General features: G+C 34.2%; 5 protein-coding genes, 1 long non-coding RNA gene and 1 pseudogene across 6 annotated transcripts; 5 read left to right on the plus strand and 2 right to left on the minus strand.

Moving 5' to 3' along the window:
- Nucleotides 1-4,219: 4,219 nt before the first annotated feature.
- Nucleotides 4,220-9,745, plus strand: LOC125185273 (flowering locus K homology domain-like). The gene is made up of 7 exons (XM_048081783.2): nt 4,220-4,320; nt 4,836-5,150; nt 7,047-7,290; nt 8,183-8,331; nt 8,434-8,709; nt 8,966-9,160; nt 9,324-9,745. The coding sequence occupies exons 2-7, from the start codon at nt 4,839-4,841 to the stop codon at nt 9,540-9,542; spliced, it is 1,395 nt and encodes a 464-aa protein (XP_047937740.1). The 5' UTR covers nt 4,220-4,320; nt 4,836-4,838; the 3' UTR covers nt 9,543-9,745.
- Nucleotides 9,746-10,227: 482 nt separating this feature from the next.
- LOC125185427 (pfkB-like carbohydrate kinase family protein) lies at nt 10,228-13,534 on the minus strand. Its single transcript, XM_048081954.2, has 5 exons — nt 13,007-13,534; nt 12,008-12,252; nt 11,617-11,908; nt 11,076-11,228; nt 10,228-10,914 (listed from the first exon to the last, which is right to left on the minus strand). The coding sequence occupies exons 1-5, from the start codon at nt 13,370-13,372 to the stop codon at nt 10,528-10,530; spliced, it is 1,443 nt and encodes a 480-aa protein (XP_047937911.1). The 5' UTR covers nt 13,373-13,534; the 3' UTR covers nt 10,228-10,527.
- Nucleotides 13,535-16,339: 2,805 nt separating this feature from the next.
- On the plus strand, nt 16,340-20,783 carry LOC125222185 (putative myosin-binding protein 4). The gene is made up of 4 exons (XM_048124675.2): nt 16,340-16,510; nt 16,941-18,170; nt 18,287-19,446; nt 20,331-20,783. Exons 2-3 carry the CDS (start codon nt 17,033-17,035, stop codon nt 19,078-19,080), a joined length of 1,932 nt encoding a protein of 643 aa, XP_047980632.1. The 5' UTR covers nt 16,340-16,510; nt 16,941-17,032; the 3' UTR covers nt 19,081-19,446; nt 20,331-20,783.
- Nucleotides 20,784-24,595: 3,812 nt separating this feature from the next.
- On the plus strand, nt 24,596-26,250 carry LOC125222186 (cytochrome P450 94A2 pseudogene; annotated as a pseudogene).
- Nucleotides 26,251-34,881: 8,631 nt separating this feature from the next.
- On the plus strand, nt 34,882-35,478 carry LOC148933688 (proteinase inhibitor-like). The gene is made up of 2 exons (XM_089062373.1): nt 34,882-35,002; nt 35,093-35,478. Exons 1-2 carry the CDS (start codon nt 34,987-34,989, stop codon nt 35,284-35,286), a joined length of 210 nt encoding a protein of 69 aa, XP_088918499.1. The 5' UTR covers nt 34,882-34,986; the 3' UTR covers nt 35,287-35,478.
- A 7,893-nt stretch (nt 35,479-43,371) lies between these two features.
- On the plus strand, nt 43,372-43,854 carry LOC148933689 (proteinase inhibitor-like). The gene is made up of 2 exons (XM_089059817.1): nt 43,372-43,483; nt 43,574-43,854. The coding sequence occupies exons 1-2, from the start codon at nt 43,468-43,470 to the stop codon at nt 43,795-43,797; spliced, it is 240 nt and encodes a 79-aa protein (XP_088915943.1). The 5' UTR covers nt 43,372-43,467; the 3' UTR covers nt 43,798-43,854.
- Nucleotides 43,855-59,037: 15,183 nt separating this feature from the next.
- Nucleotides 59,038-60,188, minus strand: LOC148933690 (uncharacterized). Its single transcript, XR_016134349.1, has 3 exons — nt 60,118-60,188; nt 59,497-60,030; nt 59,038-59,249 (listed from the first exon to the last, which is right to left on the minus strand). It is a non-coding gene; the product is annotated as an uncharacterized LOC148933690 (long non-coding RNA).
- Nucleotides 60,189-61,472: the final 1,284 nt, after the last annotated feature.

The following is a 61,472-nucleotide window of genomic DNA, read 5'->3' on the forward strand; positions in this document are numbered from 1 at the left end:
GGGCTAAAGAAGCTTCGGGAACAATTTATCGTCATCTGGTTTGATTTTGAAGGAATTCTGGTGGAAATTATCGCGGTAGATTAAAGGAATTTTTCAGAGTGGGGAAGAACGGATGAAGAACTATGTTGTATGTATAGTTTGCGAATAATTAATATTGTAATGAACTAAATAAAGCATTTGATGAAGTTATAATCTTAAGTAATAAAGTAATATGAATTGAACCGCCTTGTATGCATAGTTTGCAAAGAATTATTCAATAAAGTTATAAACACATGTAATGAAGTAATATGAACTGAATTGTGTTTATGTATAAGTGTGCAGTTGGACTTGTACCTGTATTGACTAAATAACCTAATTGATGAAGTTATAATCTACTGGAATAAAGTAATTAACTATTGGAATGAAGTAATAAATCTACTGGATAAAGTAATAAACTATAAATGTAATTTGACAAAAATACCCTCGGTTGAAGTAATTTGGCTACCTAATGAATGCGGAAATTTTCACTACATCATCTCATCTCATCCATTAAAAACTAGATCTAAGGGCCATAATTTGGTCTCTAGTTCGATTTTTAAGACTAGATTTGTGAATAATGGAACTCTCAAGTGTACATTTGAAATTATTTGGCATTTTTGTAGGAAGCAATATAAACATGTTCTCTAACTTTATATTATTATTAAATTAATTTAACAATATTTTTCCAAAAATTATGTTCTTTTTCTTTCATTTTTTTGCACTCCTTTAAAACTTTCTTTCAATCCGAATCTCCTATTCGAATGTTTATCTTTCCTTTATTTTTCAGAGCAATATGACAAAAAAAAATTATTGAATATTGAGATAAATGTCAGAGCTACATAAAGTTTCAAATTATCAACTTTTCCTGCCTCTTTATTCTTTTGCATGTCCCAAGTTGTATTTATTAGATAGCAGTGTATAATCCGTCGAATTTCGATGAACAATATTTTAACATTATCATTTATAAGTCAAAACTATGAAATAATATTAGAAATTGATTTCATCATTCATTGATCATTGTTTAATTATAGTAGTAATACTTGTCGATTACCTAAATTGTTTAATTATACTAATTGATGATGATTTGACGCAATAACAACGCAAAGCAACATTAATATGAGTAATATAATAAATGACAACATATTAAATTAAAGAGCAATTTGTGTGTGGGCATATCAATTAGTGTTCGAACACATTTATTCATAGACGTGACAAGCTCTATTTAAAAAATGATATTGCTGCATTTCTCAATTCTCATCCTAAATCCGCACAGTAATATCATAGTACTACTAATTAGTCAAACTCATTTAACCTTGTAAAGTATAAATGTCTAAATAATTTTTTAGGAGTATAAATTGTTAAATAATAGACTATCTATATTAATAAAACTAAACGTGAAATTTATGATAATACTAAGATAAGATAATATAAATTCGCTAATTACCCGCTAACTTCTCGAACTTGTTTGAATTAATTTTGTAAATTAAAATTGTCATAATAATTGATTATGTTTCTTTTAAAATAAAAATGCAAGTACAAGTTAATATTCATAACCATAAATGTTTGATTCCAATTTAGTTGTGTTTTTCAATTTTGTTGTGAATTTCTTAAAAAAATTAATTGATGAATTGAGACAATAAGAAACAATTTGCTATTCAATTTTCTCTAATTAAGTTCGCATAATGTACAATTCGACTTATTTGATCGTCGCCAATTAAATAAAAAAAAACTTATGAAATTTATAAATTAATATATTGTGATATATAGAAAAGTAAACTAAAGCGTATTTGAGTATGTCCAATTTGTCAGTTAATGCTTTAATTTTTTCTAAGAATATCAATATAGCATTTAAAAAAGGATGGAAATATTCGTGATTCTCAACTTTTGAAATATCAACGTAACACATCACCAAGAATATATTAGCATACAAAATCGGTTTCTAGTGCTCACATCACTAATACATAGATACACCTATATATGATCTATGCTCTATGAATAAATAAATACAATGTGTAAAATACATAGGAGTACTATACAATTTTGTATTTTGGGCCATAAGTTAAAAGAATTCATGGCTTTATTAATACTATAAAAAATACAATTAGTTTCTCATGTCATTTGAATAAATAATACTCCCTCCATAAATGACGTGATTCATGAATATCTCTCTATCTTGAAATATATATGTATAGATACAGAGAGAAATAATAATAATAATAATAATAATAATAATAATAATAATAATAATAATAATAATAATAATAATAATAATAATAATAATACATTATAAAAATATTACTCATATAAAGACATGGATGTATAAACAAAAAAAGGAATACCAAATAATATTGTAAATTAAAAATTATTATATACTACTATATGTGTAAGGAATATCACTGAGCTCACATCATCTTAAATCTAGCCAAGACTGAAACAAAAATACTTTTAAAATCATTTGAATCATTCATAACATGCGAAATATTCTTCCCCTCAAAGCAAAGAAAAACACATTGAATTAAATCTTGATATACATATCATTATATGTAAATATTTTCAATCACCTTTGATCAAATGTGTGTGAGACAGTGAGAGAGAGTGTTTTGTCTTTCCGTTTGAGGGGAATGAAGCCTGGTCCGAAATCATCCACTTAAGTCCGATCGATGAATAATAAAAATCAATGACTTCGCGCCAGACAACATACCCCTCAACACAATAATATCGATACACACATGCATCGAGAATTCAAGAGAGAGAAAAAAATATGGTAGTAGTTGCTTAAGTTAGGGTTGAAGGGAGAGACAATATATCTCTATATATAGAAATATAGAGAGAGGATTGGCAATTGGCAATGGCATGCATTATTAATGGGGTCATTGAAATACTCCTTTGAAGTCATGTGATAAAGAATCTACTTTCATCACCGACCCTTAATTCTCCTCATCACTATACGTATTCTTCCTAGACATACACGTATACCGTATACGTAATGTATTGCTAAAGACTAAAGTTATGTACTTGTATTCAAAACGATGTCGTGTTGTTACTCAAGTGAGATCGATTATGTTCATTATTAGTTATTACATGAAGATCAAATTACACATAAATTAACGATTGAAAGTACTATTGCAAGAATGGAATTTACTATTAACTTTTTAATCCTAGCTTAAATTAATGTTACCACATATTTAGACGACACATATAAATAGGTCAACGTTTGTGCTCTTTTTACTTATTCATGATATAATTAACTATACATTTATAATACAATTCTTCCAGGTGTATGGTTTCTTATAACAACTAAATAGTCAAATGGAATATCAATCATCAACTTAATCTGAAATTTAAATTAAGCTTTAAAGAATATTCCAATTTTGTATGCATTCGTGTCTCATTATTTTTTAAACACAATCTGATTAATTTCGGAATAAAATAAAATCTTAAAAAAACTCAGATGCCCTTATTTTGGAATGATAAAAGCTGATAATCATTTTAACTAAAAATATAATCTCTTCTATATCACGTGTGTCAACATTCAAGTACTATACAAAGTTACACACACAACATACAATACAAGTGAGATTATTCCAAAGCAGAAGCAGAGTATATTAATTGAATTATTTAATATAAATGGAAACTTGAAAGAATAAGTATTTAATTGGCCTTTGAATGTTGACTTTGATTAAAATAAAGTTGTTGGCAAGTTTATTCTCAATCACAAGTATAGTATCTATCTTTTGGTTGTGACACATTAATGATTCAACCCAACTTTGATGCCAAACTTAAATAGGAAGCTCCACCCCAAGAAAATGCAATTCTAGAATGATTTATGCATTAATTGTGAATTTGGTTATGCATCTACTTTTAAATTTATATGCATTTTATGATTTTAATTATGTTTATGATTACTTGAAATACAGTAGTTAGTATGAAATAGGATGAAGATTTGGGTTGATTGTTCAATAATTGTACGCATAGTCTCCGTAAATATATTATTGTAAGAAGTAATTTAATTAGACCAAATTCATCTAATACAGTATATTGGATCTGGGCTTTGCTTGGGCTTTATCTAACTATTCATCACATTTAAGTATTGTATTTGGGCTTCCACTTGGTTCTGAGAGGAAGGACTAGAATGCAATTATGAAAATTTGCCACGACGTCGTTTCACTATAAAACCCTATACGATATACTTTCCCCCCAATTCAATATCATCTCCCGCTTCGCTCCTTCGCCTACTCTCTCTCTCTCTCTCTCTTCTCCGTTTTCGCCATCAACTGAAGCAGACTGCCAACTCCATATTCTGTATGTGTGCTTGTTTTCGGGGTTTGATTCCTTGTTTAATTTTGCTGATTGTGTCGTTTTTGTTGCGGGCATCCTTGCTTAATTTGTGCATTATGAATTTATCTCACTCCATGGAATTAGTGTCTCCAAGGCTAGGATTTGGAGGCGGGAACTGGTCGGTTTTCTCGTTTTCGTTTGCGTTTTCATTATTTTGTCTCAGCTGAAGTCTGTTCGGTTCGTTTTATTGGGGTTTCACCGAGTAATTTGCGAGCATATATATGGACGGCGCAAAATTTTCTGGAGTGTAGCGCTACACTTAAATGATGTGCAATGACAAGCTATATTCAGTGCGTTGAGTGTGTTGTGTTCGTGTATTTCTTACTCATTGTGATTACCTCTATACTTGGATAGACAGGCTGTTATTGCTAATAATGTTTACATATTTTGTTGATACTAGTTGTGATGTCGAAGTTACTGGAGTATGCGGTTTGTTATCTGTATGGTTAATTAACAATCTTTTTGAATTATTGTTGCAGCAAATGGTGGAGGAAAATGTTGACGAACATGACTTAGGCAATGTACAAGAAACAGAGTATGTGCAAGAGACTATTAGTATGCCTGAGGACTTGTGTCCACCAGAAGACGTACAAGACGATGTAAAGTATCCAACTTTCGTTGAGGAAAAGAAATGGCCTGGTTGGCCTGGAGAGAATGTGTTTAGGATACTAGTTCCAGCTCAAAAAGTTGGTAGTATAATTGGACGCAAAGGAGAACATATTAAGAAAATATGTGAGGATACAAAGGCACGAATTAAGATTCTTGATGGTCCTCCCGGGACAACAGAAAGAACTGTGAGTTGATGATTACATTCATTATTTTTTTATAAAATGTATCTGATTTTGTTCTTTTAAATCTGGACTTCTGTAGTATGTATATTCTTGTGGTTGCTGTTACTATCCTTTCCTCAAACTTTTAATCCTCCTGAACTTCCATTTCCTACCATTCTAATTGTGCAATCACTGTTTTCTGATGTTCTTCTTGCTTATGTTTAGTCAAGTGTTAACTGCACAAGGTTTGGACATGAGTATGTATATAGATATAGGGTGTCTTTGTGTTACTACTTGTAGATTTTTCATGGTTACATAATGACATTTAGAAATTATTACGGTATATTTTTCTAGGAGGAGCAATTCCGAATATAGAACTTAACATTTGTGTCAAGCCTGACCAAAATACCTTTGTGTGAGGGGGACTGAAAAGCTTATAATAAGTATCACAAAAAGATGGATAACACTTGGACAAAAACTATGGATGAACTGTTAAAAAGCTAAACATCCTGGAACTAGCTCAATTTGAAGTATGTCCCAAAAACTTATAAGATGAAGTATATTAACCTCTACCGCCGTTATCAAGCAAGAGATTATATTTGGACTTGAATGTGTGACCAAGATGAACCCTTGCAGGTTTTGCAAACTAAGCAAGACATCAATCGATCACGTTGCTGCAAACAAGAAGTATCAAATATCCAGATTGAAGCGGTGATTGATGAGCACTAAGATTTCTGCAATATTCTCCTGACTATTTGTCAGTTTGATTTTTTTGCGGACATCTATACCAAGAGGGCATTGCTCTTTATCTGGTAACGTAAGAACTTGATCGATTGATGTCTTGCAAACATTGATAAACTATACATTGCAACATAACATTAGCATAGGAATAATAAGATGCTTTATATACGAAACATTGATTAAATAAGATAACTCAAGACAGAGGAGTTACTATGAGTATAAGGTAAAAAAACAAGTGTATAAATACATTAAAAATATTTCACCACTCTTACGTTGTTATCACCAACACAAAAACAGAAATATTCAGAATCAGCATGTTGTTGGGTATGAGATCTGGAACTATTTTGATCATGCTCTTTTAACTCTTAGTTGGTAATATTCACCATCAGCACATGTGATTGCTTGTATGTGGGTTGTCCTAACAACAGAGTGACTAAGGCCTTAGGCCAAAGGTTTCAGGTTTGGATCCACGATGGTTTGGTTTAAATTTAATGTTGCAATAACCACAAAAAACACCATGTGTTATTGCTTACTTTCTCTTCATTTTAGTAGCTATTATAGGTAATGTCAGCCCTTGAAATGCAAAGAAATGATTCAAGATTGTTGATGTTTTGAATGCCAAGTGGTATCACTTGTTTAATTAAAGCTTTTGTAATGACATGTTTTGGTTGCTCAATTAAATGGTCCTACAGAATACAAAAGTAGTTTGCTATGACAAATTGCCAAATATATCCACTGTATGCAATGAGTGAGTTGAACATCACTCCATATAACAATGCTGTCTTACATCTTCACTTTCCGACTGCTGTCGATTTCCCTAACGACTACATCCCTTTTGCTTATAAGGAGGATACATCCAACACCTTAGCCCACTATGATTTGTTTCTATTAAGTTTTGTAGGTTTAAGCGGTCTCAGTTTGTATTCGCTAGGACTCCAAGCTTTCACTACTCTTGACCATTAGTTTATCTCAAGTGGCATCTTTGTTATAGTGCTGATAATCTTGAAAATACCGAAATTCAATAGATGTGCTTTGCTGAAGTGCTTGTTTGTGGTGTACAGATGATTTGTTCTGCTTATTTGAGTCTTTGGTGGCTCTGTTACGTTTTAATGTTCTATATCCATTTTGGTAAGATCCTGCCTAGCAGTCTTATAAATACTGTACCATCATTGTTTTTAGGTAATAATTTCTGCAAAGGAAGAGCCAGATCTCCTGATTCCACCTGCCTTAAATGGTCTTCTGAAGATCCATAGACACATTCTTGATGAAGGTTCAGATGCAGATAATGCACCAGTTGGTGGAACATTTCGCACAAGACTTCTTGTGGCAGCTATGCAGGCTGGCAGTTTGATTGGGAAGCAGGGTGCCACAGTAAAGTCAATTCAAGATGATTCACATTGTAACATTCGAGTAATTGGAGGAGGTAATGTTCTTTGTGGCTTTGAGTATGTTCTGTACCTGTTACCTTCAAATTTTTATGATGTTACAATAAAATTTTAGAGAAATATGCCTGATTGAAAGTAGGATGATTCATTTTTCTAGAGAAGCATGCTTGTACCTGTATCAGACTATCAGTATTGTTTGAATCGTTTGATGATGTATACTGTGTTGTATGCAAACTTATATTTTATAATCTTACTTTTCCTTGTACAAAACGTAAATAATTTGGTTGTGTTTTGAAATAGCCATATTTAGTGCTCCCTCTTTACCACTCTACATGGTCCAAAATCCATTTTTGGTTGTCCTATTTTTGATGGATGAATCCAAAAATGCCAAAAAAGTGTTTTAAAAGTGAGGTCCATTTGATCAATAGCCACAAAAGCTGCATTCCTTAATATGTGTATCAAAAGGTGCTGTGCCATGTAGAGTGGGAGTGTGGGATGGAGGGAGTGCTTTGTATCTGTCTGGTTTTGATGAACCCCTGTCTTGATAAATTTGATGAGCTACTTGGCCGTTCACTATCTTTGTATGCTAATCTGGCTCATTCGTTGAACAAAAGTTACCACCTCCCCCCGACCTTTTCTCAATGACATGTTGGATGTTGATGATAACTCATCCTAATACTAGTGAACTCCATTTTTGTGTTGGTTGTGAAAACATGTCTTTGCAATCATGTGACTTCTATCTAGTGTGACTCTGTGGGGAATATGAACTTTTATATGCAATTTCCATTTATGATGACTAGATCTTTTGTTGCTAAGCTACTGGGACTTTTTATGAACTATTGGAGTTTCTTTAATAAATATTTTCTCAAAAGTTGCATCTTTGATTCTTGGTGATTTACATTTATTTCTTAAATGGGAAAATATTTGCAGAGAACTTGCCTGCAGTTGCCTTACCAGATGACAGTGTAGTTGAGATACAGGGGGAACCTGCAGGGTTGGAAAAGGCTGTCGAAATAATTGGTACACATCTCAGAAAATTTTTAGTAGATCGAAGTGTAATTGGAGTATTTGAAATGCAGGCAAGTGCTGTTTTATAGTTTTTTCTAAATAATAATTACAATTATGTACTCTGGCACCTTTTAAATCTATATTAATTAATATATCCTTGCTTGCCTCGTCAGATACAAATGCCAAGTGCTCGACCGAACCAGAATGTGCATGCATCCCAATCTTGGGGACCTCCTCAATCAGATTTTTCCATGAACCCTGGTGGACATGGTTATGGGTCAGACCCTTCATGTATGCCACCTCGCCCACGTCAATATGATGATTACTATTCACCTGCTGACATGCCTTTTGATAAGAAGCCTCGCTCAGGCCCACATACATATGGCAGAGACATCTCAGTGGGAGCTCATGCAGCGAATGTGCAGCCCCAAGAAGCAATGATCGCGAAGGTAGATTTCCTACCATCTCATCTGCTAGTTTGTGTGTACTATATCAATACTATGTTCTCTCTCTAGAACTTGAGTTTGAATGAAGTCAGCTATGAATACTTTTGGTGGAGGAGAATCACAGAAATGAAGGGATGAGTTAAATTTGAAAATTGAACTGTGAAAAAAAAAATTCAAAAGTCCAGTTGCCCTCCACATTTCTGTTTTCTAATTTTCATATTCTGTTTTTTATTTTATTTTATTTTATTTTATTTTATAGGTCACACAGAATATGCAGATTCCACTTGCATATGCTGATGCTGTGATCGGTGTTAATGGTGCAAATATTAGTTACATACGTCGTTCTAGTGGTGCAACTATTGCAGTGCAGGAAACAAGAGGAGTACCTGGTGAGATGACTGTTGAAATAAATGGCTCAGCATCACAAGTCCAAGCAGCACACCAGTTGATACAGGTGCTTTCCATACTCCCACTGCTTGCTACATACATACTGGCTATTGCTGTTTATATGCAACTGTACTAATGTTTTAAAATGAGCTTTTAATTGTCAAGGCATGATGATCATCCTTTGTATAGTAAGAATTTGACCTTTGACATCCTTCAATTGCATCGTGCAGAATTGCATTGCTGATGCCATGAGCAACGCACAGAACCCGACTACTGGAGGACAACCAATGCAACAACCAGTCCAGCAACCAATGCAAGGTTACAATCCGTATCCCTCTCACGGCCCAGTTTATGGTTCTTCGACGTCTAATGCTGCTGGACAAACCATCCATGTCAATGTGCAGTCTGGAGACTATGGCTCCATGTATGGGACTAGCTACGGCTACTAGACAGAAAATTGTCTCTAAAAAAGATTTGATCTGTCTGATTTTGTTAGTGCTGTATTAGATAGTCTGGCTTGTTATTTATTTCCATCTTCTTGGTGTGGCTGAACATTGGTCGAATTCTCATCCATTGCGGATTCGCTGTAGCTATTTTTACAGCTACGTCGTGTAATTTGTTCTGTTCTTTTATTGGTGATCATATTTTATTACTCTTATACAGAATCAAAATCAAAGAGGACTTGATAGTAAGTAAACATATACAGAATTCAACTTCAACAGTATACCTACTTGATACCCAATATTACTCTATGATTAATACTACTTCATTCCTTCTGGCTAAGATGATGCATTTCCTAGTTTGTACTTTGTATGGGTATTTAGTAGTAGTTGTTGATTTATTTGTAATGTGTTTAATTGAAGAGAGAAAATGTAAATGTAAAGTATTAAATGAAGAGAGAAAGAGAGTTGAATATTTAACAAAGAAAAAGTAGTGTGTATTTGTTAAATATTCCAAAAATTTAAGTATACTATATTTCAGTTTGAAAAACAGTCTCATTTTGAATGAAATGAAGTAGGCGAGATAAGGAGAAAAGATAAGTAAAGAAAAATGTGTTGAAAAGGTTTCCATAAATATAAATGAGACTAATTTTGTTGGGTGCGTAAAAAAAATTGAGAATATTTTTGTGGACAATTATCACAAAAAATCATGCCATTACCATCACGATGATACACCTGTCATATAGTACTATAGTATAAAGCCTAGCCAATAATTGCAGAATTTTGACATGGAAGCTGTACTAACTAAGATGGCTTTAATCAAAATACCCCAGTTAAAAATGGCAAACAATATAAATCTAACTCTAATTTGATGCAAAAATTACCAGAATCCCCACTGTTCTAAGTTCAGCTGGTTGTCCAGAGTGTTGGGTTCCAAACAATACCTTGTCTCTTGTATCACCTGTTATCTCGAATAAGAAATCCATCCCGCTAATCAACATACTCCGACCTGCTTTCGATCTGGGCATTCAAGCTTGGGTATCAGTTCAGAGATCACTTTCTGTAAGGAGACGGGTTGAACGTGACTGCTATTTCCATTTACAGCAACTTCTGTGAGCAGTGTGATCTGCTCTGCATCCGTGTGCGCCTTTAGCAAGTCCTCCCAGAACTTGTTGTCTTCTTTGAGGTTTGATCCTTTGACGAGTTCCATTACCTGCTTCAGGGCAGCGACATTTCTACCAGCACCGCAACCCATAGCAGTTGCAGCACCTACAGCATTTGCAATGGTCAATGTATAAACCAGAGGCATTGTGTGTATAAAACCAAATGCAATGGCGGCCACGAAACTGTCTCCACATCCAACAGTGTCAATGACATCAACCTGTTTATTAAAGCAAGAAAGTGGCATATAAATATAATGCATGGTGCTATAATATGAGATTCATCAAGGCGTTACGATAACTAAAATGATCCAACCATTGAAGTACTAAAAAACTGAAGCACTTTTGTAAATAAGTTTGAAAGTACACCTCTCACACACACCTTAAATCCAGGGGCACAGGAGATACTTGAAGGGGTGATCAATAAAGAACCTCTTGGACCCATTTTAATAATCACCCACTTTGTCCGAATTCCTTCTTTGAGCAGCTCTTGACCTGCTAATATAGGGTCCTCAATGCCAGTCAACGATTCAGCCTGATTCAATATCAAATGCCAAGCTCAAAAACAGATTGCAATATTGGGGAATAGGTTCCCTTGTTAAACAAGCCACAAGAAAATAGATAAAATGGTAATTAGGTAACATAAAGAGAGTTTTCAGAGCGAAACAAGCTTAAAAGACATAGATTTCATGCTTGAGATGCACAAAATTTAGATGCCGAGAAAATGAGAGAGTAATATTTATAGACATCAGCCACTTGCACATTTGGTGAAATGAAAGGGGCAGCATCCTCATTATGCAGCACTTAATGAATGCTTTCAAGGGCAGTGATAAAGTGTTTCCGCAAGTTCTAAGACAGGGGAATAACCAACTTGAAAATCAAATATGATAAAGCAAGTCAATATGATAAATTAAGATTCACACCTCTTCAGAAGTTAATAGAAGAACATCACTCATCCTCAAGTACTTTTCAAGGGCTTTTCGCTCTTCAAGGGTTCCAGTTTGCAGAGATTTCCCTCGTGGGCCAGGGTCAAAAAAGACTGATGTACCCACTTCAACGGCATAATCTAGAGCAGACACAAGTAAGCTTGGCGAAAGCTCGTCGAATCCATAACCATTGCAGAAAACAATCTTTGACCTTCTTATAGCCATCTTTGCTTCTATGGAAAGACTGTTCATCCAACTAAATGCAGGTTCCGCACTGAAATCTGCACGGCTGGATGGACAAGCACTTAGAGTAAGTTTCATCATACAACATTTTCAAATAAAACCCTCACAGAAGGAAGTCAGTTAATGCCTAAGCTGTTTGTAATACCTGCAAAAACCATGCCTTTGCAGGGGGTCAACTAAAACCCAGCACAGAAGAGTTTCATAGTCTTTCAGATTTGCCACAGTTTTCTGTTCGTTCATTTCAACCATACCAATTCCTTCATCATGGAGTACATCAAAGAGGAAATGACCATAGATTTCATCCCCAACATGACCAACTGTAACAACATTAAGTCCTAATCTAGCTGCAGCTATGGCCATATTGCAATTGCCACCAGCTTCCCAGTATTTCTATCAATAAAAACAAGATATCATTATCCATGGACAAAAATACATCAGGCATATATAGACTTCAATCAGATGATCTAAGAGACTTGACCAAACATTAGACGCCACAGCGTTGAGGTCCATAACAGTGAAGATTTGGCTGTCCATACTCTAAATTGACAAGATTTAAATCAACAGCTTAATACACTATCAAGAGTTCGAAAATCCAGTACCAAGTACCAACTGCAAGACAGATATATCATTATTTATTTTCACCTAATTCAACAGCCAACACTCCTCTAAACAACATCATTAAGTCAGATTAATAGGCAGCCAGCTTTCCTCATACTGTATCCAGATATTGGTGGTCACTACTCATTGGCAAAATCACAAAACTGTGGCATTATTTAGTTCTGTTTGCTAAGCTCTTTTCCCTTCCCCGGAGTGGAAAATGCATTTGGCAACCAAAGTTCGATAAACATGCATTCACATCAAATATCAGACCATAGCCCCACCAACCGCAAAAACATTACAAATAACACCATCACAACATCCTTATAGCTGAAAATGATTTTAGAAAGTGCATTACATCATTATTCCCTGTGAAGCCTCATTTGTAGAACATTTTGATCAAATTCTAGCTGAATTTCAAGCAAAATTTCATGCTCTACAGTCATTACTCCAATGAAACAAAATAAAAACAAAATTTACAAGCGTGAAAGGTGCATTGGCCAACCAGAAACAACCAGTAGCTAGCGAAAAACAGTAACGACAAAACCTTATCAGGAGGCGACTTGGACAACTCATCCATATAGGCTTTGCGTTCATCCAAGGGCTTCGGCGGCAGCTCAGGAACACTGAGCACTATATCAACGCACAAATTCCCAAGCGTGGCGACGTCGATTTCCTTAACTCCAACGGATTTAATCCTCTCATCCTCCACCGAGCCGGCGCCGACGCTGAGAGAAGCGACGCGCTGCTTGGAGACCGCCGGAATCTCAATTCCTCTGCATTCCAGCGGCGAATAGTAGCTGCAACGCCGGCTGAAGGGCGAGAGGCAGGATTTAGGGTTTCGGAGGGCGTTTGGGGAGGAAGAAAAGAGGGCATAGCTCGATTTGAGGGATAATGCAGCCTGATTATGCATTCAGCAGGAATTATCGACGGCGGAATCGGATGAATTGAATGTAATCGAAGAAGATGATGATCAGAAGCAAAGCAGTTTGAAGATTTGCATTTGGATTGTGAAAATCAGCTGCTGTTTATCTTCTGCTCTCTCACTGTCAAGTGTTTGAAATGCGGATAATTTGACTAATTTTTTTTCCAATTAATCAAAGATTATTTTATAAAGGATTTCATTTGTTTTTAGTATTATTATGACAAAATAGGTAGACGAGAATAATTATTTAATACTCCTATTACAAAGTTGTTTCGAGTGTATAATGTGAAATCGTTTTAGATGAAATTTGATATAAATATTATCTAATCATACCAACAGCAAAATCTTGATTATGTATAAAAATTAGAATAAATTAAATTATTTTCATATGACCAAGACCATGAAAAAAGGAATTTAAATGTCGAGAAAGAAAATGGAATATGTTGACTAAATTCCGTTGTATGTCAATCGTTATTTTTGAATGTCTAGAATGAAAATGGAATAAATTGACTAAATTCCATTGTATCTCAATTGTTAGGCTTCAAATAAAAGCATCATTTAATTCATACTTTATAACACGCATCACTAACCTTCATTACAAGAATATATGCTCTCAATTGAAGACCATGCTTTGTATACAACTTATTCCAATACTTTGTTCACATCTTATTCCAATGATGTCATCAATTTCTCCACATCAGAGTACTAGTTTAAATTTGATGCTAGTTTAAATTTCATTGGTCGATATAAAATATGCCGTTTGACTATCTAATGTTACCTATAGATTAGGATTTTGATTAAAAACATCTTGAAAGTCACGAAGTTCTATCTTGTTATGTCGAGATTTCAATTTATGTACCACGTACCATTAAAAAGTTATCGAGATCTTTCCAATTGCATATTAAAAATCACCAATCAAACTCTACAAATTTGAGTTAGGTTATAAAACAAAATATTGGAATGAAGATGTCCACTCTAATAAATGGGAACTCTACATACCCATTTATAGACACATTATGAATACTCATATAAATATTAAAAAAAATCAAAATAAAATTTGGTACTACTATAGTAGATGATTTCTCTATTAATTTCCAAGATTTATGCAAGAAAAATGAATCGGGCTGACATGTCTAAGCCGATGTTTGATATTTGGGCCTATAAACTGCAAGGCCCGGTAGGGAATTTTATGGACTGTGTTTAAATATTTTGTATTTTGATGTACACAATTTAACACTCCATACATTTATTTGTATTGTTTTGTTTATAATATTTAAATCAGAGAAATAAAATAAAGATGTAACAAAATAAAATAAAAACAAAATGAGTACTCATAACATAGCAACTTCAAGAACTCGATTCGTATAAGCTTTTCCTTTTCTTATAATTATATGACTAATCAATTTTATTAAAGTGTTTCGATGTTTATAAACATTCTCCTACTCATTGTAATACTACACTAAATTACCATAACAATTTTGGTTTTTGACGATTCCAGACCAGTGGTACCCAACAATCAATTTGACTAGACAGTTGTTCAATTGGTCAGAACGATGACAAAAATTCGCACTTTATCTGCAAATTAATCTAAGTTTTAGCGAAGTGCAGAATTTGATAATTTGAGAAAAAAATTCGAATACACTTTGAGGAAATAGAGAAGAAAGGGAAAATACAAGTAATCGTAGCATATCGAAATCTAGATAAAAGAGTCCATATTAGGAGGACAAAATTCAATAATATTAACTTTGTTATGAATTTGGGTATATATTACTAATAAGTCAAAGAAAAATGGGATGAAAACTCAATTATATAATCCAAAAAAATGAAACGAATATTTAAGACAGTTTATTAATTGGGATGTGATATTCACGTCGAAATTAGTGGATTTTAATGAGAGTAGCTGCGGTATTTAAACAAATTCAATGTTATTAATTGATGATGCACATGCCAATCTACAAGACCAATTCATCACTTAAATACATCTGCAAATATGCAGAATGATTCTCTAAACTTTGTTTCCGAATTTGGCATATTACTCATTGCAAATTAGTAATTGATTTTACATAAATCTATGTGTGAATATTATTCTTTACATAATTAAATTATTATATATAATACTGTTAATGATTGGAATTTTTTATCTAAAATATTAATCATTGCGATTATTGAACACAAATATGAATAAAAGTGAATGGACGGATAGTTAGGTGTTGGAAATAAAGTTTAGTGTAGGGAACTAATGTGTAATTATTTGTAATCTTAAGACGATGAATTAATAAAATTGTAAATTGATAGGTTACGAAAACTTCGACCCTAATATATAACTACAAGTCTAAGATGATCTCGAATAAGAATTAGTAATTACTTAAATAATAGTAAAGTTTAGTAAAATATTAATCAATACCACAAAGTTTGAAATTCGAATATTAATCATATCTTTCATTTTTTTTTCTCAATTATCTTATCTATGTACAAAATATGTTCTGTTGATACAAGTTCAAAACGAAGTAATTTTTTCTCAATTATCTCAATTACATATTTTTCTTTAATTCTACATTTTTATTTTATTTTATTAAAACTATGTAGTTTTTAATTTTACAAAGAAAGATGGAGTATTTTATATGCAATTGAAATAATTAATAAAAAATAAACTTTCATAATTTAATATCTGAGTCTTAGAAACAACAAAAATTTGACTAAAATTTAAAAATTTTAAATGTGAAAGAAAAAGATAGTGATGGGCATTTTATGGCGAAAATGGTCATAATGATTATAACACGTGCTCCCACGTCTAGATTAGTCGGATTTATTCACGTAATTATTAGAATCAAATTGATATAATCATTAATATCTGGAAAAAGAATCCTCTTAATTAAAAACTCCTCCAACTTAATTGTTCAAAACAAAAAACAGTGAAAACAACGAAATTTTAATTCCAGAAATATATTGAAGAAATCCGAAAATCAGTTGGTTGCAACGGTTGATGGAAGTTGGCGGAGGACCCCACTGTAATTTTCCACCGCAATGATGCTCTCCATTTCCTTTTCATGGCTGGTGAAATGCCGATCATGATTCATAATCATCTGCGTACCTTCTTTCTCCTGCTTTTCTCTCGCCTTCGATCCGGTAACTTTTCATCCTTATCCGCATTTCTCCTTTTTCCAATTTTGCGTAATTTTAGAGCAAATTTATTTTATGTTGATGGAATGGCATTGATGATTAATTTCTGCAATTTCTGAATTCATTTAGTTTTGATTCTGTATGAATGATTTCTAGATTGTTCCGATTGAAGGTGTGTTTATTTATTAATTGGAGATTGGTGCATTGCTGATTCATCTAGGGTTCCTTTTATGATGCCGCCTCTGTTTTTTTCGGCTGAGATTGTTGTTTGCTTTGTCAATTTGAATGCGAAGGTGATTGTGGAAAAATTCATGTATTTTTGTAGTATTTTGTTTTTGTGAAATTGTGTGAGGATTTCATGATTAGGCATTTGTTTGGAATTGATGATGAGTCTGCTGTTTTTGATCTTCTTTACACTGATGTGTTCATTGGATAGATTGATTACAGGTAATGGTAGGGAGAAAAGTGTTGGCCGTGGGATTCGATTAGCTGCTAATATTTGGTGAACCTGGAGGTCATTTTGTTGCCATGGCTGCTGGAGTTTCGTTTTTGAGGAAGAGGAAGACCATTGGATTTATGAGTGTCTTGTCGTCCGCTGCATCTGAATGGTTCTTGATGTTCATGCTGTTTCTCGATGCAGCATTTTGGTATCTGCTTCTAAAATTCGCGCGCTATTGTGAACTGGAAACGCCGTGTCTTTTATGCTCTAGACTTGATCATGGTTTGGGGAAGAAGAAGCATTCATTGTGTTGGAGCTTATTGTGTATTGCCCACAGAGAAGAGATATCTTCACTAGTGTCCTGTTCTGTCCATTGTAGATTTGCTGATGTTCATAGCATGTGTGAAGAGTGTCACTCATCGATTGCTAAGCAGAAAAAATCGAGTTCCCTTGAAAACATGGCATGTTCCTGCTGCAACATTACGGTTAAGGCAAAATCTAACACTGGAAGATTGCTACAGCTTGACCCCCTTGGTTTCGGGGCTTCTAGGACTACTAACATTGGGTCCCCTCTGCCACATTCCCCAATTTCAACTCATTTCAGTCACAGCGATAGCTTAAAGAGGCTTAGAGAAAAGATTGCTGGATCGGTGGTGACAGATGAACCAGCTCAGGAAAAAAGTGTTGGTGTTGATATAAAGTCTACTGTAGCATATACAAAGCTGAGTCTGTCCTCTGATTCTGAGTCTGAATTTGCACATTCAGAAGATGATGATGATGTGAACAATGATTCTGTTGCTAACACGCCCGTCATCCTAGAGCATGATATCGAACAAAGACTGCACGAACCACCGTCTGACAGTGATGCTCTAGACAGCCAGAGGGGTCAGGGTTTTAATGTTAAATCTCTAGCTCTTGATCCGCCTAGTATGATTAAAACTAGCGACCACAAGAATGATGATACTTTTTCATCGGATGCCAACACAAATCATTTTTCTGTTCTCGATCAGGAAGAAGAGTGTTATTATAAACGCGGTTCATCTTTGACGCGGAAGCTAATTTCTTTATGCGACAGTTTCTCACCACGTGGGGGTGCTGTTGGTTCTTCAGCAGAGACATCTGGATCCAGTGTTTCTCTCCCTCACCGACGAGCCATCTCTGTACCACCTGAGGTTATTTCTGTATGCAATGTTGCTCCATTATCCAATGACACACGACCAGAAAAAGGTAATCTCTTCTTCTTCCTTCTACGCCCCTCTCCTTTTCCAATAGGTGCATTACAATCATTCACAATCTTCAGTATTTTTGGTTATCATAAGCTGACTCGTTTACTTCCTTTGCAGTAGAATATGCTGGGGAAACCAGTGAGAATGGAGAACCATCAGAGGCCAGTCATGTAAAAGCTACTGTAGGAACTTATTCGGATGGTACTCGTTTGTCTACGATAAATGATAAGCATCAGATGGATACTTTGGTTCGTGGTGACGAAACTCTACAACTATCATCAAGGAGTGCTTTTGAGCCAACTGACACCCGTGGTTCTGCTAAAATTGAAGATTTGGCTGCGGTATCTACTTCTGAATTGGGCTCGTTTCAAGAAGAAGGCAGTCATAGAGCTCATCATAAGCATGATGAATTTAAAATAGGAGGAGATCCTCATTCTAAGATACTTCCGTATCCAGCCTCATCAGAGAATAATGACTCCTATGTATCTGTGGATGAAATCGCTGTGAATGACATCGAGGGTGAAAGTATTCTTCAGCAACTAAGACGACAGATTGAGCATGATCACAACTGCCTGAATTCTTTGTACAAGGAATTAGACGAAGAAAGAAATGCTGCTGCTATTGCAGCAGAAGAAGCAATGGCTATGATTACAAGATTGCAGGAGGAGAAAGCAGCATTACGTATGGAGGCGTCGCATTACCTACGGATGATGGAGGAGCAAGCGGCATATGATACTCAGGCACTGGAAAAGGCTAATGATCTTCTTTCTGAAAGGGAGAGGGAATTGCAAGACCTGGAATATGAGCTAGATGCTTACAGAAATAACTACCTTGACGAGCCAGATGAAGATGATATACAAGAAACGAGTCCTGGGGCGTCTAGTGACTCCAAAGCTGATAAAATCCTGTGACCCTATGGCAACTGTAAACCTACGAGTGGCTCAGCATCAAGCTTTGAAGATGAAATATGTACTCTGGCAATGTTTGAAGGAGTTGGAGGACCTCCATCAAGCTCATTTTCATAGAAACTTAAATGAAATGCCTCATGGTCCAAGTTCTAGAAAGAATAAGTAGAGGTTGACAATCTTGAATTTAACTCACCAACAAGATAAATTTAGATCAGCAGAATGAAGAGAATAGTTCTGTTGTGTAAAAAGTTGTTTCTGTATCTGCTTAAGAAGAGTTCACTCCCAAGTCCCAACTCATGACAGAGAAAATTGATGTCGAGCTCTAAAGGCGATGACCATCCAGCCAGATTTTCATCTGCCTACAACAATGTAAGTGCTACTATACTTGCCAAGTTTATGTACAAATCCTTACTCCTATACTACTTCAAAAAAATTTAGGCTTGACTCAAATGTTAGCTTCATACCTCTATAAACATAGGTAATCATTTGATTAGTTTTTTGTTCTAATGATTGAGATCATGTAGTGATAGATAGTCTATATTATATACTCCCTCTGTCTCATTAAAAATGAAACGTTTTCCTTTTTTGGTTGTCCCATTAAAAATGAAACGTTTCCTAAAATAGAAACAACTCTATCTCTACTTTTTCATCTCTCTTACTTTACTCTCTCATCATTAACTCACAAAACAACACTACATAAAACCTTGTGCCATTTCCCAAATGTTGCATTTTAAGTGGGACGGAGGGAGTACAAAAGAATTGGTAGTCCCATAGTGTTTTCTCTGTAATCCATTTTGAGAACATTCATTGAGATTAAGATTACAAATCATGATCATTCATTTTAAAACAAATTAGTGGCATAGTTGTACCTGAAGCATGAAATGAATGACTAATATAATCATTAAATTCCTAGAATTTGGATTTAAGATATCAAAGAAAAGCCTTTCACTATTTAAACCGGTGTTACTTCTGCGGCTATTCTCCTAAAATGCATACATGAAAGCAGTAGCACTTTAAGAAGAGCAGTCTGAACTGAAGATAGACTTGCAACATCTCTTCTTTTACTTATGAGGAGATCCTTCTAAATGGTGATAATTTTTAGTTCAAGATTATCCATCCACAACCACTATGATCATATCTAGTTTCACGATATAGACATGTAACTGCATTTGTTTCGTCGGATTAAACTTGTGGTTTTGACTGGAATACATATCCGTACAATAATTGCGTACATGTATCATGCTGTTTTGCAGCCAGAAAGTTTCAAAATTAATGACTGGAAGGGATCTTCTTTGGCTCACACAGAGCCATTTCTCATCATCTGTCACAATCGAGGGGGAGGGGCCAAAACAAATGATCAAGATGTTCTGTTCGTTACGTGTCTTCCTAACAATGGATGCGGCTTAATCTTTTACCAAAAGATCAAGAAATGGTGCTTGTGGAGTGGAACATGTATAATCGATATAAACTTCTATTTTTTCCTTTTAGTTGGAGATTCGACTGCAGAGGTGTTCATTCTCGTTTAAATTCATTTACAGTTTTGGTTGATTCTATACATTTGACAATCTTGTAGTGCGTAGTTGACTGTGCAAACTGTGGATACGACCGTATGAGCTTGCTTGCAAGGCCGTAAACGGCTTAGTGCAAGATGCAGATTGCTCACCATGAGTCTATTTTATGCTCTGAAATGTTGTTGCTTGTTTCAAGTTCTACACTGAATCAAATACTGCTTTATTGCATTAACTTAATTTTTCAAAATTGTTTTTTTTTTTTGAGAGGATAAGACAGATAACTGCTTAATAAATGATGAATATCTGTTTTGTCTCTATGAGATAAATTTTTCAGTGGAAACACACAGAAGTTTAATACTTATCTGGTTTCGTAGGATGCTATATTTTTATTAAATCTATAATGATATATATATAGACCGAGTTATTACAAAAATAGAATTTGTGTATTTATTCATGTCCGGATAAAATATTTTGAATCGTTATGAATATTATAAATTTGCTATTATGAACGCAAAAAATATACTAGAATTTTTGTCACTTGTGAGATTTTATTTATACTGGACTTCAAATTCCTATAGCAAAGTCCCAAATTAAATTATTTTAATGTGTGACCTCCAATTTTGTAAGCATCCTTCCCCCTAAATAATATAATCCAATTAAAATTGGTATATTAACATGACAAATTCATCGCAATTTGTAGGGGTGGGAATACGGATATCGGGTATTGGATTTACCCGTACCCGACCCGATACCCGCAGGGTTTTGGATACCCAATATCCAATTTTATGGGATTGGGTATGAGATTGGATATTGAAATTTGAGATAATTCGGATATTGGATAACCCGAATGGGTATCGGGTATTACCCGAATATCCAATTTATTATTTAAACGCATTTTTTAAATTAGGTTTAGGCGTTTAGCAATGAATGCTTCTATATTTTGCTTAGTTGTTTAATGCTTTTACTTATTGCGCAACCAACTCATGTGGTTTTTATATTTTATTTAATTATTTTGACTTTTGAATTATATTATTGGTTGCTTCTACAGTTATATTAAATGCGTAACTTTTATTATTTTACTTACATATTGCATAACCAATCCCCAAAAATATAATCGTATACTTTAAAATAAATGAAACATTAAAGATATTAGTCAATTTAAATATTTCTATATTTATTTTAATATATAAAATTTTAATTTTTTTAATAGTTAATAACACTTGTAAAGAGTCGGGTATTTGGGTACCCGATACGTCGGGTATGGATACCCGGGCGGATATTGGAGTACCCGAAAATATATCGGGACGGGTTTTGGATAGATATTTCAATGATTTGCGGGTTTGGGTACCTGATTTTTTCGGGTCGGATATCCACGGATACCCGTATTCTCACCCCTAGCAATTTGTGCTAAAGCATAACATTTATTGACTGGTAAAGTAGAATAAGGGCACGTTTAAACTAAAGCAAACTACCTTCCAATTAAATTTAATTTGGACGATTGGTCTGTGATTTTGTTTATATATATCATAGTTGTATCAATCAAATAGAGCACATCCAAAAAAAATCGATTTACCGACAGAAAAAAAGTTCAATTCTATTTCTATTTTTACAAAGTTAAATATATTGAACTTGTAAAAGTATGAAAACAACATACTACATATAGGATAGGACCACCCACTTTGAACACATGTGGTGATTTGAAATACACCAACTTGATATATTTGAAAAAAGTGAATGTTATAGTTCTACTTCACTTGTATATATTTATGGTCTATGGTTCAAATTTACTAGTTTAGATGAATTGTTTAGTTCTTTATATACTAATATAGTTTGAAATGCATTATATGGAGTACGATATTTTTTTTATCAATTTAATTCTTTTTTGCATTAAATGATTTAAGAGGGGTAGGTGCATGATGTTTTTGCCTTTTTGGGACAAAATGTACCACAAATTTGGTGTAACCGCCCAATCAAGAATTATGAATTCATGCACAATACACATTTTTGAAGTGGTGGGGTCAAATAACCTTTCAATGAACAGATTCATAAAACGAAACTCGTGTGGTCAGATAGTGAAAAGATCATTGCAATTGAAGGAAGATAGATACGGTGCGACTATTGTCGCTTACAAAGAATGACTGGCTAAGACAAAACTTAACCTCAACCCCAGAGGATTGGAACACAGTTGATACACCGTGTAATTGACTCAAACTCTAAATACCGAATTTAATACTCCCTTCACATCCGCCAAACCTGACACATTTTGCCATTTTTGGACGCACGGAGGGAGTACTAATTTTTGTTATTAAAACTCAAATCTTAAAATTGATATTACTACTATATTTAAGTTTTTCTTGATAATATTATTTTTTTTAGAGATCATCTTAAAATTGATACTCGTTATCTTTTAACCTAACGTAGCTATAAAAAAAGTTTTATAAAAATAAATATAGACAGTAAATTGATAGAACTTCAGAAGTCAACAATCTAGATATATATGGAGTGGTCAGTTGTCACATTAAATAGAGCTACAGTAGATGATCAAATATTTCAAGCCCCCGACCAATAATTAATTGCATGCATGATTTATCTTATACTATGAATATTTATATTGTTATAGATAGTGATACATGTCTCATTTTTCACTACAGTATATTTTTTAAATGAACAAATGTGTTGTGACAGTGAGACACGCCTCATTTTTCATATATTGCGACGGCAAATTTATGAGAAATTAGTATTCACACAGTTACACTGAGTAAAACAAAAATGGAGAACTGAATATTTTATAAAGAAATAAATATACGACACAAACAAATGTAAAAGGTTTGACTTGTTCTTGTTTTGTTGAGACAAATTGTTGATGCTAATAAACGTGCCTTCATCTTTACGGCGGAGAGCAGCCGCAGTTACGATCGATCACGGAAACTAATGTCGACATGTCTTCAAAAGAATTTTCAAATTTGTACTCCCTCCCCTGATAATTTTTCCCTTTTTTTCATTTCGGTTCATTCCATATAATTTGTCTTATTTCACTTTTTTTACCATTTTTGGTAGTGGATTTCATACTCCACTAACTCATTCATACTCACATTTTATTATAAAACTAATATATAAAAGTAGAACCCACATCCCACGAACCTTTTCAACTAACTTTTCATTATATTTCTTAAAATCACCCGGTCAAAGTGAGACGAATTATCTGGGACGGAGGAAATAATTTTTTATTGCAATAATAGTATGCATTTGTAGTGTCCATGATAATAGTAGGGAGTGAATTAATGTCAATACATAGTACTGCCTATATCACATTAGGAATACAAGTTATAGTAGTACTCCATATATTACTAGCTAATTAAATACTCCCTTTTGTATATTTCTCATTTGTCCCACACAATTAAATTTTTGGTGAAATTTGTCATTTAATCATAATTTTGGATAACTTCTAAATAAATTTAGCATTGTTCCATAGTATAATGGTAGGTTTCAAATGATCATTATTTGTAATTGATGAAGATTGATGATGAAAAATACAAAAATCACCACACATTTCATCAAAATTTTAACTATATAAGACAGGGTAGTGATAAACTACAAACTCTATATATTGTACAAACTCCAAATTTTTCAATACAACGACAACACACAATGTCAATAAAATGTCAACACAATTTTAATACAATGTCAACCGTTGTCACTGTGTTGATATTTTCTGTTAATGTTATTTTGTCATCTGTTGACATTTTCTAACTGTTCATATCATAGTTTGGACTTTGGAATTTGTACAATATATAGAGTTTGCATTTGATTATATTCCCTATAACACAATTGAGAAATACTACTATATAAAAGTTGTGATTTAATTAGGTAATTAATTATAAAAGCTATGAGATTCACCCAAAAGTTAATTTATGAGAATTTAACCAAAATGTGGATGTAAATAAACATGCAGAAATGTGAGTAGAATTGTAGCATGGTTCACTACTATAAATATAGAGTAATCCCAAAACATTCACATGCAATATTCAAAACAATGGATCTCCAATCCTCAGCACTAGGCTACTTCATCTTCTTCTCCATTTCCCTCCTTTTCCCTCTCCTCATTCTCTTCCTCCTCAAAAACCCTAGCCACCACTCCACCGCCACCGCCCCGGCCTACCCCCTCCTCGGCTCCATCCTCACCATCTGGCGGAACAAGCAGCGGCGCGTGCAGTGGATCTCCGACATGATCCTCTCCACTCCGACGCTCACCTTCACCCTCCACCGCCCCCTCGGCTACCGCCAGCTCTTCACCGCCAACGCCGCCAACGTCCAGCACCTCCTCAAAAACCACTTCTACAACTACCCCAAGGGCGCCGCCTTCCGCTCCACCCTCCGCGACTTCCTCGGCGACGGCATCTTCAACGCCGACGCCGACAATTGGAAGTTCCAGCGCCAGCTCTCCAGCCACCAATTCAACACCAAATCTCTCCGCCGATTCGTCGAGACCGTCGTCGATCAGGAATTATCCGATCGCTTGGTTCCGGTCCTCCGCGGCGCAGTTTCCAGCGCCGCCGCCCTAGATCTGCAGGATGTTCTCCAGAGATTCGCGTTTGACAATATCTGCCGGATCGCGTTCGGATACGATCCGGCGTATCTGCTGCCGTCGTTGCCGGAGGTTGAATTCGCGGTGGTGTTCGATTCCGCGCTCAATTTGATCAGCGAGAGGTTCAATTCCAACATTCCTTTCCTCTGGAAGATCAATCGCGCCCTAGGTTTGGGGAAGGAGAAGCAGCTAAGGGGGAAAATCGATGAGGTTCGTGAATTCGCGAAGAAAATCATGAGGGAGAAGGAATCAGAGCTATCGACGCTTGAATCGGAGGATTTGCTCTCTAGCTTTCTCAGATCTGGTCAATCCGACGAGGAATTCGTGGTCGACGTCGTGATCTGCTTCATCCTCGCCGGGAGAGATACCACGTCAGCTGCGCTGACGTGGTTCTTCTGGCTGCTGTCGAGCCACCCGGAGGTGGAGGCGGAGATCCTCCGTGAGATTAATCAGGTGAAGGACTCTGACATCAGCGGCGCGTATGATGAGGTTAAGAGCATGGTCTACACGCACGCGGCGATATCGGAGGCGATGAGGCTGTACCCGCCGGTGCCGGTGAGCACGAAATCGGCGCTGAACGACGACGTTTTGCCGGATGGAACGGCAGTGAGGAAGGGGACGAGGATAAGCTACCATCCGTACGCGATGGGGAGGGTGGAGGAGGTGTGGGGGGCGGATTGGGCGGAGTTCCGGCCGCGGCGGTGGCTGGAGGAGGCGGAGGGGGAGGGGCGGTGGAGGTTCGTGGGCCGGGATCCGTACACGTATCCGGTGTTTCAGGCGGGGCCGAGGATTTGCTTGGGGAAGGATATGGCGTATCTGCAGATGAAGCGGGTGGTGGCCGGGATTCTGCGGCGGTTCACGGTGGTGCCGGCGGAGGAAGGGTTTTCGCCGGTGTATGTGTCGGATTTTACGTCGAAGATGAAAGGGGGGTTTATGGTGAGGGTAAGAGATAGGGTTAGGTCTTGATATTATTATGGGAATTAATGATTCCAACAACTTTTCAATCATTGAAGCTTAGTATGAATTTGTAGCAAGTGTGTGACAATCTATATATAGATATGTGTGTGATTCTGTTGAGTAACGTGGCACTCTTGACTTATCAAATTTATTATGATTGCATTATATTATGGAGAAAAATAGAATATAGTAAAGATATAAGATTTCTATTACTAGGGTTAGTCACTTAGAGCATTGGTTAACGGGTGGGGGCGCGACCGATATCGGTGTAGACGTTGGAGGCCGCACTTGTCGAGCGGTCTAGTGCATCCAGACCGTGCATTGCAACATGTTATACCGCATCAGACGGGTACGGGCGGGGGTGGGGGTGGGGTGAGAGGGTTCGTGAGGGGATACGTGTAATTTTTTTTGTTCCCCCAAAATTTATCTATGAAAACATACACATTCACTTTCAATTTTATTCTAAATCGTATGATCATCTTAATTTTTCTAATTTTTTTGTTACAAATGGTTTCCAGCGATCTCGATTTCAATCTCGAACTCGACGTGCAAAAAGAGGTCAACCTTCTATATAACATGACATTTCACTTATGAAATTTGTTATGAATACATTACCACATATAGAAAATGGCATGAAGATTATAAGAGATTTAAGTTGAAAGCGATCAAGACTCTAGAAAATTGCTTTAGATTTCTTCTTTCTATTAGTAGGATTAGAAGTGGCTGGATATGTTGGATTAAGTTTGTCTTGATTAATTAATTAATTAAGTACTACGAGTGTACGACAGTCATTTTCGTTCAATGACATGGGGATTTAATTGATCATTAATTATGTCTTGTCTTGATTTAGTGGAAGTATTTTTAATCTTAGCACGAGTGTACATCAAATTATGATATTCAATCCTCCCATTTTTCAATGTTCTACCAATTGATTATTATATACTCCTAATATTAAATTTGAAGAAAATTATGGGAAGCAAGATTCGAAAAATAAAATAAAATAATAAAAAGGGAAAAAGAAAGAGATTGAAACCACTTACCGAACCTACAGTCATATAGAAAACCTAACGCTAATTAAGTTCTATGCAATAGATAGGGGTCCAAATAAGAGATAGAGCAATATAATGCCAAACAAACTCAAAAGTCAAAGTATAATGCCACAATTTCAAACCATAATTTTGACTATATATTTATAATTAATTCCAAATATGTATCATTGATTTCATTTCTATGAATAAATTCAAAGTTTTTTGGTACTTCTAAATATTAGTAGTATCTATGATTTCAATGTAGTATCTATCTACACGCGTTGAATAAAGTAGTGGAGAATGGACCACGGCATTTGATCAGTCTTCTACCGTTTAGTAGTGACTGTTGGGGTGAGGGATTTGTCCTCTGGTTATCAACAAGGGGATACTTTAGGAAATAGTAAAGAAAAATGTGGTGGAAACTATGTATCCTCTCTTGTTTAATAGTATAGTTTGTTATCTATTTATGTGAATGAAAATTGATTGTTTTGATTTGAGAAATAGTATTAGTTAGAGTATAAGAGAATTTTATACTCCTACTAGTTTCATTGCAACTTTGATGGGACATGGTTGAGTTTTTTAAAACTTTTTTAGTATGAATTTCTCGTTTAATATTCGCAACTTTTGCGGGGGTGGGGGAATTACGAGCTTAATATTATATCCAGACTTAAGACTACAATAAATAGTGAGTTAAAGTTAAAAGTTCCGATCTTAGCTAGATATGGGCCGGCCCGGTTACAAAATTCCAGCAAACATATCTTAGCTTGATGTGGGCCGGCCCGGTTACATTGCCAAAACAAACATTCACATAGATTATAAAAAAATGTTTATTATATAAATTGAAGATATAATAAAATAAAAGAGAGAATAAAAAAGAGAGAAAAAAGTTAAAGAAAAAATAAAATAGGAAATTGTGTGAATTATTACTACTATATATGAAAATAACTCAACTATGATGCAACTTTCCAAAATAGAAAAATAACTCAATTATGGTGGAACGGAATGAGTATTTATAGTATACTAATATTCAATGCAAGTGTGTATATATACAAGATTTTATTTTAATTCATATATCATACTCCCTCCATCCACCATTAGGAATCTTATTGACTTTACCACACCCGTTTTATAAAAATGATATAAAGTTATAAATTGTAACCATATTTATCCTTTTTATTACAAAGTTATGCTAAATAAAGGAGTGGTTACATTACATGTAAAGTGTGGTGGTAATAAATTACAAGGTCTTTTTTTTTCTATTAAATAAGCTTTACTAATACTATCTATCTTATTTTGTGAAAATACTAGTAATAAGATCTTTGGCGTGTATATTTAGTGTTTTTGCTTCAAATGAAGATTAAATAACTTTTACGTTTAAAAAAAGACGGAATTCACTAAAAAAACAATTTCTACGTAAATTTGACAAATTACCGACAGATTTGTTAGTCTATAATTTATCAACGCGGATAACGGTTTAGTCCATCAATAGATTTACTAACGAAATTATTGAAAGAATTCATGGATTTAAGACAAGGCTGGTGGCTACAGCCATGCTAAAATATAAACATAAATACTAGGAAAGGATCGAAGAGTTTCTGATATGAGAAGATATGAATAATTTATTAATATTTTGCAGAAAGTGATCAAATACATTACATGAATACACATATATACTATTCCAACTGCTGCCACACTCTTCATCCATAACTATTTTAACTGTTACACATCTTCGTCCATTACTTTTCTAACTGCCAACTCCTTCGTGACAGCAAGTCGTCAAACAATTATTACCGACACATTATCAACGTAAATGGCTGTAAGAAAATTTATTGATCGCACTGTTAGCAACCACCAATAAATGTCTTATTTTGCTATTTTGTCGGTCCACCAATAATGTCTCATTTATTTTTTATTTTTGGTAATAAATCTCGCATCCATTAATTTTATTTAACTCACATTCTACTATAAAAGTGAGACTTATCTCCCACTAATCTTTTTCCATCAACTTTCATCTACATTTCTTAAAACTTATTTCTTAAAACTTATGTGAAATGTGGACTTGTATAATCGTGGACGCAACGAGTATTTTTTTCTATCATCCCACATAAGGCCCATAATCAATCAGTATATTAAACTCAACCTAACCAAAGTATAAACTCTCTCTCTCAGTCTTAAACTCAAACCACTCTAAAACATTACTTAATCGAGATTACAAGAGAAATAATAGATAATTGAAAGGATAAGTTTTTTTCATGTAAATGGCATCCGAGTTCATGAATATGCAACTAATAGTTAAATCTCCTAATTAATACTACGATATATAAGAGAGATGGCAAATACTAACAAATCTCTTATTGTAAAAACTAAAATTGAGAGATGTCAAATACTAACAAATCTCTTTATTTTTTAAATTTGTTTGGATTTGTTCTAGACTTTGTACTCCTTTACACGTCGTTTTTTAAATGATTCGAGTCAATCATTTTATCGAAGAAAAACGGTTGGCACAATTGATAATGTTTGGCACGATAGCGGATTAATAAATTTTAGTTTCATATTGATGCATTTTAACTAATTACATTCTAATAAGAGGTTAATAATCTATAGTTGCAAAATACTAGTACTAAATTCTCTCTAATTAATCATTAACAAATACTCCACTTAATATGTAATTCATTTACTTGAGCATGTGGATTTCTTTTAATGGATATAATTAATAATATAGTCTTACTTCCTTCTGGAGGAAAAAGATAACGTGGCTCTTAATCTTAATTACGAGATTTTTAAAGCGGATGATTATATTATTTTACACGCAGGTTGCACAAATTATAAAAGTATAATTAGAAAAGGATTTAACACCGAATTAATTAATACAAAATAAGTAAAATTAGTCAACTACATAAGCGCGCGGGTGATTATTTTATTTTACACGATAGGTTGCACAAATTATAAAAGTATAATTAGAAAAGGATTTAACACCGAATCAATTAATAGAAAATAATAAAATTAGTCAAATACATGGGAACATTTTTATATAAATATGGTGCCAATCTACAATCATCAACCATCAATCATCAACCATCAATCAATTTGTTAGTAGATACTATGGCAGGATGTTCAGGCAAGAACCACATCTTCTGTATTCATTTCTTTTCATTACACATGAGTGTGATCCGTTGTTGACTTTTCTTAAGTTGTTTACTTGTTAATTCATCAATGCAATATATTAAAAGTATCAACACAATGATACTGAAATGTCAACATAAATTTAAGAAGATATTTTAATATATTATGTTGACATTGATATTTAAATGTCAACACAGTTTATTAAAATGTCAACACAAATATGTGTTGACATTTTTAACGCACCCCACATTACATATGTGTATATATATATATGCTATGATATAAAGTTTTACCACGCAATTTTATAGGGAAGAGTTCATGGCCGGAGTTGGTGGGGGTATTAGGCCAAGTCGCGGCAGTGACTATTGAGATCGAAAATCCGGGAGTGGATGCGGTCATTGAAGTAGATGGATCTTCCGTTTCTACAGAATTCCGATGCAACCGTGTCCGGATTTTGGTCGATGATGGTACACCACTTGGAATAGTCAGTCGTATTCCCACCATTGGTTAAGTTAAAAGTATTTATCTATGAAATTCATCTTTTTCTGTTAAAAAGTGTGGTTGAAATGCTGGTCTTTATATTTTGACGGAATGTCCAATAAATAAATTGTTACCGTCTTGTTTTGTTAAAATACTTTTTTTTTGTAAATTTGATGTTTTTGGCTTCAATTAATAATTCTGTTAAATTTGATGCAAATAAGGGTATTAAATATAAGTTCAATCTCAACTCAAACACTCACTTTCGAATCACATGTAATTATAACTTGAATATGAGATTATATGATAAATAGAATTTCTATACATATATATTGGATAAGCAATAAGCTTTCTCTTTGGCCTAAACATCTGAAAAATCTGGTGCAATAAAAAGTAAAAAAAATGCAAATATGAAGTAAAAACAAGCCACGATAACTTATTGGGATTAAAATCGATTTGACAACTAATTAACCCTCTTATTATAAAAATTAAACAATATATTTACATTGAGTAAAAAATTAAACAATATACATTGATTAAATTAGTTGCAGTTGCCATTAAATCTTATCCCAAATTGTCTGGTTTCAGACATTATTGTTTCAAATTATTTGTGGCAAAATATTTTGTAGAAGAATCCTTTTCTTCTGAACCAACATGGATATAAATGAAAAGACTAAAGATTAATTTTGATTCTAAACATATGACCAAAATACGAATTTGGTATAAAATATTCACTTTTTTTAAAAACAGGTTCATAACAAAATGTCGACGAAATAGTCATTTTTTTGACGGTTCCTAATCGAAAATTCGGCGCATTCTTTGAAAAATTTCATACTTTTGGCCCTACAAAGTGGGAACAAATACACACTGGAGATTTCACATAAAGGTGTGTTTGTTGAATTGGGACTGCATTTGTATACATCTTTCTCTTATTCCCCACTTGTAGTAGTTCTATTATGCTTCGAAGTTTCGGGTTTACGAATGTTGAATTTGACTGATGTGCGTGCAGGCTTATAGGCAGTGGCGGATCCAGACTTTTTGAATTGAGGGTGCGAATTATATAGAAAAAAATACAGTTCTATAGTATTAAATAATATTAAAAATAATATAAATGAAAAATAATGTTCAAGTTTATCATCACATAATCATAAAAATTTGCAAACTATCAAATATCTAAAAAACTGTCGGAAAATTGAATATTTTGAATTCACGCCAGATATTAAAACATTAACTAAAATCTGCATAAAATAGAATAATAAAAAAGAAATAACATTAAAAAAAAACTACGTAAAACCTAAATAGAATAATAGAAACTAAAATATGCAAACACACGTGATGAGGAGGAGCTAGCTACCTAAGTACTATCGAAAAAAAAATATTAAAAAAGAAGTAATATTTAAAAGCTACCTAAAATTTGCATAAAATAGAATAAAAAAAAGAAATAAAATTAGAAAGACTACTTAAAACCTTAATAGAATAATAGAGACAAAATATGGAAACCCACGTGATGAGGAGGAAGAATAATAGAAACAAAATACGCACCATGAATCCATGATGAGGAGGAATCGAACTCGGATCTATTTTGTGAGAATTGGCTTAACTATCGCTAGGCTACGAACACTAATTGTGAAATTTGTCTCAAATATATAGTAAGGGGAGAATTATTTGGGGTACACTCGTGCCCCTTGCTCCCAGCTGGATCCGCCAATGCTAGCATAGGGCTTGTTGGTATTTAATCATATAAAGTGAACACGAGTATTCCCACGTAATCAAGCCCATTTCTTGGTATATCTAATAAAGGCGTGTTCACTACGTTAGAATTGGCCAATTCTTGAAATTATGATTGTTCACTTTATACTGATTAATTGATGGGAGCCTGCTAATTGGGGGTTGGCCCACACTGTTGAAAGTAATTGAGCAAGGATTGAAATATTGCCAAATAAGAGATAGAGTAATTAAGGCCAAACAAAATCAAAATTCAAATATAATGCCGAACAAACTCAAAAGTCAAAATATAATGCCACAATTTCAAACCATAATTTTGACTCTATATTTATAAATTCCAAATATGTATCATCGATTTCATTTCTAAGAATTAAGTCAAAGTTTTTTGGCACTTCTAAGTAAATCGTAGTAGCACCTATAATTTCAATGTAGTATCCTATCTACACGCGCTGAATAAAGTAATGGAGCACGACATTTGATCAGTCTCCTACCGCTTAATAGTGACTGCTGGGGTGACAGATTTTCTTCTGATTATCGAAAATGTGGAAACTATGTATTCTCTCTTGTTTAAATAGTTTGTTGTATCTTTGTGAGTGAAAATTGATTGTTTTGATTTGAGAAATAGTATTAGTATAAGATAATTTTATACTCCTATTATACTAGTTTTATTGCAACTTTGATGGGGCACGGTTGAGTTTTTTAAAAACTTTGTAGGAGTATGAATTTCTCGTTGATATTCGCAACTTTGCGGTGTGAAATTGGATCTTAGCTAGATATGGGCCGGCCCAGTTACACAATTCCAGCAAACTTATCTTGTGGGCCGGCCCAATTACATTGCCTAAACACACATTTCACAGTTAGTTTATAGTATTAGAGCATCCACAATGGCAATAGGTCAGCCACTTTTTCTCCCTGCCACGTCATCAGCACTAAAACTCCACCAGCCACATCATCATTTTAATCAAATAGGCTAGCCTAAGGCCAGCCACAGGCTAGCCACAATAAAAATAATTCAAAAACAACTACATTTACGGAATTAAATTTACGATAAATTACGGAATTAAATTTACGAGACATATACGGAAAAATTCATTCATTTCATTTAAATAAAAAAAGGTACATAGATAAAAGAAAAGTACATACTTAAAAAAAAAACCGGGCTTCCAAACACGAGCCCCGCCTCTCTCTACTCCTCATCGCCGGAGTCTGAGATCCGCTCGTCGCCGGACTGAACTCGTTGTTATTGTCCATCGCTCGATATTGCTCTTGTACAAAAATTTAGAGAGAGAGAAAACTCGTTAAAACAAGTGGTGCAAATGAAAATGAAACTAAAATCGCGTATATATAGTGTTTCAAAAATTTTCAAAAAATAAAAATAAAAAATTACGCTGGCTGATCGCTCGCCGATCGCTCGCCTGCAATGGCGGTCAGCGCATCGGCGAGCGCTCGCAAATCAGCGTGCGCTCGCCTATTTTCTCGCCGAAAAGGCGCTGACCGATTCCAATGGTTCGGCTAGCCGACCGGCTAGCGACGCGAATCGGCTAGCCGGTGCGCTAGCCGCCATTGTGGATGCTCTTAGCACTCCCTCTTTTTTATCAACACGTAGATTATAAAAAATATTTATTATATTAAATGAATATATAATAAAATAAGAGAGATAATAAAAAAGAGAGAATAAAGTAAAAGAAAAATAAAGTAGGAAAGATAAACTATGTTAATTATTATTATTATTATCATAAATGAAAATAACTCAACTATGATGAAACTTTTTAAAATAGAAAAATAACTCAACTATGGTGGAACGGAAGGGGGATTACAGTATACTACTAATATCCAATGCAAGTGTGTATATATTCTTACAATCACAAGATTTTATTTTAATTCACACCTAATCTGCATTCACAAGATTTTTATTCTTACATTTGTGTTATTTGTAGGCTTTGAACCCAAATCTGCATTCATTTAGCCAAAAAATTAAAAATGTATGTATCATAATTAATTGCAGTGTAAGAACTAAAAATGATTCTCATATTAGTACAATAAGAAGAGTTCTCGTTTAAACATGTTCTCATATGATAAGGTTGGTGTGTCACCATAAATCGACAAGGTTGACACAATTATTATTATTATTATTATTATTATTATTATTATTATTATTATTATTATTATACTATAAACATAGAGTTAACACTTGTTAACACGACTATTAACACGTGATAGTAGATAATCAAAAGTAAATTAAGAAGGTTACATTAATTTATTTTTAGAAAATTGAGGGTTGCATTAATTTCAAAGAAGAGAAAAAAAAAGGATTGAAATCACCGACAATTAAAAGATAGAGTTAGGCCAAATTATTCATCATTCAACAAAATCGGCTCATTTTTTCAAACTTCATGACGTCCAATTTCTCTCTTTCTCCCCCTATAAATATAATGCCAAATTAGGATAATCAAATATCCACTTCTTGAATTTGAAATCAGTCAATCGATACATATAGAAGATCATGTCAAGCTGTCCAGGCAAGAACCACCTTATCTTTACATATGTTTTCATTACATATTACTACTACTCTATAGTATTATAAAGTGTTATTATGATTGTATGAATAGGGAAGACTTCGTGGCCGGAGTTGGTGGGGAAGGACGGAGATGACGCGGCGGCGGTTGTTGAGAAGGAGAATAGGAACGTGAATGCGATAGTTCTAAAAGATGGAACTCCTGTCACTAGGGATTTCCGCTGCGACCGTGTCTGGGTTTGGGTCAACAATCACGGACGCGTCGTTCGTGCTCCCACCGTTGGTTAAGTTACGAGTACTTGTATAGCTTTTAAAGTGTGTAACCATATTTATCCTTTATATTATAAAGTTATGTCGAATAAAGGGATGGTTATGATATAAAGTTTGGTAGGGATAATATATTTGAAGGAATTTCCATTGAATAATTTGTAGCACTATCTTATTTTGTGAAAATACTTAGTTATATCTTGTGTGTGTAAAGATGGTGTTTTAGGCTTCACAAATATAGATATAATAACTTTATTAACTTTTCTTTACCCTCTAAAAGGAAGGAATTCATAATGGCAGTACATTTACCAACGTATTACTGGTCCGTCTGCATTTCACCGACGAACTTACCATCACCATTATTGATAGACATGTCCGTCAGAAATGTTACTGACGAATTCAAACCATCGTTAATTTTAGTAATTTATTTTGCCCGTAATTTTAATTTCATATTTTTCTATAAGCCCCCAAAAAAGCCCATTATCATATTCCAAATACATTTAACTTGAATCGTTATTAGATGGGATATGAGTAATAGATTAATAGATAGAATAAATTTTTAGGAATCCATAAATTTGTTAGTATGATTCATGTAATTAAATGGCATCCGAGCTCATATTAGATCGGATATGAGTAATAGATTAATAGATAGAATAAATTTGTAGGAATCCATAAATTTGTTAGTATGATTCATTTTTAATGTAGGAGGTTATTAGTTTCATAGACTAATAGATAGAATAATTTTTTAGGAATCCATAAATTTGTTAGTATGATTCATGTAATTAAATGGCATCCGAGCTCATGAATATGAAATTAATAACCTCCTACATCAAAAATGATGCAATTTTTATACTTAATTCGTCCCAATATAGTTGAAGCGTTTCTTTTGAATATAAGAGATTAAGAAATTTTTTGGTTAATTATAAGTTTTGCGGTGACATTAGGTTTCTATTGCTTTGAACTGAGTTGTTTTGGTCACGCTTACCGTTTTTTCGGTTGAGCCTTTTGATTAAAAAAAATTGTTTTATATGAAATAAATCAAGGTAGAAGAAAATATACGAAAGAAAAAGAATTCTTGGTTCTTAATTAATTATGAGATTTTCAAATAGTCATGATTTAATATTTAGTATCTAAAAATTCATAAAATTATTTTCTATTTGATCGATTAATTATATTACCAGATGTTAATAGCTCATTGATTGGGTAGTCATATTATCAAAGCGCAGTGCAGTCCTCAACTTATTTTTAATGTTATTTTTATGTCTCTATATTTCTTAAAATAAGCTAAAGTCAAGAAGGTTGCATTAATTTTTTCTATAACGTGAAGGTTGCACGTGCAATAATTTGTTCTGTATCTGTTCTAGAGTTTGTACTGCTTATAATAGCCGTATTTTAAATGATTTGAATCTTTGATTTTATCGAAGAAAAACGGTTGGCAATAAATTTTAGTTTCATATTGATGCATTTTAATTAATTCTATAATATATATAGGGAATTTCTTTTAATTTCCTTCTAGAAAGAAAAAGATAACGTATTGCATTATTTTATTTTACACGAAGGTTGCTAATTATAAAAATATGATAGAACATCGAATCAATTAATAGAAAATAGTCAACTAATATAAATATGGTGGTATTATACAATCATGAATCATCTCAATCCACTCGGATCTAAATCAATCAATCAATTCGTAGTAGCTATGTCAAGATGCCCAGCACTCGCAGGCAAGAACCACATCTCTCTCCATCTCTTTCCGGATATACAATCATGAACCATATGTTATGTATATACTCCTTCCGTCCCGGATAATCTGGGTCACTTTGAGTAGGCACGAGTTTCAAGAATTATATTGAAAAGTGGGTTGGAAAAAATTAGTATTCCCTCCGTCCCATAAAAGTTGAGACACAACTTTTGGGCACGGAGATTAAGAATTTATATTAAATAAATAAGAGAGATGAAAAAAGTAGGAAAGATAAGAGAGAGTAAAGTAAATGATGGAATAAAGTAAGAGTGATTAGATGTTTTGTCTTTTGTTAAAAAAGGAAATGACTCAACTTTGTTAGGACGGACTAAAAAGGAATACAACTCAACTTTTATGGGACGGAGGGAGTAGAATGTAAGTCCTACCTTTATATTAGTTTTATATTCACTCCGTCCCTGAAAATTTGTCACCTATTTCATTTTTCGTCCGTCTCTAAAAATTTATCACATTTCACTTTTACCATTTTTTGTAGTGGACCATACATTCCACTAACTCTTTTACACTCACATTTTATTATAAAACTAATATATAAAAGTAGGACCCACATGCCACCAACTTTTTCAACTCACTTTCTATTACATTTCTTAAAACTGATCAAATGGTGACGAATTATTAGGGACGGAGGGAGTAATAAAATGTGAGTAAGAATGAGTTAGGGGAATATGAGGTCCACTACCAAAAATGGTAAAAGTGAAATGAGACAAATTATGTGGGACGGACCGAAATGAAAAATTGGGACGAATTATCTGGGACGGAGGGAGTATTAATTAATGTGTAACAGCCCGCTTTCCTAGGGTACAATAAATGCGGCGACTGCTACCAAACGGACTTAAAGAATTCAACATAGGCTAGGGTTTCATTTAAAGAGTTTTGACCAAGAGTTTAAAAGAACTATCAGAGCATTTAAAACAACAACTTAACCTAGAAGCTTGAATAAGAAAGAGAAAGGGGTATCACAAAATAACGATCAAATTCTCTAGAGTACGACATAATATTTAAGATAAAATCACAAGAAAAGTCTAAGGCCTCAAACCGAAGAAAAGATGCAAATATCCAAAAACAAATCCTACAGTGAATCAAAACTCAGCGGAAGACGACCAAGAGAAAGAGCAGCTATGTATGAGGACACAACTACGCTTGGAGTTCAAAATATCCATCTTAATTAGTTATCATGCCCAACACCCACCACCGCTCGTCATCGTTCAACCTGCACATAAGGAAAACACATGCAGGGCTGAGTATTTTGAAATACTCAGTGGGCTCATTGCCAAAACGTTTTATAAGTTATGCCACCCTTACCAAGTGAACTCGAGTTTTAAGCAGTTATAAGAGAATATCACGAGTATCACAAAATATATTTTCAAATAGACTGGCCAGTCAAAATAACTCCCCGTTTTCTCATCAATTTCCACAATCACAATCTTTCCATGGTGCGACGAAAGTGTGGCCACACTTTTCGCCCACGAGACCGGCCGACTAGCAAGGACGGCTCCCGATCCCCTCGTGTACACAGCCTGGTAGGGTTTGCGGCCCGTACTCAGACCCGAATTCGTTTAACATAACCATAGCCCTATAGCCCAATGGAGCGAACTCACAAACTAGGCATCGGGCGCACAATATCACAACAAAAACAGACATAGGCATGGCATAACAGTTAAACCACCCTTATAACACCAATCAATATTTTTGACAAAAATAAAAGAGAGTTTTTAGAGTAAAACCCACCTCGACTGCTTAGATTTCAAGTAGTTTCGCTTTTCCGTTATCCGGCTTCGCAACCAAAGTTTCACCTTTTAATCACATAGGCACATATCACAAATTAGGTTCAACACTACTCTTACTCATGCATGTCTCAAAACTTTTCCCTTTTCCCATAATTATCTTATCATTACTAATCAATCAAGATCATGTTTATCACACAAGTTCCATTCGCATCCCCAATCTGGATCTAACATCGACATATGTCACACAAGAATATTTAGCCATCGAACACACACTACACAACACACACACACACGACACGCACACACACACACGCTACACACATATGTAACATATTCCCATATTCCCTTTATCCCACTTTCACTCAACCAAGATGCATGAGGGTTCAAGAAGACCGATTAATCGGTTAGAAAGAAGAGGAGTCGAAGAAGATGAATATAAAATACCTTATGAGAAAAACGATCGGTAGGAATTAAGTATTAGACTTGGTTCTTCAAGATTCTTAGATCAAACTTCAAATTCTTCTCAAATGTTGAAGGATTATTGAAGAAAAGTTGAAGAAAATTGAGAGAGTAAGGAGAAGAGGGAGGGGGTGTGTACTTAGGGTGGGGGGCGAAAATTTGATGGCTAGGTTTAGGAGTTCCTCTTATTTATAGAGCTCAAAAAGATCTTTAGAATATTTGGTAAGATTTTATTCTCCACAATTAAATAATCAATATTATGGAGTAGGGAAGAAGAAATACCAAAAATAAGCTCTAGGGTTCCAAGGCATGTAGGTTTCGAAAATTAGGCTTTTTAATTAGCCAAGATTTTGTTTTGGTATATTTCACAGAGTAAAATAAAATATTACGGAGCAAAATAAAAATAAGAATTCTCCCAACTAGAGATTGGAATAGGCGTTCCCTATGCCCTTTTAAATAAGGCATGGATCTTTAATATTAACTAGAATAAGATAAGGCAAGATCTCTTGAGGTATGGAAAAATTTGGTAGAATATTTAAATTCTAGGTATGGAAGGAAATCAAATAAGGGATTAACTAAAATAAAATAATTCTTTCCTTCCCACAATAGGTGATTTTCGAAAATCACTAAGGCACAAGGGGGCTCGATTTTTCCTCTTTAAAAAAAATAAGGAAATAATTGGGTCTTGGATTTAATTTGGATAAATATCCCAAGAATTAAATTAAATCCGGAAAAATGGAATTCCCTCTCCAAGGGGTCTAGGGTTCGAAAATTTCAACAATTAGGTGGCTAGTATTTATGGAAATTTTTCTCTAATATTCTCACTCACCCTTAACAAATAATTCACTTCATAAATTAATAAATCACATGCCACATCACAAAATCAATAAGTTTGACTTTTCAAACTTTCAACGCAAACCCTAGACTCAACTCGGCCATAGCATCACATGCAATAAATGCATTCACGACTCCACGTCATCAATAATAAATTCTAGGGCTCTAAAATTAGGGTTCGGAAATTCGGGATGTTACATAATGTGTAGTCCATATTATAGGGAAGACTTCATGACCAGAGTTGTTGGGGGAGAAAGGCGAGGACGCAGCGGACACGGTTCAGATGGAGAATCCGGATGTAGATGCGGAGATTATTACAGTTGCACCCGTATCATGGTTTGACAATGATGATTTTAGTTGCAACCGTGTTAGGGTTTGGGTCAACTATGCTGGAATCGTTGTTAGTGCTCCCAAGGTTAGTTAAGTTAAACTACTTATATACAAAATTCATCATTTTCTATCGTAAACTTTTGTTGAATTAAGTGTTGGATATCATGATGTAATGTAATGTGTTGGTCTACGACTCTCCAATACTATCTTGTTTTGTTCAAATACTTGGTGGAGTATCTTCTTTAATATATAAATTTGATGTAATCACAACTCAAACACTGTTATAGATGTGATCAATCTAATTGCTAACTATAATTAATTTAAAATTATAGAATTTTAGAAATCTCGTGGTATATAAGTTGCTATGTGTAATTTCGTTTTTTAATTTTTATTATTAAAAAGATAATAGCAACTATCAAATTTAGGGTTTAGGAACACAATGTCAATATAATGTATCAACACAAAGGCATAACAATGTCAACACAATTTCATATTGATATTATACAAGCATTATATTGATGTTCTCCGTATTATGTAAGTTGTATTGACATAAAACTGCTTCTTCGAAAATATGAAAATTCAAGACTTTTATTTAAATTTGGACTTCAAACATATGCATGTAGGATCTCGTTGGAATCCTTATAAAATTATCTTTTATTTGAGATGTGTTGTTTAAAAAAATAATTTAAATTGAGATAGTTATAAGCATTTAAAATTTTAAGATATTTTTTAAAAATTAGTTATAACTAATTTTTTGTTAATTAACATATAAACACATTTTTTTTTTCAATGTATTGATACTCGGAGTTGAATGATCCTAGCAATTGATTTTAACATCTAATACCTATTAATTGTAGTTAGCAATATAACACCATCCCTACAATATCTATACATTAAATTAGCAATTACATTAAATTAGCAATTACTACTATAAGCTATGTTTTTACTTTTCTTATTTTGTTTGGCATAAAAATCTGATTTAAACTTACCACTACATTACTAATTACTCGGAATTAATTTGATTCAATAATTTGTTTATTTACTTGAGTAATACAGTATAATTTAACTAGTAATCATATTTATTTTATTCTCACACACACTCTACATTTTTTTATAAGACGAAGATCAGATTTATGTATGTGAATACGAAGGTTGGATGATATTATCTCCACATAAATTCATAACAATCAAATTGAAAATTATAATCCCCTAAATATTACATAAATTTTGTTTGCAATGGTCCCATTTTTGAATTTCATTTTAAACGTGCAATTCTCATTCTCCCGATAAATATGTTGTGAAGTGTGGAATCTACCATCATCAACAATTCATCTACTTCACTCACAAAGAAATCAAGCATGCAATCAATACTAGATTTTCCATCATTCTGTCCAGGCAAGAACAACATTCATTCAATCTACATGATTTTAATTATTTCATATATATGTCTATATATAGCTTGAGATAAAATTAGTTTTTAATTTGATTAAAGTCCAATTTTAGTCTCTTACATTTGCCTTAAAAAAAAATTTGGTCTCATACATTAAGTTTGTGACCTTTTGGTCCATATCATATTGTTTTGGTACATTTTGGTCCCAAACAAGGTCACAAACTTAATGTATGGGATTCGAAAAGAATTTTATAAAAAATGTACTGCACTAAAATTGGACTTTAGTCCTAGATTATAATTAAGTTACTAAGTTATGCTATTAATGTATTGCTATAAAAGCCCGATAAAGAAATCGTACTTTATTTTTATTTTTGTTCGCTGCTGCGTACAGACACTTCAAGTTTTCGGAAATATTCGCCACACATTTATTAGAATCTGTATTTTATGTGTGTAATATAACTTGGTGTTAATAGATCATTAATAAAAAATAATTAGTATTCACATTACTAATTAAATTGCACTGCACACTCTTGTTTTTTATTTTTTTTGAAAGAGGGAAAACTACTTAGAAGTTTGGAAAATGTATGACCACATAAATTCATAACAAGAAAAATTACAAATGATAATCCCCTATATAAAAATAAAATATTTACAATTTCAAACTTCATTTTTTAACAAACCATTCTCACTCCCACTGTCGGTTAAATTATTATTCTATAATAAAGAAACAAATATTGGCAATTAAACGATTTTTATTAAAATTTTTAACTAGAGGAGTTAAGGATAAGATATTAATTTATTTATTTTATTTTAAATTTTTTTAATTACGGTATACTCTTGATTATTTTATTTTTGTGAAATCCTGGAGAATAAGTAGTCACATTACCGAATTAAAGCACACTCTTGATATTTTTATTTTTTGAATTGACACACTCTCGATTTTATTTTTACAAGGATAAGAATCATAAGATCAATTTATCTCCACATAGATTCATAAAAAGATTAAAATTGCAATTGATAGTACAAAAATTGCAATGGTCCTCAACTATAAACGTGCAACCTCTCTCTCTTATCTAAAAAAATCTATATCTTCCATTTCTCTCTATAAATAATATGGTGTGAAGTCTGGGCAAATATACCATCATCAATTATATATTAACCTTAAGCAAGAAGCAAGAATCAAGCATGCAATCAATAGTAGATGACTCAATATGAATCAATATATTCTTACATATACAAGATTTTGTTTTAATTCACACCTACATTCGAAAACAAATACTACATTTGTGTTATTTGTAGGCTTTGATTCTCATATTCTTACAATAAGAAGAGTTCTCGTTTAAACATGTTCTCATATGATAAGGTTGATGTGTTACCATCGATCGACAAGGTTGACACAATTATTATTATACTACAAACATAGAGTTAACACTTGTTTACACGACTATTAACACGTGATAGTAGATTAATCAAAAGTAAATAAGGTTGCATTAATTTATTTTTAGAAAAATGAGGGTTGCATTAATTTCAAAGAAGATAGAGTTAGGCCAAATTATTCACCATTCAACAAAATCGGCTTATTTTTTCAAACTTCATGACGTCCAATCTCTCTCTTCTCTCCCTATAAATATAATGCCAATTTAGGATAATCAAATATCCACTTCTTGAATTTGAAATCAATCAATTGATACATATAGAAGATCATGTCAAGCTGTCCAGGCAAGAACCACCTTATCTTTACATATGTTTTCATTACATATTACTACTACTCTATAGTATTATAAAGTGTTATTTTGATTGTATGAATAGGGAAGACTTCGTGGCCGGAGTTGGTGGGGAAGGACGGAGATGACGCGGCGGCGGTTGTTGAGAAGGAGAATAGGAATGTGAATGCGATAGTTCTAAAAGATGGAACTCCTGTTACTAGGGATTTCCGCTGCGACCGTGTCTGGGTTTGGATCGATGATCATGGACGCGTAGCCGTGCTCCCACCGTTGGTTAAGTTAGGAGTACTGCACTTGTATAAATTTTAGTGTGCAACCATATTTGTCCTTTTTTATTATAAATTATGTTGAATAAATGGTTGGATATGATGTGAAGTGTCACAACCGCCCCGAAATAGGGTTAATAAATGCCGGTGGTCGCGGCTAATGAGACTTTAAGAAAATATAATTTTCTAGGGTTTCAATAAAGAGTTAGACAAATATAATTTTTATTCAAACAATGAGGGAAAATCAGAGTGAATGCTTAAGTTTTAAAACCAGATTCAACAATTATCATAAGTTATAATCCAAGAGTGAAAAATGGGTTCAAACACATAATGGAGAAAAGTGTCATAATTCAGCGGAAGCATTCAAGAGTAAGAGTGACGCCATGTATGAAGACACGACGCCCCTCGAAGTTCAAAATAAATCCAACAATGATTAAGGTTCGATTCAACACCACCCCAAGCTCGTCACCGCTCAACCTGCACATAAGGAAAACACATGCAGGGCTAAGTACTATAAAATACCCAGTGGGCTCATGCCGAAAACAGTTTATCAAAAATATTTATATTTATCATGCCAATTTCAGGTAACCACCAGGGTTTTAGCTTTAGAAATACCGGAGGCACCAAAATATTCCATTGTTCGAAATCGCGATTGCACAACCAATTTTCCCATAGACGTTTACCTTATCTGCTCATACATGACTTGGAATGTGGCCACAAACCAATTCACTAGACCGGCCAACCCGTACGCTAACACGGTCTACCATAGGTGTACAATAATCCAAGTAGGGTTTGCGGCCCTACAAGGACCCGAATTCGATTTAAATAATAATGGCTTTGTCATTTCAGATAGGCACGTTAAAACAAAAAAAAAATATTACGTCATGATAAACATTTTCACATTTCATTCCCATCGATAAATAGTTAGGACCTTGTCCTTATATTAAAAGAAAGCCCACCTCAAGTGCTTAAATCGAAATATATTCTTTCACTTGCACTCATGATTCACTTGCGAGATATCACCTTTAGATTTTAAAATAACACAAAAATCAAGTAATAATAAGATGCATGCAGGCTTCGATTATTTTTATCGAGTAGATTACAAATTTTTCCCAATTAAAAGCTTAAGGATTTCGATCAATTCCAGCCGCTCAACTTGGCAAAGAGTTATCTCAATTAACATGGAAGTCCATAGCCCAAAACAATTACATATACCAACCCAAAACCAAATTAAAATTTGAAGAGCCCAAGTCCTACAAAAGAAAACACCCATTCAAATAAGATGCAAATAATATTTAAAGCATAAACAATTGAGAATGAAATTCCGTTTTCAAAATAAGATACCGTCGGCTCTCTCTCCCAGAATCGCAACACCAAAAGACCAGAAAAAAAAAGTTAGAGCTCCTGATAAGGATCTCCTCCTTATCAATGATCTATAATCACAGATTCTCTCCTCCGTCGCGGATGTATATCCGACGATCAAGATGAAAGAAGTGAAATTGAAAGAGTTGCTGTAACTTGACGAAGAGAAAAATATTAAAGGGTTCTTATCATTGCTTAAAATGAATTAAGATAACAAGTTCCCTATTTATATTAACTAAGGACCCTAGGGTTGATTCGACTCTCTTTTGCATATCGGGAAAGAACCAACGAAGAAAACCCGACATGGAGCTTATAACACGCTCGACTCTCTGAACGGAAAGGAAAATACATAACTAATAACTAACACAATACATAGCTAATGACTAACATAGTCTTGAAAACGTGCAGGCTGCTTTCTTGTGCGCCGAGTACTCGAGCCACGGCTGCAAGTCAGTTCTTCGCCTCTCATCTCTTCCCCTTGTGTCTGATCAGTTGTTGACGAGGAAGGTAGGCTTGTATCAGCTCCAGTTGCTTTCTCCAAATCACCGCTGCAGACTCCGATTCGTCGCTGCGTCGCCTCTCCGGCGGTCTCGACTTCATCCGAAGCAGCCCCGTTTCGATTCTTTGATTTATGTTGTTCAATATGGGATTGGATTTGGGTGGGGAAAGTGTATACCTGCAACAATTTGGGACGGGACGAGTTGCTGTAAACAAAAGAGGTTGTGGCTCGATCCAACTCTCCGCCTTTTCTGTCGGTGGGGGGGTTAGGATTGTGAGGGGGAGAATGATGAACTCTGCCGCCTTGAGGAATTTTGTGATTCAAAAGTGATTTAGGAGAGATTTGTGTAGAGGGGTGATATAGCAGTGTATTGACGTCAAAAGACGTGGGAGGGGAGTAATTTTGGTGTTTGAATTGCTCAATTTATTTGAGATTAATTTAGTCAAATCACGGTAGAGGGGAAGATACCTGCAATGGGATTTATTTGGCGTAGGATTTAATTCATGGGATATTGGCATATAATATTACCAAACTTTCAAAAAGTTGGGTTTTTCCCACCAACTTTAAAATTGACAAATAATATCACGAACTTTACCCCTGGTTTATTTTTTCCCACCAATGAAAAAATTCCCTTAAATAATATTATGATACGAATTTGTTTTCGTACTTTCTCGACAAAAATTTTGAGAGCTTCGAGTTTTTCAATATTTGAAGATAGTTTTTCTTGAAGCACACCCTGTTCTTCAATCTATTAAAATAACATGAATTTTTTCATTGGTGGGAAAAAACAAATCGGAGGTAAAGTTCGTGATATTATTTGCCAATTTTAAAGTTCGTGGGAAAAACCCAACTTTTTGAAAGTTTCGTAATATTACATGCCAGTATCCCTTAATTTATTTGGGCCTCTAACACCTTTTGTATTTTATTTAAATTGTGTAGATCACAAATTATAGTTCACAAGATTGGACTTGAATTATTTATTTATTTTTATCGGATCCATTGCGGAGTTGAGTCCATTAAATATTCCTCACGGAAAGGAATTATCAAAGTTTTTTATTTGATATTACACCATCACCAATTCGAGCAAATAAATTCACCAAGCACCCGTTGTCCAAAAGCCACGTCACACAATCAACGAAGTCGACTTGGTCAACGCACAGTCAAAACCCTAAGTCAAATTAGGTCACAAGAATTGCAAATAATCATTTCACTCGTCATTTAATCCACGGACTTCAAGGCATCAAAAGCATTAAATGGAAAAAATTTAGGGTTCGAAAATTAGGGTTAAAAAAGTGGGGCGTTACATGAAGTGTAGTAGTAATATATTTGAAGGATTTTCCATTACAAGTTGTGTGGAGTAGTATCTTATATGGGGATAGGGAAAAATATTGAAAATATCGGCTTTAATGGTTGTACCAAAAAAATCAAATTTTCGGTATAGTATTATTAATGACATGAATTTTTATATATCGATAGCTTACCAAAATTCGGTATATACCATACATGATATATATCGGATTTATAGTAAATTTCATAGAATATAAATGTAATTATATATACAATGTATTAATTTATTAATTTGGATGCTCTCTACGTATTTTTTGAAACATTATTTTCAATAGTTTTGTATTTAATAGTATCTATACAATATATAAAAGTGGAGTTTTGGAGAAATTTACAAGATTGTCATCTATACAATATATAAAAGTGGAGTTTTGAAGATATTTACAAGATTGTCATTTAATTTAAAATATAATATTAAATTAAAAATGTATGATTAAATGTCAGCTACAAACGTGTGAACTATAAAAACCTACCTGAAGTGAGTGGAAGGTTTTACAATGAAGGTGTAAACGTGGAAATCAGTTGTCATATTTTAAAAAAGAAACTAAAAAGAATTGCGTTAAAAAGAAACGTGGGAATCATTTATGGATGTGGAGAAAGCTGATTCTGCTAAACTGAAGCAAAAAATTGAGGCCCTCGGAGTAAAGTTCGAATCTTGCACACATGACCAGTTTGATCTCTTGTATTGTCATAAGGTATTTTACTTTCTCTATTTTTACTTATATTTTAGGAAAAATAAATCTTTATTGCTGGATAAGTTACTGCTGTGTTCTATTATAATTTATCGATTTCCTAAAAAATTGATTGAGAATGTCTTAGGCTTGTACCAATTTTTATCAAAAAGATGTATGGTTGGTCTCATAGTGTAAGGTACGATTTTCAATAATTGCACAGAAAATAAAATGGAATGCATTTCATTTTTCATAAAATATGAGTTTGTCGTTTCAATATAGCACTCCATAGTTGTTTGTATTCTTATAAGAGGAGAGGAAGAAAATTGAAATCATATGAAATGTGATTCACCTTCTTAGTGGTCTTACAATCATTAGTCAACGATTAAAACTATGGAAGCATTTCCTTTGCCAATTTTGGTTTTGGAATTGGTGAGTATTTTGGGAAATTTCATAGACATAAACTCTTGCATATTACAATTTTTAATAGTGTCAACGCAAAGTTTTGTTTGCACAATTCACGAACGCAAATATATCTCCAAATTGTAATATAAGATCTGTAGTTGATTTTTGTTTGAAGTTCTTACCTACAACTGGGGGCATACTGACCTGATGGAAAAAATGGCAGGACGATAAAAGTGTTGGAGACGATGAACAGTGACACGACCGCATTTTCTAAGGATAGAAAACACGGTGAATCGCGACCAGGGGAGGATTAAAGAAGCGGGGAAGAAAGGGGAAAATAACGAAACTCAACCATAGCTCAAAATAAATGGGAATAGCTCGAATAAAATCAGAGTACCATTTCAACAATCAACAACTCCAAATGAAACTATCTCAACAATACAAGAACTCAAAAGAAAGACAACAAATCAGCGGAAGCATTTCGAGAGTAGAATACTGCTATGCATGAGGACACAACATATTCTGGACATTTGATAAACATTCTTCACTTTTATGCTCAACACCCGCCGCACTCGTCACCGCTCAACCTGCACATAAGGAAAACAAATGCAGGGCTGAGTACTTGATGTACTCAGTGAACAAATGCCAAAACAATTTTATAAAAATTGTTTATCATGCCATTAACGAGTGACCTCGGGGTTTTAACTTTGAAAGAGCCCGAGTCACTAAAACATTTCACCAACATCATCATCACCATCAACCTCAACACCATCAACATCACCATACCATATCTGAACTACATGACAAGGAATGTGGCCACATTCCAAGTCACTAGACCGGCCAACTCAAAGAGATAGCGCACGATCTACTGGGTGTACACCAGCCTGAGTAGGGACTCACTCCCTAGTCAGACCCGAATTCGATTAACCATACATGGCAAAAGCCACTTCAGATAGGCCCCACATCAACACAAAAATATGGCATGACAACATATTTTGCACCCTTTGAAATAAACATACTTAGGACATAGTCCTTATTTAAAAAGAAAGCCCACCTCGTTCTCTTAAATCCTCCACTTGTCAATCCTTTCTGTTCTTAAATAGCATGCAAAAATCACCCTTTAAAAGAATATAATATGCAAAAAATTAGACTTTACGAAAATAATTTAATTTCAATAATGCATGCATATATAAATCTTACCCTTCGATCTCTCTTAGGAATTTCTAGAATATCTATGATATTAGCACATCGTATTCATCCTTCTATTGACTCCGTCTGAGCTCTCGTCATTCTTGTATTCCAATTCCAGTCCAACTCAAATAAAACAAGCGGCCTATGTCTCCTAATTAACTCAGTAGCCGACACTTGTAAATATAACTCCATTCCATACTACTATTTATCAATAATGCTTGAAATCATATCTTATGGACAAATATGTTAAATAGTAAAAGGGGCCATACTTATCTCTCTTTTTCTCGTTACGTAAATTCCAAAAATGGCATTTGAAAAATGTCCATTCCTTATTCTGTCATCCAATTCCATCTGCATTCTCTCCCGCCGTCTCCGTCGCTCAGCTCTACCAAGGCTGATGATTCTCTCGGCCTATCGGTCTCTCATCTATCTCCGTCTCTCCAGCTCGGCTTTCGTCATCGTCGTTCAGCCGAGCAGCCGCTGTCCACCATTCGCTGCTGCTGTCATTTCCCGAGCTGCCTGCCCGGTTTATCCAGCCTCGGCTGTTCACAGAGAGCGTCGCTGCTGTGCCTTATTCGTCTCCTCTTTCTCTCTTTCTATCGCCATACATCGCCATCTCCCTTCCTCAGCTCGCAGCCTCTCTGCCGGTCAGAACGTACCGTCGCTGCTGTCACGGTGTAGTTGAAGCCTCCGGCCCCGTCTGTCTCCATCGCGTGGTTTCACGCCGTCATCTCCAGCCGCTGCGTCTTTCTCTCGTTTACGGCACTACAGCGCCCTCGCTGCTCGCTGAAATCAGCCCCTCGCATATCTCTCTAAATCTTTCACCAACAAGCACCCTCATATTTCTCTCTCAAACTCTCGTCGTCTTCTTTCTCTCTCAAATCTCGACTCTTCCATTGTTCCTCAAATTCGATCGCTCTGCCTTCCTCTCTCTTCGATTTTGATTCCAAAATCAAGCAGTGAACTCCGATTCTACTCCTAATGTCAATCTTCTTCTTCTCAATCCATATAGAACCCCTTATACTCTCCTTTTCTTCCCGCAGCGATGTCATGCCGTCTCCGACAAGTTGCCGTCCCTCTCTCTTCTCCTTCGCTGGTTTTCGCCGGAAAAGCACAGCACCACCGCCGCCAATGCCACGACGCAGCAGGAGCTGCTGCTGCTCTTGATTCCGAAACTTGTTGCAGATCGTGTCGCCGTGCAGCCGTGGTCGCTTCTGTTCGCACCCGATGCCTGCACCATCGTCCTCCCCATCTCCTCCTCCTGTCTCCATCGAAAACATGGTGGCTTCAGCGCCGTTGACGGTATCCACTCACGCCGCTGCTCTGGCCCGCTAGGAGCCACGCCGCCATCGCCATCCATCGTCGTTGCTGATCATTCAGGGTTGCCGCTGCTGTGCAGTAGATGCAGCGCCGCCTCTGTGTCTCCTTTTTCATCGCTGTTAGGTCGAGGAATGCCACCGCCGCTCATCGCCTATCGACCTCTCTCTCAATTTGCTCTCAATTTCAGAAAGAACTCGCCGCCTACTTTCTCTTATCCCTCTCTGCTCTTGACTTTTCTTGCTATTTAAATTATGTCTAGAAAGATCGTGGGGTTGAGGAAGACATACATGCATAAAAACGGTTAATCTCTAATTGTTGAGATTTTGCAGGGTGTTGGAGAGATTTCCGGTAACAATTTTGTGTCGACAAAAAGACTGACTTGGTTGTAAAATGATATGGGCTCGTGGGTTTTCTCAAGAAGAAAAGAATTGGGCTTTTGAAAGAATGAAAAAGAATTGGGCTTGATAAAATTAATGAAAAAGATCGTAGCCCAATTTCAATAATAAAAACTCCATCCTATTCCATCGAACATCGAAAATAATTGAAGGCAAAAATTTTCGGCTACACAATCAACGTTCTATCAAAACAAACTTAAAAGGAACAAAAAGTCGGGGTGTTACAAACAGATAAGATGAATGCTATTGGAGATGGATGGAGATGGAGGCCGTTGGACTGGATGCAAAACTGCATGAGCATATGCGATTATGGATTCCATTTCTATTGTTCATCGATTCTCAATTAATGAAATTATTGAATATTAATTGATTAGTAATTAAAGAGATTAATGGATTGTGTAATTAATTCAAGCAGAAATATTATATTTGATATAGGAAGCTGTTTTTATTTTTCAACATTATCATTTATCAACAATAAACATAATCAAGATTGCTTCTTAACTAATGTAATTGGTTGCATTGTGATCTATAAATTCTATATAATTTTGTTTGTATTTATTTATATTATCTTTATTATTTATTTTAGTTGTTTACTTAATTGACACTTTTACTTTTGTGTAAAGAAAATTCAAGTCGTGCAATGCACGTGGGTGATACTAGTTTAATTTAAAAAATTATATTAAATTAAAAATGTATAATTAAAGGCCACCACGTTAAGCCTATATATTTTCTTTTTTGATAAAAAAATAAAAATGCTCAAGTCATCCGAGAAGGCGAGCAGTGGGACACAATCCTCAAACCACAATTCCAATAACAAGTTCCAAACTAAGCTGACAACAAGCACAAAGTAAGGTCACAAACAGTGACGCCAAGGCTCTGAGTACCAAACCAAAAACACCAACCCAAAGCTAAGGTTTACCTATCACCACAATCACACTGACGTATCTTATCGTGTGTTCCGTGCATCCATCCAGATCCTAATATCTTCCAATTTAAGCCTACATATTCTTACTCCTTCTAGACAGAAAAAGAAAACGTGGTTCTTAAATATCATTACTAGCTGTTGTATTATTATTAGAGCATATTCATGAATTAATATTGAGCATCTAAAAGTTCAGAAAATTGTTTCTATTTGATCGAATAATATAGTACTGCAAGATGTTAATAGCTAAAGTCAAGAGGGCTGCATTATTTTTTTTATAAGGTGAAGGTTGCATTAGTTAAAATAAGAAAATAAGAAAAGGATTGGTCACCAACAATTAGCTAATTAAATCAAATAGAAAATGATAAAAATCATTCAAACATAATCCGCCCAATGTTATATAAATATGGTGTCAATCATAAATCATCAATCATCCATTTTGCTATCATTAAATCAATCAATCACTAGCTAGAAGATATGTCTTCAGATTGTCAAGGCAATAATCAACTTCTCTCTACATCTCCTTTCATTACATATGTATTTGTATTCATATTTATAAAGTTTTAATATGAACGTGTGTATAGGGAAGGAGTCATGGCCGGAGTTGGTGGGGATGAACGGCAAACAAGTGGAGACGATCATTGAGAAGGAGAATCCAAGAGTGGATGCGATAATTGTAGAAGAAGGATCTTCCGTTATTGGAGATTTCCTCTGCAACCGCGTCTGGGTTTGGGTCAACAAGAATGGAGTTGTCGTTCAAGTTCCACGCATTGGTTGAAATATGGTTGACCATTTGGCCCCTGCCGCGGATGCTCTTATGTATTTGAAGTACGTTGTTATTGCGAAGTTCATCCTTTTTTTTATCGTAAAGTTAGGATCGAATAAAGTATTGGATATGATGTAAGTGTTCTTCTTAATATTTTAAAAAACGTCCAATAAATGTTTTGCACTACTACTATCTTAAATTGTTTGAATACTTAGTGATGATGTCTTTTGTGTGAAAATTTGATGTTTCTGGCTTCACAATGAAGCCTTGATAATTCTGTTTTAGCTAAATAGGTATTGAACAAGTACTCAGATTCCAGTCACATGGCTAAATAATTTGTTTATTTGATTGAGTAATATAACTAGGTGTTAATGGCTGAATCATACTATAAAATAGTAGTCACGTTTTTTTTTTACTCATTATTTTTTGAATTGGCACACTATATATACATAGATTTTCATAAGAGGATAATATCAAACTTGTGTATGTGGAGGAACGAAGGCTACAAGTGAGAGGAAAGTTTGGATGATAGTATCTCCATTCTCCACATAAATTCATAACAATCAAAATTGAAAATTATAATCCCCTAAATAATAAATAAAAAAATTGCAGTGGTCCCATTTTTCAAAGCTCATTTTAAACATGCAATTCTCATTCTCTCTATAAATATGGTGTGAAGTATGTAGAATCTAAAATCATCAACCATTCATCTACTTCACTCACAAAGAAATCAAGCATGCAATCAATACTAGAATTAATTCTATCTACATATGTTTTTATTCCATATATATGTGATTATGTCTAAACATAATTTGAGATGAAATAATTTTTAATTTTAATGCGAATGTAGGTATAGGGAAGGAGGCATGGCCGGAGTTGGTGGGGAAGAAGGGCGAAGAGGCGGCAGAGGTGATTGAGAGTGAGAATAAGTTCGTGAGGGCGATAATTATACTAGAAGGAACTCCGACTACCAAGGAAATTAATTGTACCCGCGTCAGGGTTTGGGTGGACGCATGTGGTTACGTCATCACCGCTCCCTATGTCGGTTGAATTGCACTGAAATCATCTTTGGAGATTCACCTTTCATATTTTCTTTGTATTTTAAAGTTATATTGAATAAAATGATGAATCTGTTGTAAGTGTTCCTATTTTAATGCTATCATGCACAATGAATGAATTGTGAGTAGTATCTTGTTTTGTGAGAATTCTTTGTGCATGCAGAATGTGAAAATTGATTTCTGGCTTCTAAAGCAAATATGGCTTTAAATTATTCTATTAAAAATATTACTGTCACCATTCGACCTGGCACGAGTTTTAAGAAATATAATAGAAAGTGGGTTGAAAAAATTAGTGGCACGTGGGTCCTATTTTTATATACTATTTTATAATAATATTTGAATGTGATTGAGTTAGTGAAACGTGAGGTCCATCCATTACTAAAAATGGTAAAAATGAGAGGTGATAAATTTTTAAGAATGTAAGAAATAGAAATAAGTGACAAATTTTCAGAGATAAAGAATATATATAGTATATACCATATTGGATAGAAAGTATAGAAGTAAATATAGCTTTAAATTATATAAAAAATATTATATACCATATTAGATAGAAAGTAAAGATTCCATATCAGAAAAAGCAAACTAAAAACAAGTCCAAAAAATAAGTAAAAATTTCATGATCCCTTCATACCATATTGGCATAGTGATGTGGTGTTACCACACTAATAACTTTTTAACAAATGGAATGAATAGGGTCCACATAATTTATAAACTAACGGAGGAATAAGAGAAGTCCATTTCTCATTTTATGGAAACTCTGCTGAATATGGAAATTTTCGTATGTAATTGGACTGAATGTTATACTTAGAAATTTAGACTAAATGTTTGAAAAAATGTATGTCCACATAAATTCACAACAAGCAAATTTACAAATGATAATCCCCTATATAAAATAAATTTCAAACTTCATTTTTAACAAATCATTCTCACTCCCCTTAGTCCCCTATTTATCGGTTAAATTATTATTCTATTCTCCCCGTCCTATAAAAATATGTAACAATATTTTCTTATTCGTCCGTCCCATAGAAATAATTCATATCTATTTATAACAACTTTTTTCTCCTTTTCTTTACTTTATTACTAATAGACCCCATTATCCATTACACAATTTCAACTTTTTTTTCCTTTCTTTCTTACTTTATTAATTGCACATTAAAACCCGTGATAATCCTAAATAACCTATTTCTATGGGACGGAGGAAGTATAATAAAGAAACAAATATTGGCAAAACAGATTTCAATCAAGTTCGAGAGTTGTGAAGAAAACATTTTTTTTATTAAAATTTTAAACTAGAGGAGTTAAGGATGAAACATTAATTTATTAATTTTATTTTAATTCGATCAAAGAACAGATACCAACTTTGGGGAGTGTTATATTACTAATTCAATACTTAATTGCTAACTACAATTAAATAATAGCCATTAGATATTCAAATTAAAGGTCTAGATCATCAATCCTAAAATATCAATACGATCAACAAAAAACGTCAATAAGACCATAGAATTAATTCTAAAAAATATCAATAGGGGTATTAATGTCAATTAACTACAAAGATAAAACTTTAAATTCATATAACATATATCAAATTAAAGATAATTTTATAAGGATTCCAACGATATCCTACATGCATATTGTGTTTACATTCTCAAAGATAATTTTAATTTTTTCGTACAGCAGAAATGTCAACATACTATATAAAATATGTCAATATAATATATATAGAATGTCAATATAAGCAATGGGTTAACATTCTTAAAGCATTGTGTTGACATTCTCAAAGCATTGTGTTGATATTTTCGGAACACTATATTGACATTTTCATCCAAACCCTAATTTAAAGTTTTTTTTAATCTTTTTTGATTTAATTAATAAAAACGAAAATTACACGTGACAAATCGCATTTTTTAAAATCCTACGATCTTAAATTAGTTGTAATCACTCCATGTCAACCTTTATGTCTTGATTTCGTGGTATATTTTTATCTTTGCACGAGTGCACATCAAAATATGAATTTCAATCCTTCGATGGGAAACAAGATTCAAAAAATAAGAAAACATAAAGGGAAACAAGATTCAAAAAATAAGAAAAGAAAAAGGGGGAAAGAAAGAGATTGAAACCAATATCCGAACCTACATATAGAAAATCTGCCACAAATTTATATACAACTCTCGTCTATACTATTATTTTCTGTTACTTTATTTTTTTCTTCAATTTAACTATTTATTTTTACAAAATAACGGTTGAAAAGAAACATTTCAACTCATTGTTAGACAAATGGAGTATTTAATTCATATAATTCTTACGGACTCGCTGAGCATGTGGTGATTTCTTTTAATTGATACTATAATTAACGTATATACGTTTTACTTCCTTCTAGAAAGAAAAAGATGACGTGTACGAGAAAGCGGATAATAACAGATTAATTATGCATTATTTTATTTTACAAGAATGTTGCATTAATTATAAAAATATATTAATCCTACTAAGAAAAGGATTGAACACCGTTAACTAATATAGTCAACTACATAGTAACATTTTTATATAAATATGGTGCTAATCTAGAATCATGAATCATCAGAAAAAAGATAATGTGTACGAGTAAGCGGATGATAAGAGATTAATTTATGCATTATTTTATATTACACGAAGGTTGCATTAATTATAAAAATATATTAAGAAAAGGATTGAACACCGAATGAATTAATAGAAAATATGGGAACATTTTTATATAAATATGGTGCTAATCTAGAATCATGAATCATCTCAATCCACTGATCAGATCTAAATCAATCAATTCGTAGTAGATATGGCAGAATTGTTTTGTCAAGGCAAGAACCACATCTCTCTCTTTATCTCTTTTCATTACATATGTATATGATGTACTATATATTAAAGAGTTTTAGTATGAAATTATGTATAGGGAAACTAACATGGCCAGAGTTGGTGGGGAAGAACGGCGATGTCGCTGCGGCCACCATTAAGAGGGAGAATCCGGCAGTAACTCCGGAGATTACAACAGAAGTACCATTTCTTGATTTTACGTATTACAATTGCACCCGTGTCATCGTTTTGGTCGACAAAGATCGAAACGTCTTGACTATTCCCACCGTTGGTTAAGTTCAAACTACTTATATGGAGTACCAAATTCATCATTTTCTATCATAAACTTATGTTGTTGGATATATATATATATATATATATATATATATATATATATATATATATATATATATATATATATATAGGGTCTTGTTAGGTTGAGATTATTTAGCTAAATTGAGAAATGAGATGCAATATGGGCCACTAATCCACAAGATTAACAAAATGTCAACAAATACCACATTATGTCAACAAGGGGGTATAATTGTCTTTTCATTAAATTGTGTTTGAAATCATTTTCTAAAATTCTCTCTAAAATTCTAGCTACAAAGTCTTCAAATCTTCAACATTCAAATATTCAAATCTTCAAATCTTCAACATTCATATCTTCAAATCTTCAAATCTTCAACATTCAAATCTTCAAATCTTCAAATCTTCAATATTCATATCTTCAAATCTTCAACATTCATATCTTCAAATCTTCAACTCTTCAACATTCAAATCTTCAAATCTTCAACATTCAAATCTTCAAATCTTCAACATTCATATCTTCAAATCTTCAAATCTTCAACATTCATATCTTCAAATCTTCAAATCCTCAACATTCAAATGTTCAAATCTTCGAATCTTCAAATCTTCAACATTCAAATCTTCAAATCTCTTCAATATTCAAATCATCAAATCTTCAAATCTTCAACATTCAATAAAATAACACTTATAATTCACATATGAGAATATCGAATGTCAACAACTCGTATTAAAATGTCAACAACTAACAAATAACACTTACAATTCACATATCAATACCGAGAATATCGAATGTCAACAACTCGTATTAAAATGTCAACAACTAACAAATAACACTTACAATTCACATATCAATACCGAGAATATCGAATGTCAACAACACGTATTAAAATGTCAACAACTAAAAAACAACACTTACAATTCACATGTCAATACCGAGAATATCGAATGTCAACAACTCGTATTAAAATGTCAACAACTAACAAATAACACTTACTATCCACATGTCAATATCGAGAATATCGAATGTCAACAACTCGTATTAAAATGTCAACAACTAACAAATAACACTTATAATTCACATATCAATAGCGAGAATATCGAATGTCAACAACAAACATTATTTATGTCAACTACAATGTCAACAACAAACTTTATTTATGTCAACTACGATGTCAACAACACCTTTATTTATGTCAACTATTATGTCAACAACAAATATTTTCATGTCAACGACGTATATTATTTATGTCAACAGCAATGTTTTACTTATAATTCATGTCAACAATAATGTTTTACATATAATTTATGTCAACAACATTTTTCATAAAATTTATACCAACGAACTATATAATTCATGTCAATAACAAACGTTATTATGTCAACGAGCTATATAATTCATGTAAAAAATAAACATTTTCATGTCAACAACTTATATAATTTATGTCAACAATACTATTTTAGGCAATATCACTAGGGGGTATAATTGTCATTTTCGCACGATGTCAACTACATAGACATTATGTCAACTACGATGTTAACAACAAACGTTATTTATGTCAACTACAATGTCAACAACAAACTTTATTTATGTCAACTACGATGTCAACAACAAACTTTATTTATATCAACTACGCTGTCAACAACAAACTTTATTTATGTCAACTATTATGTCAACAATAACATTTTACAAATAATTAATGTCAACAACAAATATTTTCATGTCAACTACATATATTATTTATGTCAATAACAACGTTTTACATATAATTCATGTCAACAACAATGTTTTACATATAATTTATGTCAACAACATTTTTCATAAAATTTATGCCAACGTCCTATATAATTCATGTCAACAACAAACGTTATTATGTCAACGAGCTATATAATTCATGTCAAAGATAAACATTTTCATCAATTTAGTCAGTTGCAACTTCAAAACTGCAACATCTACAGATCTAGTGTGTTCTTCAAAATAATCATCAGTTTATAGAGACGGAGAATTGTAGTAATCAGCATCCTAATTCTATTGAGAAAACTAGCAGATGAAAACAAAACAAACAAATTGAATTGCAAAAACAATCTCAAAACTCACCAATTCATTTTTTAAACTTAAATCGAACAAAATTAAAGAATCATTTCTCTATCCAATTCAATCGAATATCATTCATATTCATAAATTATTCTTGTATTTCAACGACAATGCCAAGAGCAGAGGAATTCAAACGAAAACGTAACCTGAATTCGTAACAAATAAGAAAACAATCACCCTACATTGGTAACCACGAAATTCCTGGGGACAAACTCTCGATCATATTTAGCTATAACCAAATTTAAAAAGTAAATCTAGATTAACAAAATCCAATCTGAAGATCAATGGAGAGGAACCTCGACGTCTCCATCGGTGATCTCCTGCTGCAGATCCTTAGGATCCTGCAACAGTTGAGTATTCATAAGCAGTGTTAATTAGGTAGTAACAGTTGAGTATTCATAAGCATCCAAAGAGGCACAATCCGATGCATAAGCCCTAATTATGGTTGATAAACCACAATTACCAATTAGGCATAAATAAACAGGTAGATCGACCATCGTTGACAAAGGACCACCAAATATCCTCAACAAAACCAATCACAATCAAAGCAATCATACATCAAAACAAACCAAATCGAAAATTGAATACCTTGCTCTTGGTGACAGAGTCATTGACATTAATGGCAGGGAAAAGCAGAGTGCCATTAGCCTGCATCTGATACAGCCTCTTCACACCAGTCGTCGTCTCCTCCGAAATGCCAACCAATCTCTCATTCATCTTCCTGTACTTCGTCGGATCTCCCTTCAAGCCATCTCTGATCAGCGTCAGCACGATCTGAAACTCAGTATTGTCAGTTGAGCTCGGATCCGACAGCTTCCCCGTCTTCTCATACTCCAGCTCCGCCTTGAAGAGCTCCTTCGGCAGAAGCACCTCGTAGATCTTAAACACCGCGAGCGGATCGTCGATCAGAGTTCCGGTGATCGTCGCCGTCACGATCTTCGTCTTCAGCTTGACGTCGTCGCCGTCGTTCTGCACCGTGAAGTTGAACTTCTTCGTCCCTCCATCGCGAGAGTGTTCATCAATCCGTTGCTCGCTCTCAACATTTCGAGCGAGTTGTACACCGGCACGCCGCCGTGGTACAGCAGCAGCGACGATTTCCCCTCGACGGTGAGGTTTTTGTACCTAATTGTCAAAATCAGATCAGAAATCGAGTCGATTGAGCTAAATTAGGTCAATAAAATTGAAATTGAGGGAAAATTAAAGAAAAACCTAGGGCGGAAATCGTCGAGAGCTTCGTCGGAGGCGCAGAAGATGGTGAGGCCGCCTTGAACGCTACTGGAGGAGCTTCTCAAACAAAAACGATTTCAATCATTTGGACGAGCGGCGCGATGGAGATGGAGAACTGGCGTCGAGGAGCTCGTCGCCGACGGAGATTGTGGCGGAGATTTTTAGAGCGGCGGCAGATGGCTGGGATGGAAATCAGCTGCAGAGATTTGGGAAGGAGAGAAGAACGGAAGAACATAATTTAAACATGAAATTACCATTGTGCCCTTCTATAACTAATTAATCTGAAAATATTTTCTGCGTGGCAAATTATGGACCACTCATTTAATAAAAATGAGTGGCTAATATTGCATCTCATTTCTCATTTAGCCTAAAAAATCTCAATTGATCATGAACCTATATATATATATATATATATATATATATATATATATATATAGGGTCTTGTTAGGTTGAGATTATTTAGCTAAATTGAGAAATAAGATGCAATATGGGCCACTAATCCACAAGCTAAACAAAATGTCAACAAATACAACATTATGTCAACAAGGGGGTAAAATTGTAATTTCTTTAATTAAAAAAGCGTGAAACATCCAAACTGATTTCAAACCAATTTCTAAAATTTCTCTAAAATCTCTCTTCCAAAATCTTCAAATCTTCATCTGCAAAATCTCGCTGATCTTCAAAATTCAAAACGTAAACATTCAAAATCTCGCTGATCTAAATGACGAATGAAGAGGAAAATCTGAAAGACGGATTGGTAGGAAGAGAGGCGGTAGACGCCGCTGGAGGCTTCTCGGAGGAGGATTGGTCGCTCGTTGATGAAGATCGGGAGGGTTTCGGTGGTGGAGGAGAGGAGGAAGGTGAGTGTGTACACGAAGAGACCTAATCGCTTCTCGATCCCCGATTTGTCTAATCCGATGTTGATGTAGATCGTGCCGAGCACGATTCCGACTCCTATGGCTTGCAATGTGTTGCTGACGAGCAATTGCTTCGTTCTGTAAATCAATTTCCAGAATCGAAAGGATAGGAGTGTGATTTCGTGGATTCTCGAGCTTCCAGATCTAATTTTGTGTTCAATTGGAGGAGGAGATATGGATTCGATTGATTTTTCCGGCTACTGCTCCGGCTGTTCCAGTGGTTGGAGGTCGGTGAGGATTTCCATGGCAAATTTGAGGGGATCGAGCTAGGGGGGGGGGGGGGGGACGGTGAAGCCGTTGGAGAGGAGGAAGGCTTCGAGGGAGGAGTTGTCGCCGTGGTGGATCACGAAGCAGCAGCAGCCGCCGCAGGGCGTGCCGCTGGAGCTCTTCTCCGTGCTGCAGTAGGTGAAGAGAGCGTTT

Source organism: Salvia hispanica, chromosome 1 (assembly GCF_029641045.1).
Source record: "Salvia hispanica isolate PSC_SH4W2 chromosome 1, Shi_PSC_v1, whole genome shotgun sequence".
NCBI classification, from domain to species: Eukaryota; Viridiplantae; Streptophyta; class Magnoliopsida; order Lamiales; family Lamiaceae; genus Salvia; species Salvia hispanica.

Coding starts and splice junctions, on each gene's coding strand:
- LOC125185427 (XM_048081954.2), bottom strand. CDS start 13,372: ATGCATAATCAGGCTGCATTATCCCTCAAATCGAGCTATGCCCTCTTT. Junction 11,909..12,007: donor CAAAGGCATGGTTTTTGCAG/GTATTACAAACA, acceptor TTGTCCATCCAG/CCGTGCAGATTTCAGTGCGG. Junction 10,915..11,075: donor CCTGTGCCCCTGGATTTAAG/GTGTGTGTGAGA, acceptor TTTAATAAACAG/GTTGATGTCATTGACACTGT.
- LOC125185273 (XM_048081783.2), top strand. CDS start 4,839: ATGGTGGAGGAAAATGTTGACGAACATGACTTAGGCAATGTACAAGAA. Junction 8,332..8,433: donor TTGGAGTATTTGAAATGCAG/GCAAGTGCTGTT, acceptor TTGCCTCGTCAG/ATACAAATGCCAAGTGCTCG. Junction 9,161..9,323: donor CAGCACACCAGTTGATACAG/GTGCTTTCCATA, acceptor TGCATCGTGCAG/AATTGCATTGCTGATGCCAT.
- LOC125222185 (XM_048124675.2), top strand. CDS start 17,033: ATGGCTGCTGGAGTTTCGTTTTTGAGGAAGAGGAAGACCATTGGATTT. Junction 18,171..18,286: donor TGACACACGACCAGAAAAAG/GTAATCTCTTCT, acceptor CTTCCTTTGCAG/TAGAATATGCTGGGGAAACC.